At 44.9% G+C, this 72,089-nt stretch overlaps 2 protein-coding genes across 2 annotated transcripts; one reads left to right on the top strand and one right to left on the bottom strand.

The window, feature by feature from the left end:
* Positions 1 to 11,560: 11,560 nt before the first annotated feature.
* Positions 11,561 to 28,699, bottom strand: LOC146186749 (glycine receptor subunit beta-type 4-like). Its single transcript, XM_084605728.1, has 7 exons — positions 28,564 to 28,699; positions 26,735 to 26,802; positions 18,832 to 19,061; positions 16,820 to 16,902; positions 16,549 to 16,683; positions 15,103 to 15,476; positions 11,561 to 11,770 (listed from the first exon to the last, which is right to left on the bottom strand). Exons 1-7 carry the CDS (start codon positions 28,643 to 28,645, stop codon positions 11,561 to 11,563), a joined length of 1,182 nt encoding a protein of 393 aa, XP_084461854.1. The 5' UTR covers positions 28,646 to 28,699.
* Positions 28,700 to 51,674: 22,975 nt separating this feature from the next.
* Positions 51,675 to 71,075, top strand: LOC146186748 (glycine receptor subunit alpha-2-like). The gene is made up of 8 exons (XM_084608109.1): positions 51,675 to 51,744; positions 53,885 to 53,952; positions 59,590 to 59,819; positions 63,717 to 63,799; positions 65,341 to 65,475; positions 66,657 to 66,839; positions 67,696 to 67,877; positions 70,822 to 71,075. The coding sequence occupies exons 1-8, from the start codon at positions 51,675 to 51,677 to the stop codon at positions 71,035 to 71,037; spliced, it is 1,167 nt and encodes a 388-aa protein (XP_084464235.1). The 3' UTR covers positions 71,038 to 71,075.
* The last annotated feature ends 1,014 nt before the right edge of the window (positions 71,076 to 72,089 follow it).

Below are 72,089 nucleotides of genomic sequence, written 5' to 3'. Positions count from 1 at the left end.
GTGAGAAATTACGCCAAAGGCAGGATAGCGAAAGAAGCTGTGCGCATACTGCAGGCAACCAAAAACGACAATAGCAGCAGACAAGTGAGAAGCAAGTGGTTCCCGGCGCACGCGGGCGAGGCGTCAGACCGCAACGCCGACCACAACGAGACGGCACACACCGAGGCGCGCGCGCTAACGGACCGCGCCTCGGTCGACTGGCCGCTGTGGTTCAGCACCAAAGACCGAATGACGGACTACACCGAAATAACCAAGGTGTTCCGCCTAGCTCGCAGAACTCTTCCACCCCCTTGCTCGGGGCTCAGTCGAGAGCAAGCCGTTTTATTCAGACAGCTACAGACGGGCTCACTCCCCAGTCCGTTGCTGATGCATAGAATGTATCCCGAGACGTACCCGACAGACAAATGCAGAGTCTGCCGAACGGAGACTGCCGGCTTCGCACACATGCTGTGGAATTGTACCCAGTACCAGGAAGAAGCTAAGTCTGGGAGGATCCCGCCGCGACTGGAAGCAGCCGCAGGGAGCGACAATCAAGAGGAGCAACTCTGGGCCGTCCAGCAGGTCATCAAGGCGCTGCCCGGCAGGGAATCAGCGAGCCGGCCACGGCGAGCGGGGACCCAGGCCGCGCGGCCGGTGCCCAGAGGACGACGTAGGCCCCGTCCGGAGCGCGCGTTCTACTGCAGGCCCCGAATAAACGTTTTACCAATCCAATAGGAGATGAGTGTGGGAGGGTTCCTCGCAGGAGATAACTGTATGCTGTTTGGGAGTCTGTGCATATTGTGGTGTACTGAGTCTGCAACTGACTGATGAGTGCAATAGCGAGTGTAAAGGTCAAGCATTCGGCCTCGGCGATGCTAGTGCTGTGGATGGAGGCGGCATAAAACATTGAGCGGCAAATATCCGTGAACACAGCAGTGCAGATGTGAGGAATATTCGGATTGTGTAAAGCATCCGTGTAGATGATGTTTTGGCGTGTAGAGTATACTGCTTGGAAAAATATGAGGCACGGGCTGCGCGACGGCCTCTGTGGTGTTCGGGATCCATATTTCGTTTGAGGGGTTTGAGCTCGAGCAGGCTCCGCAGGTGCGGAGGGATGGCTATATGAGTGTGAGGTGAGGGATCAGGGGTATTATTCGCCGCGAGATCGACCTAGAGGTGGCGCCACCGTCATTCCGGTAGTGTGAATCGGCAGCCGGCGACGCTCGCAGAAACGCACGCTGCGTAGGTCTGCTTCCGAGTTTACGGCGGGTTTGTTGGCGATGAAAACGTGTCTTCTGCAGTATTTCTGTAATATTGCAGAAAAAGATCCATGGATTTCGCCCATGCAGCAGAAGAAGAGCGGATTTTAGAAAAACAAAGCACGCAACCACCAGACTTCTAGATTTACTTTGCACGTTTCTTGCGCTGTACCACGCTCACGCGCCTAATGCCTGCCTAATGACAGCTTTGTTTTTCTTATCGACTTTTAAACAGTTTGCGCGTGTCTCATGCGAGTGAGACCGGCAAATTTAGAGTCAAGCCCACGCAGATACCTGGAATACTTTAGATTGAATCGAGAAAGCCTGGTTCATTATATCGTACTTGACTCGAGGATTAAGCAGGTTAAATGTAGCACTGGCAGTGCACTGCATGGCGAGTTGCTTTAGACTGAGTGCACATCAACTCTGGCCCAGACAACCACGCACAAGTATTCCCCAAAAATGAGATCGCGCCGACACTCTACAGGAAACCTCACCGCACACGAAAGCTGATTGTTCACGTGTACAGCGCTGAGTGGATTGAATTTGCCGAGATGCTTTTTGCGGCCACTTTCACAGAATGTGATAGTGTATTACTGCATGTGCCACTAACTGTAAATAATTTCCTGAAACCGAGGAAAGTATAAGGGATTTCTGATGTGTGTGATGTTAATATATAACGGTAAATTAGCAGTGTAATTATTTTGTTTTACAATGCCAATAAATTTCACCGTGTGAGAGAACTTTTACACACTTGACAGAATTTACAATAATCAGCGATTAATTTTCAGTAACATTAAAGTACAAGCTACGAATTACTCGCTGAGAAGACATCGTTATAAACGGCGCATAAGCACTGTCATGATCTGGGAAGCAACTTTACAGGCTGAAAATTTATTTATCACTAATTATTTAGCAGTGACTAAATATTACGCGAAGTAAAATATTAGGGTTGTTTCCAAAACAGATGCCTGATAAAAACTATTCCGAAAGAAATGGAGGTCATCTTATCATGCGACTATAAAGATGTATTTATTCCCGAACTAAACACTGATATTTAAGCTCGCATGAAGCTGTTTTAATCCCCTTGTCAGAAACGACGAGTTTGCTCGGAACACAGAACTTGGACGAAAAGGGATTATAATGATTATAATAGGCTACCAGTAAAGTACATTATTCTAGGTGTATTATGTAATATTTAGGGTAACAATTAGGTGCAGGGAATATGTTTCTCAAACATTCGAGCATTTCTATAAAGGAAAATGTGCTCACTAAAACTTTTACGGATGCACAGAAGCCTTCAACAACAAAAAACAAATAAAGAAAGAGAAATGCATATTAACCCGGGTTTAACGCATGAAAGCGGCATCGGCTATTACGGATGATTTCAGAGGCTGGTTTCGGTGTCGTTTTTTTTTCATTAATAGCACCGCATTTGCCACGTCGGATTGTTTATGTGCAGTCAAATACCACAGCAGAGGAGCGCCTTTCGAAACGGTTGTGATTGAATCCCCCGTTCTCGAAACCAGCAGTCGAGCGCCCTTACCATTGAGACACCGCGACAGAGGTTTAAAAGCAAAAAAAAAAAAAAAAAACACTCACATAACTCTATCGTGAATACAGAAGGCATAGTAGGAATGGAGTGGTCTGTTCAAACTGCATTCTGCTATATGAAGCAGTCTGCGGTGGCATATGTTTCAGTAGCTGCGGTATTCCAAACAGAAACGGAAATATGCGATTTCTGAGCGTTTGCATTACCTTTTATTGACGGCAGCGACCTGTTTTGCTAACGGTAACGACAGTACCACTTCGGCGCTTGAAATCCTTCGACATGCAATGTCTCAAACGAAGACCGCGATGGACGATGTCCTTATCCAAGCATGACATGCTCGATACGGACAAGTATTTTATTTTTAATGAAGCGTTGGGTTATAGGCTGTTCATATTTATTTTGCAAGAGGCATATAGGTAAGCAAAAACTCACAGGAACCGCGAAACAAACAAAAACACTCCTGTACACGCCGCACGCGAGCGTAAATCGCTGCGGGCTGGCACGCGACGCGAAAACGCATCCACACTGAGTACGTTTCGCCGCTCAGCCACAAGGTGGCGACTCTGCTCGATCTCGAGGCCTATAGACCATTGAGCGCAGGAAATAGGTGCTGTAGATGTTGTGCGGAGTCAACGTTATTGGCTGGAGAGGTGCGCCTCTATGGTCTTCTTAACATTGTTATGAATGCCAAATTGAAGGCATTCATAACATCGTGAGGAACAATTTCGTAGTTGAGAGCGCCAACGCAGCTCAGAACTCGGTAAGGACCGAAGTAGCGACGCAAGAGCTTTTCGCTAAGTCCGCGTCATCGAACTGGAGACCAAACCCAGACAAGATCAGCCGTCTGATATTCGACCTCGCGGTGCCGCAGGTTGTAGTGGCGCGCATTCTGCACCTGCTGGTCTCGGAGGCGCAGCTTATCGGGCTGGCGGGCTTCTTCGGCACGTTGCAAAAAGTACACATCATCATTGGGGTGGTCGTCGACAGGGCGTCGGGTGTTGTGGTGACATGGCGGCCATAAACAAGGTTAAACGGCGTCATATTGTCACGCGCCTATACGTAGAACGGTGACGGAATATGAAGAAGTACGGTCGGGTAGATCGGCGAAGAAGAAAGAAGAGCAAGAGCAGAGGGACGTTTGTAGACTTCGCCGCAAGCCCTGTTTGAACCGATCCCTGTAAATAAATCCCCCCGTGCGTACAAAGTACGTAACAATATTATGTGAACGTTACGTGAGGTAGAATTGCATCCTACGTTTTGTGCTGAATGTCCACATACATTTAAATCATGTCGGCGTTCTGTTTAAAAGTTCGGTTAATCTGTTCATTTGGGCATGGTAGAAAGTAGTCCTGCGATGACTTGTGTGACTTAAGTCAAGAAAATGCTGCATAATCTCAGCAGAAAAAGCAGCACCTCGGTCAGCATCCTGGCTAATCATTCCATTCTTTTCGCCACTTTTTGTATCTAGACGCCAGGCCAGGGAACAGGAAGCTTTATTACGAGGTGCATGCTCACAGCCTCAAACTAACAACAACCATACATGGAATCTGCACGCCGTTTCATACACTGTGTCAGCTGCCGACGCATGGCGCAGCGAGATATGGCGAACGCGATAAGCCACGACAAGACATTGCGAGCATCTTTATCGCGATACAACAGGACGCTATAACAGTGGGCTAGAGTTTACGGCTTCAGAATTTTGGTGCCGCTATTTTATACGACTCGGGGCGACACGCTCTCGTGTGTACCTTTCGACGCTGCCCATGCCGAACCATGATATCGACAATAGTCTAAGGGTGGCTTCAGCGCAGCATATCTCTAAGCATGCAAAGGGCTTGCCCAGGAATCTGCACTCTCATCCAGTACCTTAAATTGCGCATGACAGCTATAACCAGACACTTCTTTCGGCATCTCAGCTCACTCTGTTGGTACCATAATATTTTGTATAAGATGAAATCTAGATGCCGCGAAGGAGCTTAGGTTACGGTAATTACACGCGAACTCCGCGCAACATTGTCGTTGAGTGCGAAGTTGAGACCATGCCTATTCATCTCTGTGTTATAGACACTCGCCCGAGAGCGCAAGACGTACTGCTGGCCCGGACTCTCTGTCCCCAAATTAAACGCTATGTAAAAGACTCCCGTGAAGGCGAATACCTAAAGGCACTGCCAGTTAAGTGCGCAGGGTTGCGTACCTGTGTTACAGACTGTTATCACGTTTCCTACACGTTTCCTACACAGCATCACGTTTCCTACAGAGGAAGACCCAATTTTCTATGATGGATGCAGTATACGTCAAGACCCAAGGGATATAAAAATTAATAGACAAACTTAAACCTTCTACAAGCCCTGGTTCAGATTTAATTAACGCTAAGTTCATGAAGAGTACTAAACTTTATTCCTCAATCATCCTTTCCAAAATATTTCAGCAGTCACTCAATAAATCTGTGCTTCCAGCGCACTGGACGATCGGGAAGGTGGTTCCGTTGCACAAGTCAGGTAGTACAAATTCTCCCCCTAATTACCGCCCCAATATCTCTAACTAGTATTCCATGTAAGATTTTTGAGCACATCTTTTGCACTAACATAGTTACCTTTCTTGAATCTAACTCCTTATTCACTGACGCTCAACACGGCTTTTGCAAATCAATCTCGTGCGAGACACGATTACTTACATTCACGCACAAACTTCACGCTATTCTCGATTGTCGTTCATGCGCGGACTGTATTTTTAGCTTTTTTTTTTCTTTTTTGAAGGCTTTCGAGAAGGTTAGTAACAAACTACTTCTTTTTAAACTTAGCAAGCTAAATCTTCACCCCAATGTTTTAACATGGTTAGAATATTTTACAGTTTGTTTGTGGCTAATAACATTCCTTCTCTATCAACTTCCGTGGTCTCTGGGGTTCCTCAGGACTTTGTCCTAGTGCCCCTTCTGCTTCTAATTTATATTAATGACCTCCCTCCTTGCGTTTCTTCTAGCATTAATTTATTTGCAGATGACGGCATAATATTTCGTGAAATTAACGACTTTAACGACACTTTTCTCTTGCAAAATGGCCTTGATAAAATTTGTGAGTAGTGTACCATGTGGTCAATGCAACTAAATATAATCAAATGTAAATTGCTACGAGTGTCGCGGATTTCGACCCAGCCCACCCCTTGTCATCTCATTAACATCTAAGTACAACAAGTGCCTTCATAACGCTATTTATGCGTTCACATAACAAGTGATCTAACTTGGTCTTTTCATATCACTTCTGTAATTCACAACGCCAGCCGTGCTCTCGGCTACCTTCGTTGTAACTTTTTTTCTGCTCCCACCTCACTCAAACTTATCCTCTAAAAAACGTTAGTTCGCAGTAATTTAGAATATGCTGCGTCCATTTGGGATCCCTTCAGTGAAAACCTAATCAGTGTGCATGTGCGTGCGTAGTGAACAGTTGCCTGGGCGCAGAGCTATTGCGGAGGCCCGCCCGATGTGCTGAGTGCATAGTGACCTAAGACATTTGCGGGTGGGCCTCAAGCAAACTATTGTATACTGTATACCATAGTGTATATATTTCTTTTATTTTTACATACCCTTTTCTTTTTCCCTATCGCTCACCTATTGGATTTCCTCTACATCTTCCTCGCTATCCTTTTATTTCCGCCGCCCCAGTTCAGGTGCTTCAGATATCAGATAGCAGATACAGGGGCTGGCAAACATCTTTTCCTTCGTTTTGTATACTATACAAAATAACCACTACCACCTCCACCACCTCGAACTAATTCAAAATAACTCGGCACGTTTCATCCTTCGTAACTATAATCGCACCGCCAGTGTAACATCCATGAAGAATTCATTACAGTTAACATCTCTTGCAAGCCGTCGAAAGTACGCTAGTTTTTATTTCCTTGATAAAATAATGTTCCATAACCCCAGTCTGCGCAGCTATATTATACCCCTTCGATCATATGTTTCGTCACGAGTTGATCATTTACATAAAATTTGTATTCTCTTTTTTTTTTTAACTTTTTTTAAAAGGACTGGAACCACCTTCACGGAACCACTGCTTCCATCATCGATCATCAGCGTTTTTGTTCTGCATTTGCTAAAATTGTATAATTAGGATTTAAACACTCTGTAAATAACTACTGTATACTCCCCTCTTCAATGCTCTCAGGCTTTGAGGGTAAAATAAATGGAATGAAAGGAAATGTGGGTATGATAAAATTGCCCAGGTTCGTCCACTCTTAGTGAGAATACAGGAACAGGTGCTGACTCTTCAATGCGCGATAGCACAAGTCACAGTCGCACATCGAAGCAAATTTAAGCTGCGCAAGTACAGCGGAACTGGGAGATGGTGCTTCGCATGGGCTGCCATTTCTCTTGAATGCGCGGCCATGTCATGGGCAATGTAGTTTTGAAAAAAGCGACCACTGCTCGCGTGCACGAACTAGGAGTAAATGATCCAATGCGCAGATGTTCAGTGTAAAACATGGGATGAGTTGCCATCGTGTGTTTTCTTCGCTTATGGTACCAATATGCAGCAGGACACTCTGCGCTTTCAATCGTTCAGACATGTGTACGAATGTTCAGTCTAAGCCATTCTTGATGTCAATCTACAATCCTCGGAGAATGACCAGTTCCCGCCAGACGACCTTCAAATTGGCCAGCGCTCTAAAGAAGGCCGTCAGCAGGTCGTATACTTATCAGGCATAAGCAGAGCAATGATACTTGTCGCTTCCGCCGGAGCGGCGCAGTGGTTACGCCGCTCGACTACTGTACCCAAGGACGCGCGATCGAATCCCGGCCTCGGCGGCCGCTTTTCGATGGAGGCGAAAAGCAAGGCGTCCGTGTGTTGTGCGACGTCAGTGCACGTTAAAGAACCCCAGGTGGTCGAAATTTCCGGAGGTCTCCACTATGGCGTCTCTCACAGCCTGAGTCACTTTGGGACGTTAAACTCACAAACCAAACCAATGCTCGTCGCTATAGCTTCTTCTATCGAAATGGTGATCAGAGGCCAGTAACAAAATCTAGGCGTGTACGCGTGCCCTCGTTAATGTTTTTCTAGAAGGCGCTCTGCAGATCTTTCGACGCTTAGAAATGTTAAGGCATGTCAGTGATGTTAAATATTTACTAATTGGAGACGGTGCCGCCCAAGCCATAAAGCCGAGAGCCCAGCACTTACAATCGGCGGTACTGTGCAGCTTTAGCCGTATTATACGCTATAAAATCAGATATTGTGAATTTCTACCTGTTTTCTATACCTTTGTTGTTTTATTGTAGCCTTTTGAAGCTTACATTGACTGCGACGCTGCCAGCATCGCGCCTATGTTCTCCTCTAGAAGTTGAACGAAATTAGGCGGCATGGTATTGCCAGGAAGCGCATAGGGCAGCCGGCATACAATGACGCAGAACTCGTTTACCCGGCTCCCGGTATTAAAACTGTCGGCCTTCCTTTTCTGACTACGAATATACGCGAGTACGTGGCAGTCTAGTCAGGAACTAATGAAGGTGACATTTATGTTCGCTTATATCAATTGACTAACCCGGCACACATAAAAGGATGCTAGTTTCGAGAAGAATGCCGCAGTTTACATTGTACCCTCAAGGTATATGTTACATTATAGAGGAGACAGGCAAATAACAAAGGCAAATTCCAAAAAGTACAGAATGCAAATATAACAGGTTAGAGTACAAAATTTAAAACAACAATACTAATGTCAGAAAGACAATATTAATTGTCCCGAGTGTTTCATGGTGGCGCAAATGGAATTGTCAGCACGAAATACAATGAAAAAAAAAGTTATTACGCACAACGAGTAATTTGTTAGAATAGATTACATAATAACCTTGAATGGCCGATTTTAAATTACCAGTGCTGGTTGTGCTGGTGAGTGAGGAAGTTAAGTGATTCCAATCTTTGCTTGTTTGGGAAAGAAATGAATGTGAGTGCATACGGTGTTACTATGCGGAATATTCACTTTTTGGCGGAGATCTAGATTAGATTAAATATATTGTGATGGTTCAACCCAGAGAGATCGTTAAGTATGAATTGATATAACATAGTTCATGAAAAAGGCAGAAGCTAGATATTTTTCTGAAGATAAATAACGGCGAGAGGTTTAGGAGCACTTTTATATTAATAACACTGGAGGTCGTTTGCAAGTTATTTAGAAGGATTCAGGCTGAGAGATTTAGTATTCCTTATAGAGATTGTATGTTGTTGACATGGCCGGAATCGCAAACTTATGAAGCATATTCCAGCTGCGGCCCAATGTAAGATGTCTATCATAGTTGTTTCAGTGATGGTGGGGCCATTCAGAATTTCCTGCGAATATATCCTAGGGCTCGGCTTGCGTTAACAGTTATGTTGTCAATGTGTGTTTTAGATGATATATTATTGGCAATATGAAACTGCAAGTTTCGATAGGAATTTTTGAATTCTAATGAGGTGTGACAGAGCAAATAAGTGGGACGCATCATGTTGCTACAAGATGTCATTATGGCCCTATACTTCTAATGCTATATTCCATACGCCATGTGCGACATTACTCATTAATGTTATTAAGATCTTCCTGAACAACAGCAATATCTGATTGATTACTTATTTGCGACATAGTACGCAGTCATCAGTAAAGCGAGAAATTTTTGATGCAACATGAGCGGGCAAGTCATTATTATTAATTAGCAACAATATGGGACTGAGTACTGAGCCTTGTGGGACACCGGAATCAACTGGGGCAAAATAAAAGCTAACGACATCAGAGTTTGCAAATTTAACACGTTATGTCGCGAAAGCGCGGATCCAATCGATTACGGCTAGGTCTAAATTTAGAAAGCTTAGTTTATGAAGAAGCAGTGCATGGTTTACTCCATCAAATGCCTTGGAAAAATCTGGAAAAATGCATTCAGTTAAGAACCCAGAGTCTAACTTGGCATGTAAGTCATTAGTGAAAGTGAAAGCTGAGTGTCACATAAGAAATTTTTACAAAATCCATGCATTCATCCAGAAATTTTAAGGAATGTGTTAATATCACATGTTCTTTAATTTTTCATTATACTTATGCGAGTGAAATAGGCCTGAAGTTATGAGGATCGTTTGTTGGTCCAGTTCTGTGAATGCGGGGATTTTGCGAGTTCTACAATCATATGGCCAGAGAGTGAAATTCTATGCCATTACATGCACAGAATTATATGCGAAGATTGCATTGTAGCATAATTGAACAATCAGTTCAGTTCAGTTCAGTCGTTCAGTCGTGTCCGACTCTTCGTGACCCTATGGACCATATCACGCCACGCTTTCCGGTCTCTCACTATCTTCCTAACATCACATGACTTCATCTGCAGCGCCTCGAGGATGCCATCTAATCATCGCGTTCGCTGCCTACCCCTTCTCCGGCGACCCTCAACCTTCCCCAACATCAAATCTTTCTCCAGCGACTCCTCTCTTCTCATCAGATGACCAATGTAGCTGAGCTTTAAGTTTAGAATTTGACCCTCCAATGAGCAGTCAGGGTTTATGGTCAACAATATCGACTGATTTGATCTTCTGGCAGTCCAAGGAACTCTCAAGAGTCTCCGCCAGCACCACAATTCAAACGCGTCAATTCTTCGGTGGTCAGCCTTCTTCACAGTCCAACTCTCGCATCCATACATCACAACTGGAAAGACCATAGCGCGAGTTATATGGATCTTGGTTGGCAGACTAATGTCTCTGCTCTTTACTAGGCGGTCAAGGCTAACCATAGCTCTCTTTCCCAGAAGCAGGAGTCTCCTAACTTCATAGCTGCAGTCTCAAATGTTGGAGCCCAAGAAGAGAAAATCTGTCACAGATTCCACTTCTTGCCCCTTGATGCTCCAGGACTTGATAGGGCAAGACGCCATGATCTTTGCATTTTTAATGTTCAGTTTAAGCCCAAACTTCTCACTCACTTCTTGTACGCGCATCAGAAGTCTCTTGAGTTCCACTTCACTTTCTGCCATTAAAGTGGTATCATCCGCATATCTAAGGTTGTTGATACGTTGATAATATTCCGCAGTAATTTGTAAGAAGGTATTCTTTATTCCGTTTACCTTACATGATGCTTTTGGATTTAGTTTGTTGATTACAGCTTTGATGCCGGTTGTATCGAATGCAATCAGATCCACGCAGTGACAGTTGGTAGACGCTATTATAGGCATCTGTTTAAGGACATTACCGGATTAGTATGATTGAGCGAATGTATTATTATGCATAGGGGTACACAGGTGGCAGTTAGTGGCACAATATCCATGGAGGCTCAAAAATAATCTACATCTACCATCCCCACCACCCCTTTTTCAAGAAAACTAATGTTTTCAATCGTAAACGCATACACGAGACAATGCAACACCGTCATACACTCATCGCCCGTGGCAACAGCCTGTGTAGCTGTCTCAGCCTACACCATTATGAACATAAGGTGTTTTAATGGAATCTAGCGGCAGGGAAACAAAGATTACACAGCAATAAATGCGGTCTTTGCTTCTCAAATGACTGCAATGGAAGCTCAAATAGGGAAACAATTAAAATTACGAACAGGAATTATGAGGTCTGTCCTCGATGTACCATAAAAAGATGAAATTCGGATGATTCAAAGATCTTTCACACTTTTCCCATTTGTCTCTCCGTTAACAACCGTGGGTGCAGATGTCATTTATGACGTCCCTGATGCTGTAAAGAGGTCAACTACAGCAGTTCAGTAAGCACTGTGTTCCATTACAATTTTCTGTTTTATTCGCATGAAGCTGTATGGTAGTGCTGTATTACCTGGTACTTATGTAGAAGCTTTCGTATCTCTGGTCTGTGTAGTAAAGCCAATAGACTAAGTTCAAAAAGGCGAAGCAAATCGGAAACATGTAGCGGCTGGCCCTGTCAATGGCTTCGGCCCTCTTCAGGTTGCGATGTAGCTCCAGCTTGGAGTTGGAGTCAAGCTTCAGCAAGAAGTCGTCCGTTGGGTAACCGTGCCGGGCATACTGCGTTCAGCATAATACGAAAAATGCGATTAGCTTTATAAATTACTTTGTATGTACTGTTTAAAAGTACATATGACACATCCGTTCTTCGTTAACCTGCTCTTTCATGCCACTATTGGTTTCTGTAGTCAATTAATACTCGTCCCTATGGTGAGCTGATAATGTTGATGAGGTGGTATCAAATTTTACCTTGTCAAACGCTGTGTCAACCTCCACGATCAGTTACCTTCAAGAAGCGTGTGAGCAGCGCTTTCCGAAATAAGCAAGAGACAGCCTGCAGTGGCTCGTCATTCGTTAGATGGTATAGGAGGCAAGAAAACAATAGTCATTTTTCTGGACGCACAGCCTTTAACACGGTGGGATTACACCTGTTTAAATTAAATACCTAGGGTCACAAATAAATTAGATATGTTTACATAAAAGGAGATAAAAAAGGAGAAAAAAAAATGTCTGGTAAAGCACCTCGTGCCAAAAGGGGCCCGGCTTGAACGATTCCAAAATTGTACATTGTACTTGAGTTTCATTATAACAAAAATTAAAATAAAATGAATGTTAAACTCTCAGAGTAATAAAAATAAAAGTTCGTGAAATCGTGAAAATATACAAAATTTTCTATTTTGATTACAAGCTTCTTAGCAAACTAACTCGGTTGTACGTTGACTGATTTTATGTGCATGTGAGCGTATTATTTAAATTCATTGATTATTATTTTTTGCGCCAAGTACCTTTCATGTGCCTATGTAGTATTGCATTAAACATGCATTCTAATTATTAATTATGACCGACTATTTCTGCTGCAAACGTGAGCTGCTGGGTGTCTATGGCCTAATCAAGCTGTCCAAGGGGCCGAGTTTTCGGTGAGTACCCTGCCACATTGTGCACTGTCGTAGTGAAATACATTTATATTAGTTTTATTCTAATTGTCGCAGGATTAAAAAGTTATTACAATGGTTCTGACCTAATGCTGATATGTGCGACGTATAGAGCAGAATGCCTTTTAGTGTATGACTGCGGATTAGTTTCGTGTGTTCAAGTTCAAGTTCAAGTTCAAGTTTATTTCCTTTTAGCAAGAAAAGGAGGGGCCAGAACTAAAAGCTGTAAAAACAGCTTGACGGGGTCCTGGCCCCCTTACAAGGTTGGCAGAGCAGCAGACAGGAGAAAAAATCAATTCACATGTTTATAGCTAAACACGTTTATACAAATAAAAAACGGGTAAAACGTTGTACTGTTCCTTCTGTACGAACGAAGGAACGTTATAAAATACAGCACAAAGATACAAGGAAAGAAGTGGGAAAGCACTGCTGATACAGAAAACAATGGCACACAAAGATGCAAAAAAAAATATATATATACAAATTCATGACAGCTCTCCTCGGCAGTAGAGGCTGACATTGTGGTTCGACACGCAAACTGGATCAAGTCCGGCAAAATGTAGCTTATTCAAAAATTTGGGTACAGTATAATGCAGTGACTGTGTATATGCGTATGTGCGAGGTACTGGAACAAGGTATTTTTCTTTATGTCGAGTTTGTCTGCTTCCAGGATTTTCTTTTATGTCTGCAAGTGAAATTATACAACTGCTATTTGATTTTATGTGAGACTTATAAGTCAATATAAGTCTGTAATCAAATAACTGGAACACCGAAAGTATATTATACTTGGAAAAAAGCTCTTTGGTGGGATGGAAATAGGTTACACCAGCTATATACCGGACGGCTCTTTTTTGTAATACATGCAGTTTTGATAAAGTGGTTATTCCTGTGGTACACCAAACTAGGCTACAGTACTGGAAAAGGGATAACACGAGAGCATTATATAATAGTAGCTTGATATTAGGAGGTAGAAGATATCTTATTCGGGCCATGACGCCAACAGCTGATGAAACTTTCGATTGAACATGGTCAATATGTTCATTCCAAGTCAGGTGGCTCGAAAATACCACTCCGAGTACTTTGACCGAATCTACAAGTTCAATTTGTTCGGTTCCTAGTCGTGTGTTTATGCTACCTGATAAATGTTTTCCTTTCGGTGAGTAACACACAGCTTTTGTTTTGCTCGTGTTAATTTTCAAGCAATTTGCTTTCACCCAGCGATCCAAGTCAATTAAAGCGCTATTTGCTCGTTCTTCAATGTCGATTTCCGTGATTCCGGACAAGAAGATAGTGGTGTCATCTGCGTAGGAGTTAAAAATTACGCCCTGTGTACAGTGTGCCATATCATTAATATAAATGAGAAATAAAAGCGGCCCGATTATGCTTTCCTGCGGAACGCCAGTGTAAATAGTTTGCAAAGAAGATTTAACATTATTTATTTCTACGTACTGCTTTCGATTTGTAAGGTATGACTTCAGTAGCGCGTAGGGTGTTCCGCGGACACCATATGTGTATAATTTTGAAAGAAGGTTGTTATGATTTACCAGGTCAAATGCTTTTGAAAAATCTATGTAGATCCCTAGTACTACATGTTTCTTACTAAATGCTTCTATGATAATTTCTTTTTGCGTTAAAAGGGCTGTTTCTGTTGATCGATGCTTCCTAAAACCGTGCTGATAGTCTAAGAGAAAGTTTTGTCGAGAAAAATATGATGTAATTCTAATGTGCAATATTTTTTCTATGCCTTTAGAAGATACCGGCAGTATCGAGATTGGACGGTAATTGGAGAACACGTTTCGGTCTCCAGATTTATGTACTGGAACCACTCGTGCAATTTGCATTGCCCTAGGAAATACACCTGTAGACAAAATTAAATTATATATAAAAGTGACGACGGGACAGATTAAATCAAGTACGTGCTTTACGGGAAGGAGCTGCACACCACAAAATATAGGAGATATAGGAGATGTTTGGTCAGTTTTAGCTGGTCGTGACAATGTATCTAGGCTAGGTGTACGAGTGATAGCAATTTGTTAAGACGTAGTTTTGGCTTGATCTTTTTGATCTCTTTTTATACCTTGCAGTTGCCTCTTGACCACATGAAAATGGCTCGCCTGTGAAATACGCTGTCTCGCACTCGTCGTACTCACTGCTGCATCACACGTAGTCTCCCTTTAGGATAATAATCGCCTCCGACTTTATATTTGAAATGCAGCTAAGTCTCGTCAATAGCTTGATAAATGTTACCAACAAATATACCTGAGTGCCTTATGCAATTATTATATAAGTAACTTATTACAGTGACAACAGATTATCTGGCAACCCTGAAAGATAAAGGTTTACTCGTCTTATACATTAATCTGGCTCACAGTAGCATCGTCAGACAGGCCTTCTTTCCGTCCTAGAGCTATCGGTGATTTTAAGTAAATTTCAGCAACGTACAGGAGCTTCCCTACTCACGTGCAGCAAATTGGCGATACCGAAGTCGACCCTCCTCATGACGTGAGGTCTGAGCCGCATGCGTATCAGGTAGTTGACGAGGGTAGTTTCCGCGAGCTCGGCGAAGATGAAAATGATGCACAGGGTTGCCCAGACGTCGATGGCCTTCACGTAGGTGACGCGAGGGGCTACCGTGCGCACGGACGAGGAGATAGAGAGCACCGTGAGCAGCGTGGTGCAGCCGAGCAGGACGCGTATCTGCGGCAGCTGCATGGTGATGTAGAAGGACACCCATGAGATGAACACGGCAAGGCAGGTGGGGAAGTAGGTCTGGATCAGGTGGAACTCTATTCGCCGGTGAAGAAGGAACGTGGCATTCAGGGTGCTGAAGCTGCCTGCGTGCAGGAGCGCCGTGGAAGCAATTATAACCGAGGTCATAGCAGAAAGGTGCGCTCAGTTTCAACAAAAAAAAAGTAGCGCATTGTTAGCACATTTTATACCCTTAGGCACCTGGTTGTGCACAGTTTGCTCATAAAGCTGGATTAACGCATCCTTGGGGTTCATTGGGTGCTCTGGCTCGAAACCGTAACTACTAAAAAACGGTAATGAAAAAAAATTAAGAAAGTAAACATTTTGAAAATCATTTTTAATTGGAAGGCTGGTGTGGATTACTTCAAGTTGTTTATTTGAGCACACCGGCAGGAACGGTCACATCTTCCGTTAAGTTGGTGCTCCGTTGCTCTCCCAGAGTAGTCAAGATTAACATCGAAAACGAACGGAATGCATTTATGAGAACAGATGACCATGCAACAAATAATTCTGAACGATACTGACATTTAATAGGAATGGCGTACTCTTCTAATGCGAAGCAATATCTTGCTTCTAAACTTGATCATGCGCTCGCAGTCGCTGGTTAAGCCTTGCGTAGGAAACTAACGGGGAACGTTTTTTCTCAATGAAAAAGAGCACACTTTATGCCTCCCCAAGTGAGATATATGAGAAAACAATATGTTAATAAACGACTACCACTGAACAAAATACGCCTGTCCTGTGTTTCTTGTGATTACAACTAAGCTAAACAATGAGCCAAAATTTCTTTTTGATGTACGCAGACACGGACAGGTCTTGTCCGTGCTTGCCTTTCGTCCCGTTCATGATGCGCTGAGAACACAAAGAATTCATATCAGTTCACCAAAACTAGAGCTTTACTCTACGCACAAAAGATGCGTTTCATCCGCTTTAGTACTTGGTTTTGTTATTGTTCCTTTTATTATCACCGCCCATCTTACCAGGATTAGTGAACACACCACCAAACGTTTCACATAATTCCCCGAAATACTGCACAGGATAGGTAGGACGCTACCTTTAACTGAAGACACAAAAACCGAAGACACACTATCAGCATATGGTGACGCAGTTAGCTTGTAGAATCCTAGCGTTAGCGTCTAGCAATCTCGTCATTCTTACCAATTTGGCGCCGCTCAACAAATTCTCCTGTGTAGAATCCAACGAGGTCAAATTCCTCCATTTCGATCTCAAATTCTAAAGAAACTGGTCTGTCGCGCGCCCACGAGATCCTTGTCTGATCTGTTCTCTGCGCATCTGCCAAAGAAACAAAATGTGACTTCTTGTTATGAACGTAGCTACAATGCAGTTATTCATCATCGCAATTTCATCGGTAATATGCGCACAGCCACAGCTACACACGTTTTCTTTTTTTTTTTGTTACAGTACTCACACGGTCTAATGACGACGAAGCATTTCTGTCTATCCAGGGGAAACAGGTGAAAATACATATGACAGGAAAGCTTAAGGCGCACCCTGAAAAAAAAAAAAAAAAGTATACGCCAATGAAAATTTTTAGGGGCACCTAATTACTTTGTTTTGCTAACTCAGTAGAATCTTCTGATATCTTAACGTTAACTTTTGTGTAATTCTTCATAAGTTCGTTTTCAGACTTGTGCATGTGTATCTGTACACATCCAGGCATCTCCGAATCATCAAGGTGGTGGTTGGACGTTTCCCAGTTGGGATAAAGACGTGGATACCCGGACATATTGAAGGCACATTGAGATGTCAAGTTATCTCTTCCGATCTCGGGACGTCGCTTTTCTGCAACTGGCGACAGAAGTTTATGACCAACACACATTTTTCTCTCGGGAGGCTTCCGTTGCCATCACGATAAAATCTGGAAACGTCCTGCATCGAGAAGAGCAAGATCCTAAGCCAGATTTGAGGATTACGTTTCTTTATTCGTAATGTGCAAGTGCTGTTCATGCAAAGACACAGAAGACAAAAGAAGCGTCACCACAAAAATCTCGTTTGGAGCGACTTCTCGTGACTGTTTCTCACTCCTTACATTACAAAGTCGTGTTCAGATATGGCAGGTCATCCCGTATAACAGAATGCGCTGCGAACTTGTAGGAATTATCTTATTTGTCCCGTGACTAGGTCGCCAACACGGCTGCGCAGACTTGGATGGTAACAGAAGACTGGCGTGATAATCAAGCTGTTTCTTTGGGAACGTCTGGCCGCGCACAGTAAATACTTGTGTCCGTCGGGGTCGATAGCAGCGATTGCGCTTACCAGTAGATTATGAGTAATGGAAATGGCGCTAAATTTATAGACGATGAGGAAGCTTCGAGGTATAGGTACGGGCAACAACTAATCGCAGAATCGTAGTAACCGCTGCGCAAGCTATAGTGCTTCAGGATACGTTTAGTTGCCAGCTGCATAATCGACAAAATGATAATGCCACGTGCAGGCAGTTCAAAAATGAAAATATGGAAGAGCAAACATCGCGAAGCTTCGTAGCAATTTTATATGATGTAGGAAGCGCGAAAAAACTTAACAGTGTGCAAAATTTCAGCGTGGCCAAATAGTAGGGGATGGAGATGGAAGACGTGGTCTCAGGAACGTATCTAGTCTTTCGCCCCCCCCCTCCTCGCGCACATACATACATACATGCATAGATACATACATACCTACACATACATACATACGTGCATACATACATACATACATACATACATACATACATACATACATACATACATACATACATACATACATACATACATACATACATACATACATACATACATACATACATACATACATACATACATACATACATACATACATACATACATACATACATACATACATACATACATACATACATACATACATACATACATACATACATACATACATATATACACACATACATACATGTATACGTATGTACGTACTTATGTACATACATACATACATACATACATACATACATACATACATACATACATACATACATACATACATACATACATACATACATACATACATACATACATACATACATACATACATACATACATACATACATACATACATACATACATACATACATACATACATACATACATACATACATACATACATACATACATACATACATACATACATACATACATACAGCAAATGCCCGGATGAATATCGAGTGGTGCAACTGATATTACAATGACATTCACACACGGTTCCGTTTGTCTTTCCTGCAATGCGAGCGGAAAACACACCTCAGCTTTCACTTCTGTTTTGGAGGGAACGACACTGTACAGCTGCCCACCCGAACGCACCTTTTCAGCTAAAAGTTTCTTAAAAGGTTTCTTTTTTCGTGACATTAGGTAAAAAATACTCTTTGCTCTCTACGGATTCCACTAGAAGTTCGCATGTCGAAACTCTCATCACCTGGACCCATAGAGGACGTATCCATCGGGTGTTATTTGGACCAGCTCGTTAGGCGCCGTGACGTCGTGCACAGTGGCGAGCTTCGCGTTGACAAAGTACAGGTCGGGCTTCCAGATCAGATCCGTGATGGCCTGTCCACTCAACATCACCGTTTCATTGATGCCGAACCGGAGGAGGCTCAGCCGGGGGTCGTACCACGACTGCTGCAGGTAGACGTCCAGATCGTAATCCTGCGGCAGCGACGAGAAAATAAAGTGCTATCCATGGGTACGGCTAATTGATCGCACTCAGGACTTTCCAAAAATTATTCAGGCCACAAGGTCTTCTTTTGAGCTTGTTGGAGGCTGGGCTTGCTTCCCACAATCTACAACGCGCGTCAATAAACTAGAAAAAAAAAAACAGACACATTGAGCTCCCAGTCTATACCACACGACTCGGGCCACAAGGAAGAAGACATAACACCGGTGATATCAATATGGCGCCGCTCCGTGTAATTAACATTTATTCATAGGGTTTTTTGTACCAAAGCAACTGAGGCTATGAGCGACAACATAGTGGAGGGCTTCGAATAAACTCTACCCCCTGGGGCTCATAACGCGCTGCTGTAACATAGTAGCTGCCGTACATCTGCAGTGGAAAAGGTGAGCACGAATAACTCATGAACAAGGGGAAAAAATTGCGAGATGCGGTGCTACAGTTGCCTTACTCTGTAATAGAGAAATTGGTAGGCACACTCCATTTTGATAAGTGGAATTGGTCGGCAGAAAGCAGCCCAATCAAAAGCTAGCATTTTAAATGATAACTTGTGCGTTGCTTATCCGCAGCATCATCCGCAGCCACGCGAATGAGTCCGTTTCTGTTTGTTTTTTCAGCTCGTGTTGCAAGCTGCGTACTTTCTTGCCGTTGTACTCAAAGCCACCCGAGAAAGAAAACGTAAATCATGTGCTCACCACTTCGGCGCTTGATTTTCGCAGATAAAGAATGCAAAAGCTTTTATTTAAGATTCGGGCTCGTGGATTGGTCATCGTCGGGATTGGCTCTATTCTGCCGGCCGCCCTTGAATGCATTCGAAAATACATAGTGCCTAGCACTCTCGCAATCGCCGCGTACCGCAACAAAATCTTCCCGTATCGCAATTCTTCTACACCGCTCATGAGCCACTTGGGCTAATCTTTTTTTTTTTTTTTTGGTTTTAGCTGTACACAAGTTCCGTTCGTTTTGCTTTCGGGATCGGAGCCCATTTCCTGTCTGAGTAGTTAAGTGCGTAAATGACTGGGCAACCGCAATAAAGCCTCCGCGAACGGTATATTAGGGCACCTGCCACGTCTGCGGAGTCACAAATATCTCCTCAGGGGTGATGATGGCACTCCTTTTCACTGCTCGCAGATTTATAACCCTAAAGGCAGCTCTGCAAGGTCTTATTACGAATGCCTTTGTCATCCGACGCTGCGCAGCGAGAGGCTTCGACCAACCCTGAACCATTAGCGTAAAAAGAAGTTTGTTTTCACGTTTTGCTTACGCTTTTTGTTGATCTGCGGTGATGTCAAAGGAACCCCGGGACCGGACGATAACGATATGACCGAAATGTTCAAAATGGTAAAAGAAACCAACGAGACATGCATTAGGATAGAAGCCAACCAAGCTACCCTGTCCCAGACTAATGCCGAAATTAGGCAGGAACAGGTCTCGCTCTCTAACACCATATCCAAAATAAATGAAGGCTTAGCAAGTGTTGAGCAGCAAACTGCTTCAATCGAAAACATGAAGCTGGGCATAGATGACGCAAGAGGAAACATTAACCGCTTTGAACAAGATTCGATAGTCTTTCGCGCTCGACTTGATCAAATGGAATATCATTCTCGTTCCGATAACCTGTTTTTTTTTTTTTTTTCGGAATAAACGATGATTTCTCAGAATTACCCCAGCAGTCAGAAGAAAAACATTTAGCTCTTCTCTCTGACGAACTTGAACTCCGCCTATCATCAGATGCGGTAGTGCGTGCTCATAGAATTGGCCGTTTCCATTCTTAGAAAACAAGACCACTTATCGCTAAATTCGCGACCTTCAAGACCAAAGAAATGGTACTTTCCAAGCGGTCTGGCCTTCGTGATAGCGATTTCGACATGAGCGAGGACTTTTGCTCAGCTACACTACAAGCTCGAAAGAGCTTCTTGAGTTCGCCAAATCGTTCAAAACAAAGTGCATGCTACCACACAATAAATTACTTGCCAACGGCAACTGCTACCTTTTCGACACGCTTACTAAAAACATTCGCGAGATGCCATCCACTAGCGAAATAGTTGATACCGAGGTCCCACCTACCAAAGCTACACGCTCCGGCCACGTTTACTCATCAAAATGTTAGGAATGCGCGAAGGGAAGCGGCTCAATATTGAACGTCTCGGTTGTATACACTAACCTTCGCAGCCTTTACAATAGAAAGGACAATTCTAACGCGTTGATTGACGCCTTGCAAGCAGATATAATTGTCCTAGCGGAAACATGGTTGTCTGAAACAATATCCTCAAATAACTTGTGTGACTGCAACAATCGCTTCGTTACATTTCGTTGTGATTAAGGTGATAGAACGGGTGTGGAGGAGTTCTAATTGCTGTCAATGAAGTTTTTCAGTGTTTTCTCATAACTGTTGCTTGTGACGTAGAAGTACTCGTAGTTTGGTGCTGTATAAGTATTGCTTTCAAAAAATTTGTCATTGGAGCTTATTACCGTTCTCCCAGTTTCAGCACAGCTTTCTGTGAAGGTATACAAGGTTGTTTGAACCAAACCACTCTGCGATTTCCTGGAGAGACTATATTTTTCAAGCATTTATTGGTTCCATTCTTGCCCTTGTTCTACCGCCACTGAAGCTTCCAATTTTGTTTCTGTTGTTCTGATTTCAATTTATCGCAAATTGTTAAGCTACCAACATGTGTTGCACTTTCATTATCGTCCTTGATTGACCTAATCCTAACATGAGCTCCTGACATTAGCTCCGTGGTGTCACACGTACCAGGTCTCAGCGACGACGACACACTACACTTTTCGTTTTCAGTTCCATCCACCCGATCAAAGCGACAAATAAAACATATCCGAAATTGCATAAAGCTAACTTCGATGCTATTAACACGGAGCTTTTCACTTTTCTCGACACCATTTTGCCAATATACTCGAGGTTTTCGGTTGCCGAACTTTCGTCATCTTTAAACAGTAAACTGGCAAATATATCCTAATAAGAATGATCTATCAATCGTCTAACGCCCCCTGGTACAACACGCATCTAAAACGCTTATCTAGTAAGAAGGCTCTTTCGCCAAGCTAAGATAAAGTGTAGCCCTTCCCTGTGGTCAACATACAATCAGGCAGCAAAAGGCTATGTAAATGCTCTCAAAACAGCGAAATTCAACTTCTTTCACAGCACTCTTCCTTCCCTAATAAAGTTATATCCTAAACAATTTTAGAACATTATCAAGAGCTCCAACGCTCTAACAATCACCCTGGTTGATGAATCTGGCGAACAGGTATCTGAACTTTTATATGCTGCATTAATAAATGACACCGTTTCAAACTCGTTCTCTAGTGCCACATCCACTCAATACCACTTTTACCTATGCTCATTTTTTCACGATGGACCCCATTGCATTTGATCCGGCCGGAGTCAGAGCCGTCATTAGTCAGCTGAAACGAACATCGTCATGTGGTGTTAATGGAATAACATCAAAATTCCTTCAGAACACTATTGAATGCTATTATTTTCTACTACGCTTCATTTTACAAAATTACTTAATGGGAGCTATCTACCAGAAGACTGGAGAACAGGGAAAGTTCTTGTTTACAAATCTGGCGACTCACACAAACCATCCAACTATCGCCCCATATCCTTGACATCAGTACCTTGCAAATTGCTAGAGCTTGTGATCTTCACCAACCTCGTTAACTTCCTGGAATCTAACTTTTTCCACCCTTCCCAGCATGGATTCCGCAAATTATACTCGTGTGAAACACAGCTGCTTATGTTCACTAATGATCTACATTCATTTTTGGATTCAGGGTTCGTTACTGATTGTGCTTTCCTAGACATCTCCAAAACATTTGATAAGATTAATCATCAACTTCTTATTATAAAACTCAGTCGCCTTAACATCAATCATGTAGTAATTAACTGGATAATTGCATTTTTGTCTAATTGCACCCAGTATGTCACAGCTAACGAGACGGACTCCCCTCAAGTACCTGTCCAATCTGAGGTGCCTCAGGGGTCCGTCTTGGCTCCATTGCGTTTTCTTATCTATTATAATGAGTTACCCAATCGTCTTTCTAGCTCCATCTATCTCTTCGCCGACGACTTTTTAATCTACCGCAAAATAACTACCGATTTTGATAAGACATTTCTTCCGAGTGGCTCTCTTTGGCAAATGGAACTGAACGCTGCGAAATGCAAAACAATAAGAATTTCTCGCAGTCACTTATCCTGCCCCAGCTACTCTATTAATCATTCTCCACTTGACTCTGTTTCAGCTTATAAGTATCTCGACGTGCATATTACCAATAATCTTTCCTGGAAGACTCATATTAACTATGTAACAACCAAAGCCAATCATATGTTTAAGTATTTAAAGCGGAACTTTTCACTGACGCCATATCTTCACTGAAAAAAACAATTGTATACTATACTCGGGGACAACTTTCTGTGGCAATGTGGCGGAAACTACGGAGCCGAAACGCACCAGCTCGCTCCGCACAAGAATATAGTGCCTCCAGAAATTTCGCAGGTGATGCTCTGGAATATTATACTATTACGGAACAATTAACCTTATTATTGTATCAGGCTTATACTGCAGTTCAAGCCAGTACAGCGACAGTTTAGTACGCAACTTTCATGTCGATGGCTGTCTGGTGGGATGCGTCTGCTGCTTTTCTCCGCCCATTTCTGCGCGCGTTCGCAATGTGCGTCTGTTTTTGACAGCATACGTCGTGCCCGTTGCCGACATGCCGAGGCAAGGTACTTGGAACTACATGGCGTAGTAACACAGTTAGTAAAGCCCCGCCCCCGTAGCTTTGACTCCATTGAAACAGAAAGTTGTCCCCGAGTATAGATATGTCCGACCCACTCTTGAGTTCACCTCTTCCATATCGGACCCCGGCCTCACATCAATAAATAACACTCTGAAGTGTGTAAAAAATTGCTCAGCTCGTTTTATCATCAATAATTATCACCGTACTGCAAGCGTCACTAACATGAAACTAAGCCTAAACTTGCCGCTCCTCGCTGTCCGTTGTAAGATTTATCTGCCTTTTTCATAAGATTTATCATCAAAACGACCAACTCATATCGAGCCTTCTTACACACGCCCCTTACGTTTCTGCTCGGGTCGACCATCGCTACAAAGTTCTCATACCTGGCCAGAAAACGATGACGTATGGACACTCATTTCTACCGAGAACATGCCATGACTAAAACCACACACCTTCTGACCTGGTCGCTACCACTGACAACCACCGCGTTCACAATTCGCCTATTAAATACTCTAAAGCTTTTCATTTCCCGCCCTTTCCGTTCATTTTTGTGTGTGTGTGTGTTTATCAACTGTCTTGATTGCTAGATACATTGGTACAGAAACAAGTGATCTTACTTGTAATGACCGGTTCCAGTCAATTTACCTGATATTTTGCGACTTACACGTGTGTTTAAAATAATTGCAGCTTTGAGGTTGTTGCGGTTGTTCTTTTCCCCATTTTCGTTCCTTCAATCCGATTCTACTGTACCGTTTGTACCTTCTCCCCTGCCCTCTACGCTGATTTTGTAAGCCTTGAGGGTAAAATAAACAAATAAATAAATTTGCGCCTTCCAAGGGACAGATTATTTGCCCTTGTGATCTGTCAATTTCAGTTAAGAACTATGGGCTCATCGCGTTTCAATTTTTGCGTTAAGCTGAAAGCAAGCCATGTTATCTATCGCTTAATACTTGGTGCTGTAATGAGCTGAGGGTGAGCCAAAAAAAAAACAAACGTACGTTAATGCGGCAATGAGTGAAATGTTTTATTTTTTCTAGCGTCAAATTTGTTACGTGGTGCTACACAACAGCTGGTTATCTAAATGCGAACTTGGTGACTTTTTATTTTTTTCTATATCGTTGGCCCTGGAATGCGCCGTACGAAACTAGGAATCATCTCTAAAATCAAACATCAATAGAAGCCAGCGTTGCGCACCTGTGAAGAGCACGAATGTTTCAAATGCAGTGAAGAAATACAGTGCAGAATTCGTCCTTTATTATTCCTAAAAATTAATTGTCGCTACAAAAATTGAGGAGAGAAATGGAACCAAATTTAGCTGTAATTGTGCACATAAAATTGATTCACTGGAGCAGACATTTGAACCAGTTGTTGTATTCCAAATTCCAAATTCCAGAACACAGCACTCTGGTGTCTCGTTGTCAAGCCCAAAATAAGCCATCGCCCTCAATTTGTACATATTCGGCTTTTTTACCAACACACGACCCATTTCACATTGGCAAGTGCCGTTTCCGGCGCTGCTTGCAGTAAAGTTAAGTCGCTTCACTTTAGCGTACATCAGCAACGCATCTGATAGATATCTCGTGTTGCCTTCAGGCTCTCTGTTCATGAAGCTCGCGACAATAGACAGCTTCTTATTCGCGGTGAGAATATTAAACGGCAAAGCACTGTTCGCTGTACCTGTAAGCTGAGGACAACACAGAGCCAGACAGTCAAAATAAGAAGAGGCCCAGTCCGATCCGTTGTTCATCCCAGCGTCATATTTTCTTCTCATTTAAACAAACAAACACACAAATGAGCAAACAAAAGGAATGTGCGTTTTTTTTTTTTCGCAGTTTACGTATCAACTGGACGCTTCAGAAAAGGTATGCAAGCAGCACTTGACGCATCTCTGCTCGCATCTTGCACTGTAATCATTGCACGAACGCCTAACTGTTGAATTCACGCTAACCACACGCAAGCCGTTACACATTTGCCTGAGATCCCTGGACCGTCTTCCCCTGGGGTACAACTTTCGACCTTTCAACCATCACCTTTAGGCAGACACGTTCCCCCGAATAGTTTCCATCGGCCTCCTCGGCGTTAATAAAGGTAAAGTTAGCGCTAGCACTTGGACGAAGAAAGAAAACACACACGACGACTGACACGCGCGTGTCAATCGTCGTGTGTGTGTTTTCTTTCTTCAGTCTTCGTCGAAGTGTTAGTTGGTTGGTTGGTTTGTGGGGTTTAACGTCCCAAAGCGACTCAGGCTATGAGAGACGCCGTAGTGGAGGACTCCGGAAATTTCGACCACCTGGGGTTTTTTAACGTGCACTGACATCGCTCAGCACACGGGCACCTTGCTTTTTGCCTCCATCGAAAAGCGGCCGCTGAGGCCGGGATTCGATCCCGCGTCCTTGGGAACAGTAATCGAGCGCCGTAACCACTGCGCCACCCCGGCGGGGCGAAGTGTTAGTGCTAACATTCTCTTTATTATGGAGAACCAACTAGCTCGACAACAGGCACTCCTCGGCGTTGTGCATGTAAAACTTCTTTGTGGCTTAAGGGTGGTACGCTCGCGGACATGGTTTCATGTTAAGTACTGCGTCCTGCTTCATATTCGGCTTCAGGTTTGAAAATGTTCTGCATGTTTAGCCGATATTGCGAGATAAAATCTTTTCATGTTTACAATGAAGAAAATTCTGCTGGCACCACACTCAACCTTCGCTTTCATTCCGTCCCAAAAGATAAAAAAGAAAACGGGAAAATTAGCGCGTAGGAATAGAGAACTTGGGTGGTACTTTCCACTGGAAAAGCCACTATGAAATACTTTCCTAGTCAGAGATAAAAAATTCAGTTTAATATTTTTGCCTCTGGGCTTATAAACAAGAAGTGATAAGAAAAAAAAACTTACCATGCTTCCGGAATTCAGTGGACCCATGTTGTATATGTCGAGATAGACAGTTACCTCAGTGGGAAGTGCTAAAATAAATAAAACGTTCACTTCAATATACATGAAACTAGCAAAAATATTCAACATATGCAAAAGAAACTAAATTCATAAAAGCAGCTAATTGCATTACACGTTGGCAATGGGCTAGCTTAAGAAGCTGCTTATGTCTTAAAATTGAGTTTTTTTGTCTTTTTTTCACGTTTGTGTTTGCGGAAGCATACACGCCTGTCCGCAAAAAACCAGCATACCTTAGGATCGTCTAGCCTCTCGTTGGCTATTTTCCTGAACGTTGCGGGTAATGCCGCGGACGAAAGGAATGTAGATATAAATGGATAGACATTTGTCAATTGCGGTCTGATGACGTTAGTTCCGACCTTGGGAATTATCTGACAAACTGAGTGCCCGTGTACTGTGCGAAGTCAAAGCATATTAGAGAACCCAGATCGTCGAAAGTTCAGGAGTCCTAAACTATCGCGTCTCCCACAGTTTGTGTCACTTTGAGACGTTAAATCCCATAGACTAAACCGAACGAAACAAAACGGCATTTTTTTTTCATCATAGAGTATGTAATTCTTTCTCATGTAAAATATAGCCGCGAGTGTAGTTGCTGCAATGTAGCAATATGCGAAGCGCATGGTTTTCGTGAAGAATAGTTTATTACTTGGATAAGGAAACCAAACACGACCGGTCTGGTTAGCGAAATTATCGTTGAACAAATTCAAAGAAATCGCAAGGCGAGGCATCCGCCATTCATTACAAATGCCTGAATATCAATATCAATACCCCCCTACTTTTGCTTATTTATTTATTTAATTATTTATTTATTCAAAACACCTGCAGCACGCAAAGTTATTATTGGAGGATGGGAGAGATGAATACAGGTCTTTTACGTTAGGCTGTTGTATGAAGAAAAAAAAAAGACACGAAAAAAAGAACGTAATAGTAAAACAATGAAAATAAAAATGTAGGGAACGAACAAGCTAATTAACGAACTCACAGTGCAAGCTACATCCTACCACCAAGCCAGGAACGACGTTCCAACTTTTCATCTACTACATTTCATCAATGTAGGAAATTTCAGCGCGCTTCCATTTTTGTCAAATCGTCATTTTGGCGATCTATAATAAAGAAACTGTATTATAAAAGCTAGTGTGAAGTACCGGAGGTACGGTTGAGCTGACCGGGAAGGAACGGAGATTTGACAGGTGGTGGTGAAGCACCAGAAGTAAGAAAGTACGTATATAATTCGGCAGTTATGACCGCAGATTCTTACCACCGATAAGAAATAGCTAGAAGCAGACGAATATAGTGGAGTTAATGTAGCAGATTCCCTCCAATCATAAATACTAACTTATCAGCTTCACTCTACTGGAAATATTACAGTAGTTTTATCATGACTCTACTGAAATATGGGCCGCAGATTAGGAAGAAAAGGACAAATACCTAAAATAAGTTGAGTACAGTGGAGCTAGCAGGCTTCCGGACATCAAGTGATTAGTGACATTTTGAAGGGAACTTATACCAATAGTTTAGTACTTATGGTCATGGTCATGGAGAAAAATAATCTACATTGATGTCGTGAATGCAGGGTGGCAAATGATATCGCACCAGAAATCAAGAATAAGAAACTGGCATGAGTAGGACATGTAATCTGAAGAGACGATGGACACTCTATGCTTTGAGAAAAAATTTGAAGATTATACAGAAACTGCGGAAACTGTGAATTTCTGAGGCAGTGCTGTTTATATTATATCTGTGGCATGCACAGTGTACTTTTATCCGGGACTCACGTGTTCCAAATGTGGGCCACGCCCGGCGGTCGTAGTTCTCCAGTATCTCGTCCAGAAATGGTAACTTGGGAAAATCATCCATAGCGGTGCGGCTGTGTTCCACAGTGAAGCGGTTTTCCTCAGGTTCCAACCAGTGCACGTGATCGTACCGAGTGCTGCGGGTGTGAACGAAAGCTACTTGTTTGCAAATTATCCACTTTGTGTTTAGATATAATTCTATAATTCTTTTAATATCATAACGAAGTGTTTTTGTTGTTGTTGTTGTTGTTGTTGTTGTTGTTGTTGTTGTTGTTGTTTGCAACGGTATTTCGTCGCAACAGTTTGCCGTGAAAGACTCGAAAACGATTCCAACACTGAATTCGAAGCAGCAGTGAGCTGTCCAGAGCTCCAGTGAAGTTATATTATAAATTCATGACTTTTCCAAGGAACCATAATAATCTACCGACAAGAGAAGAGGTATATAAGACTGGTGTTAAATATTTGTATTTGTCTCCGTGCCTTTAAAACGGTAACCAAAGGAAAAATTATATTACATTTTTATATTTGCACTCCATTTTCTTTGCTATTGTTATCCAAAAGTACTTACGTAGTCCGCAATAGGCATAGGTACAAGCTCGTCATGGGTAATAGGTGATTTACCATACATATTAAACATTTCAATCGTTTTTTCTGCGCCGGTTATTTATTCGATTTCAAGAATAAGAGCAGTCAGCCTAGTCTCAAGATTTGTGAAGAGATGCTGAGCAGCATATCGTAAGGATATTCATGCTCGTGCAGTGAACTGTCACATCACAATCATAAAAAATCGACTCACCTAGTTGCTGCATGTGCGCGAACACCCTTAACATCCTGCAAGATACATATGCGACATGCCATAATAATCCACACAATGTCTAACGTTATGGAGCGCATCGCGCACCTACGTCGACATCTCTAGAGTGATTGTCGTGCTAGGAGCTCGACGGTAAAATATAATTAGAGAGGAAAACACGATTGATTGACGTTTCCTGCTTTTTTGCACAAGCGCTTGACAGTCCGATGAAGTTCTGCATACAATAGAAACAAGCACGCCAAGCATAAAACGAGGTCTGCACGTCACAACAAAACACAAATTTTAAGTCTTACAAATTTTTTTTCACGCCTTCTTTCCTGTTGTCTCAGGCTCGTTTAGGCTCGTTTTTTAGCCTTAAAACGGTGAAAATACGACCTCTCTTTCCCAGCCTTTCAGTCATTTCGTCATTTATTACTTTTCGCACTTTTCTTTCCTGTAATTGCATTAGTAGACCAGGAAGACCTATAGGAAACGAACGAAGCTCTTTATTCAGGTAATATCCAAAGTGTTGAGGTCACCCATTGCTTGGCGCACCGAACTAGTTGGTGACACGCTCGGGCGTCGACAAGGGGTGCGTCGAGTCCACGCACACCGGGGAAAAGGTGGAGTGGGGGCTGTTAAGGTGTTCGGTAGCAGCGATAGATTAGTAGTGCTGGCGAGGTAGCGTCGCATCCATTGGTGTTTCAAAAGAAGATCGTCCCTTGGTAGTTGAACCTTTTTTGTTTTTTCTTGCTCAAACATATTTATAGTCACCTTCTATTCTACTTGGATCTGTACAATGATCTGCAGTATGAAGTAAATAAAAAATAAATAAAATATGTTCGCATCTTTGCTTTTGCTCTTACGCTTTGCTATTTCTCTCGTTCTTAGATTTATTTGTGTTTTCAATGCGCCTGTTTTAGGTAACTTGGAATCGAAGGGTCCTGGACGTTTTTATGACACCCTCCCTGCTCAATGGCGAATCCCGAGTTGGTAGCGCCTGCCAGTTCTGCGATGCAGGAAATGGTGAGTCAATTTGTGAGCCGATCATGAAATGGTGTGCCGATATGGTTAGCCGATCATGAAGTAGAGTTTTAGCGCTAAAGCCGAATATGTGAGTGCGTGTGCGTGGTCCTGTTGAAGGCTCCACGTGCTTCCTTTCATGGCTTCAGTGTGTACTCTGTGAATACTGTCTACCTTGGTGGCGCAGACAGCACAGCAAAGTCGAAAAAAATAATACTTTTGCACTGTTATTGCCAAGTTCTGGAGGGGTGGCCCTTTCGAGCTTCCGTTCGTCACATGACCAAAAGCGGTGTAGTTTTGAAATCACCATATACTTGCCCCATATTCACTAGGATGATGGCTTTATGAAAATAGCTCGAGTCTCGTATCCACCATGGTTCTTTCCCATCACACTGCCTAGTATTCCCGTTTATAAAACTTGGCCCACAAACGAAAATCATGATGAGCGCTTTATCCAGGCATTTTAGCGATATGACACACACGCTTCTATCTCTCTCTAGAGACAAAAGATGAGTGCTATAGATTATTTATTTCTTATCACATTCGAAGTTTTATGCTGCGTTTGAAGCCCCACATTCAGGTGTCGTCAGAAAATGACTGTGGTTAAGCCATAGCTAACGTGCACGCTTTACATGCGAAAAGTGGAAAATATTTTACACTAAAAGACTAGGACCCAATAGACTTAGCTAAGCCTAATCAAGCCCAAATGGCCTTAGTAAAGTGTAAATACGGTTAATGTGTTGTGATCATAACATACTGCAGTAGTCTTAGCTAGACCTAATAGGCTTAACTCAGCAAAGGCCTCGATGTAAGCATAGTGAGGTTTCCCAACGAGCGTTCCGCAGGCGGAACAGAAGTCCTCGCTGTTCTCAGTGTTCGGCCAGATAGTGTCACACAAATGAGACCACTTTCGAAGTTGGAAACGTCGAACAAAATGGGCAGAAATAGAGGTAAACAAGAAAATGTTTCAGTATTGGGGAAGTATAATTTGATAGGTAATGAGAACAAATAGGCATGGGCAGGACATGTAGGGCGAAGAGAGGATAACCGATGGTCGCTTAGGGTAACAAACTGGATTCCAAGGGAAGGAAAGCGTAGCAGGGGGCGGCAGAAAGTTAGGTGGGCGGATGAGGTTAAGAAGTTCGCAGGGGTCAAGTGGATGCAGCTAGCACAGAACCGGGTTAAGTGGAGAAATATGGGAGAGGCCTTCGCCCTGCAGTGGGTATAGTCAGGCTGCTGCTGCTGCTGCTGCTGCTGCTGCTGCTGCTGCTGCTGCTGCTGCTGCTGCTGCTGCTGCTGCTGCTGCTGCTGCTGCTGCTGCTGCTGCTGCTGCTGCTGCTGCTGCTGCTGCTGCTGCTGCTGCTGCTGCTGCTGCTGCTGCTGCTGCTGCTGCTGCTGCTGCTGCTGCTGCTGCTGCTGCTGCTGCTGCTGCTGCTGCTGCTGCTGCTGCTGCTGCTGCTGCTGCTGCTGCTGCTGCTGCTGCTGCTGCTGCTGCTGCTGCTGCTGCTGCTGCTGCTGCTGCTGCTGCTGCTGCTGCTGCTGCTGCTGCTGCTGCTGCTGCTGCTGCTGCTGCTGCTGCTGCTGCTGCTGCTGCTGCTGCTGCTGCTGCTGCTGCTGCTGCTGCTGCTGCTGCTGCTGCTGCTGCTGCTGCTGCTGCTGCTGCTGCTGCTGCTGCTGCTGCTGCTGCTGCTGCTGCTGCTGCTGCTGCTGCTGCTGCTGCTGCTGCTGCTGCTGCTGCTGCTGCTGCTGCTGCTGCTGCTGCTGCTGCTGCTGCTGCTGCTGCTGCTGCTGCTGCTGCTGCTGCTGCTGCTGCTGCTGCTGCTGCTGCTGCTGCTGCTGCTGCTGCTGCTGCTGCTGCTGCTGCTGCTGCTGCTGCTGCTGCTGCTGCTGCTGCTGCTGCTGCTGCTGCTGCTGCTGCTGCTGCTGCTGCTGCTGCTGCTGCTGCTGCTGCTGCTGCTGCTGCTGCTGCTGCTGCTGCTGCTGCTGCTGCTGCTGCTGCTGCTGCTGCTGCTGCTGCTGCTGCTGCTGCTGCTGCTGCTGCTGCTGCTGCTGCTGCTGCTGCTGCTGCTGCTGCTGCTGCTGCTGCTGCTGCTGCTGCTGCTGCTGCTGCTGCTGCTGCTGCTGCTGCTGCTGCTGCTGCTGCTGCTGCTGCTGCTGCTGCTGCTGCTGCTGCTGCTGCTGCTGCTGCTGCTGCTGCTGCTGCTGCTGCTGCTGCTGCTGCTGCTGCTGCTGCTGCTGCTGCTGCTGCTGCTGCTGCTGCTGCTGCTGCTGCTGCTGCTGCTGCTGCTGCTGCTGCTGCTGCTGCTGCTGCTGCTGCTGCTGCTGCTGCTGCTGCTGCTGCTGCTGCTGCTGCTGCTGCTGCTGCTGCTGCTGCTGCTGCTGCTGCTGCTGCTGCTGCTGCTGCTGCTGCTGCTGCTGCTGCTGCTGCTGCTGCTGCTGCTGCTGCTGCTGCTGCTGCTGCTGCTGCTGCTGCTGCTGCTGCTGCTGCTGCTGCTGCTGCTGCTGCTGCTGCTGCTGCTGCTGCTGCTGCTGCTGCTGCTGCTGCTGCTGCTGCTGCTGCTGCTGCTGCTGCTGCTGCTGCTGCTGCTGCTGCTGCTGCTGCTGCTGCTGCTGCTGCTGCTGCTGCTGCTGCTGCTGCTGCTGCTGCTGCTGCTGCTGCTGCTGCTGCTGCTGCTGCTGCTGCTGCTGCTGCTGCTGCTGCTGCTGCTGCTGCTGCTGCTGCTGCTGCTGCTGCTGCTGCTGCTGCTGCTGCTGCTGCTGCTGCTGCTGCTGCTGCTGCTGCTGCTGCTGCTGCTGCTGCTGCTGCTGCTGCTGCTGCTGCTGCTGCTGCTGCTGCTGCTGCTGCTGCTGCTGCTGCTGCTGCTGCTGCTGCTGCTGCTGCTGCTGCTGCTGCTGCTGCTGCTGCTGCTGCTGCTGCTGCTGCTGCTGCTGCTGCTGCTGCTGCTGCTGCTGCTGCTGCTGCTGCTGCTGCTGCTGCTGCTGCTGCTGCTGCTGCTGCTGCTGCTGCTGCTGCTGCTGCTGCTGCTGCTGCTGCTGCTGCTGCTGCTGCTGCTGCTGCTGCTGCTGCTGCTGCTGCTGCTGCTGCTGCTGCTGCTGCTGCTGCTGCTGCTGCTGCTGCTGCTGCTGCTGCTGCTGCTGCTGCTGCTGCTGCTGCTGCTGCTGCTGCTGCTGCTGCTGCTGCTGCTGCTGCTGCTGCTGCTGCTGCTGCTGCTGCTGCTGCTGCTGCTGCTGCTGCTGCTGCTGCTGCTGCTGCTGCTGCTGCTGCTGCTGCTGCTGCTGCTGCTGCTGCTGCTGCTGCTGCTGCTGCTGCTGCTGCTGCTGCTGCTGCTGCTGCTGCTGCTGCTGCTGCTGCTGCTGCTGCTGCTGCTGCTGCTGCTGCTGCTGCTGCTGCTGCTGCTGCTGCTGCTGCTGCTGCTGCTGCTGCTGCTGCTGCTGCTGCTGCTGCTGCTGCTGCTGCTGCTGCTGCTGCTGCTGCTGCTGCTGCTGCTGCTGCTGCTGCTGCTGCTGCTGCTGCTGCTGCTGCTGCTGCTGCTGCTGCTGCTGCTGCTGCTGCTGCTGCTGCTGCTGCTGCTGCTGCTGCTGCTGCTGCTGCTGCTGCTGCTGCTGCTGCTGCTGCTGCTGCTGCTGCTGCTGCTGCTGCTGCTGCTGCTGCTGCTGCTGCTGCTGCTGCTGCTGCTGCTGCTGCTGCTGCTGCTGCTGCTGCTGCTGCTGCTGCTGCTGCTGCTGCTGCTGCTGCTGCTGCTGCTGCTGCTGCTGCTGCTGCTGCTGCTGCTGCTGCTGCTGCTGCTGCTGCTGCTGCTGCTGCTGCTGCTGCTGCTGCTGCTGCTGCTGCTGCTGCTGCTGCTGCTGCTGCTGCTGCTGCTGCTGCTGCTGCTGCTGCTGCTGCTGCTGCTGCTGCTGCTGCTGCTGCTGCTGCTGCTGCTGCTGCTGCTGCTGCTGCTGCTGCTGCTGCTGCTGCTGCTGCTGCTGCTGCTGCTGCTGCTGCTGCTGCTGCTGCTGCTGCTGCTGCTGCTGCTGCTGCTGCTGCTGCTGCTGCTGCTGCTGCTGCTGCTGCTGCTGCTGCTGCTGCTGCTGCTGCTGCTGCTGCTGCTGCTGCTGCTGCTGCTGCTGCTGCTGCTGCTGCTGCTGCTGCTGCTGCTGCTGCTGCTGCTGCTGCTGCTGCTGCTGCTGCTGCTGCTGCTGCTGCTGCTGCTGCTGCTGCTGCTGCTGCTGCTGCTGCTGCTGCTGCTGCTGCTGCTGCTGCTGCTGCTGCTGCTGCTGCTGCTGCTGCTGCTGCTGCTGCTGCTGCTGCTGCTGCTGCTGCTGCTGCTGCTGCTGCTGCTGCTGCTGCTGCTGCTGCTGCTGCTGCTGCTGCTGCTGCTGCTGCTGCTGCTGCTGACGACGACGACGACGACGACGACGACGACGACGACGACGACGACGACGACGACGACGACGACGACGACGACGACGACGACAACGACAACAACAACAACAACAACATAACTAGATTAAATACAAACTTATCCAAATTGAGTAAATAATGAAAAAACTAAGGTTTATACTTTCCGATAATTCTCGTTGATTACTAGTCGTTTTCGTGACCTTTAGAATAGTTAGCCTGTGCGAATCATAGGGAATTCCACCAGTTCGCCTGCCTGCCACTAGGCCGACAGAAAATGGATGCCTGTATTCATCAGTCATCCGTAATTCATCAACACGCGTTGGCCCGAAATCATTCGGTCGATTCAGTCCAACTCGGCGTGCGAGCTGTCTGAGCAGTGGTGCGGACAGCGTTCACAGATCGTAATTATTTCGCTATTGCGGACTGAGCTGAGCAGAATATAAAACATTTCATTTTCTTTATTAAATACATTAAATAAATAAATCTTGAAATTCCTGGCATAGTGTGAAAATATCTCACGCACGCGACAAGTGCGCAGGTCTGACTGTGAATCGGTCGGCATTCTGCTGAAAGTGCGCAGTATTGCACTTTTAACATCATGAGCATATAGGAGTACTTTTGTAGCTAAAAAAAAGCAAGATACTCCAGTATCGGTGTTACTGTTGAGCGAAAGAACGTATGTAAGACCTACAAGAAGAACAGCATGGGGTTTTAGGCCTCACTTTTCTCTCTTTAGAAACAATTCTGACTGCATCTAGCTCGAGTTGATGACAGCAAGGGCTCAAAGGTAAAATGTTCGGCGATACTTCACAAAAGTAGTTGAAGCTGCGCAATCGGGCGTCCGAGGAGGAGGATTCCTGCGGGCGCTCCTCCGTAGACAGGCCTTGACTCGCCGCATCCTCTTGAGGATCGCTTCGAGCGGTTCTTGAAGAGAACGTGAAGCGTGTCTTTGGCAACGAAATATCGTACCTCTCTGCAAGCCTTTTTCGTTCCCTCCAGACTTTCGAAAGGTGTGCAGGGCAATCAGAGAAGATTATTGGCACCGCCTCCTTCGCAAGACATGGTGGCCCGTGTAATTGGCCTGTGTAGATGGCTTCCCACATTTTCGACACAGGATGAGGCTTCTCACATAAAAAGTCTGAAAGTTGCAGCGAATGGTATTTTTTTTTGTTCACATTTTCAAACGGTCTTCATCTTTTTGTGACAAAAATAGCCAAAACTTATTTCTGCGCGACTTGTAGCCTGTCGTGCATTATGCAGCAAAGCACTTAAGTCACACAGTCGAAGCACCGAGCCAGCGGTGACAGCACCATACTCGCCACAATCAAAATGTAGTCATGTTTTAATCAAAGAACAACACAGACCGGATTCAAAGTCAGTGCCGAGCAAAATATACTTTCAACAGCGCGTTCACTGAAACAAGAAGACCACGATGGAGACGGTGGGAGCGACAGCTAGGGTTACTTAACGGCCAGCTGAGGAAGCGTGCGCATCGAGACATCCTAGCGTCCCTATTTTGTGCGTCGCCATCTGTCGGCAGTAGCCGAACTGAGATTCATATCTTGCAACGTTTGGAGTTCAGGAATCCGTCTTTCTATATGTTGAACAAATAAATCTCGCCGCACGTTTTGCATCTTTTCTATTTTGGTTTACAGAATATTCAAGTAAATGGCATATACTAAAGACGCATATTGTCGGGAAGGATTTATTAAATATGTGCATGCTAAAATGTTCACCTCTTTCTATGCTCTCCCTAGCTTTGCCTTTGGGAAACAGTTTTCTGTGCCACTGCACACACATTTTCAACATAATCGCGCCCACATAAATCGTATAACTGCTTCCGTATGCACACTTTGGGGGGAGATGAGGAGGAATTCATCCGGAAACAAGTGGAACATACATATGGGACAACCAACAGATCTCACTCCCAGACTGCGATAAGGCTCCCAACCGTCTACTGGATGCCCGTATCACAGAGTCGGTAGCGAGGGCCGAGTTGTTTAAACTACGTACGAATTCCTCCTCGTGTACAGACGGGGTGACCGATAGAAACGTTAAGAGTTTGAATAATGCGTCGACAGGTTCTAGCCAGGCAAATCCAAGACTGCCGGTAAAAGGGGAAGCTGCCGCAGCAGTGGAAAACGGCACGAGTTATTTTATTTCCCAAACAGGGCCAGTCCCTACAGCTCGAATCTTCAAACGCTATCGCTCACCTTTTGTGTGGGAAAGTTTTGCGTGGGAAAAGAACACACGAAATTCAATCTATAAATTCCTAAACTATCTGGAGAAAAGCGATCGTTTCTCACATGCCATCATCGGCTCCCGCCCGCACCGCTCGATGGAAGATATAAAGGTCCAGATTAAACACAACATTGTAGATTCTCTATTAAAGCATACAAAGGTCATATTAGACTTCAATGTAAAAAAAAAGCCTTTAATAGCGCAGAACATCCGCCAATACTGAGTGGTCTAACCAACCTAAACGTAGGATGCCGAACGTTCAACTACGAAAAGAATTGCCTCATCGGTATTACAGCCGCCTAAAATATCAAGCGTACACATCGCCCAAGATAGAAATGTGAAACAGCGGTACCCTCGAAGGTTCAACGTTATCCCCCCTTTTATGCAGCAAAGTGAGAAAGAAGGCAGCAAATGAAGAGCTCGATGTTGGTGCGACTATCTATGACAGGTTTCGCGATGTCGCCCGCGATTCTTTTTTTTTTTCGTGAAACGCACATAATAATTCTTCTTGTCTACCGTGAGGAAGGGTTAAAAATAAGCAAATCCTGTCTCCACCGGGAATCGAACCACCATCTCTTTCATCCCCAGCAGAGAAACAAAAGACGGACACGGCCCGCTCGTCTATTATTGTCTCTGTTTCCATTCGTCTACAAGTTGTCGCGCTAATTTCTTTAGGGCAAACTGCAACAACAACTTGCCTGACAGCATGGGCTGTCTTGAACTAGGAGGCACTGCCGTTGTGCAGATATTTGCGTGTTTCTTTTGGCACATGTATATTTTCTCTACAACTCGAAGGATATAAGCCCGGAAATTGGCTGCCATCCTGATTTCAGCTCGGTACTGGTCAAATATATGCCGCAGTCCGCTAAGCCAAATGTGTTTCATGTATATGTCACTGTAGAGCTAGAGTTGAGTGCGAGTTACGGTACAAGATAGTTAATAGCAAATTACGAGGTAATTAAGTAAACGTCAAGTATAAATAAACATGTATACATTAATCAGTGAAGGATGTGATTTATTGTAGGAAGGCTACTGACGAGCACATTAGAGTTACACTATCGCATAGTCCTTTCCATGCATGGCAAACAAAGATTGCGCTCAATGAACCAGTTTCACCGTGTTGAACACTGCCAGTATTTTCTGTATTTCTGAGTGCACAGGTCTCAACAGCAACGAGAAAAGCATCTTCATTGTTGTCCCGCGACTGCACAAAGGACGAAACGTGTATTGCTCGAGTGTCCCGGTAGTGTGACAGGAGAGATTTACAAGCGTGTCACCCAGTTTCCTTTGTGCGCTTCTCTCTTCATTTGTGGTGCCACACCAATGCCGAATTTTACCTGCTCCCCACTTTTATTCTACCGGGTTTTCAGCTTCCTTATGAAGCGACCGAACCTTTATATCTAGGTTGCTAAAAAATTACAAAAGTATACAATGCCGCCTCTTATGTTTATTCCCATATCGTCGCCCCTTTCCTTTAGGCGCCAAAGAGCGCCTATCTGTTTTTATCTTTATTACATTACGCGACACATATTCCAAAGCTATATCGTAGCCTCATCCGCGGTCCGCTACAGTGATTTGGTTTCATGTGGAGCTAATGCGCATGCTTACTGCCCATGCTGTAACATTGCCTCATACTTAGAGCGCTCGCTTTAGGGGCATCAGTTGCCGTCATGTACTGGACGGCGGCGAGCTGCCTGCCTTACATGCCGGCAGCGTCGGTATCAGTCAGCGCGTGTGCATTGGCACAGCGAAGAAGCAACGTGTCTATTTCCTCTACTTGATAATTTCTATCTGTTCATATGATCATGAACGTTACCATGACTCACGGGGAGCATGGTTCCGGGGCTGAAGCAGGAAGGAAGAGATCAAAGACGAGCATTAGTAATATTACCAAACAAAATGGCTTCATATAAAGATTTACACATTAAATGGGACAAAGAGGTATGAGACTACAACAGCAGCCTACCACACTTTTGAGTAGATTCACGAGCACTGATTCTCTCCAATATTGCAAAGTGTTGCGGGTGAATGCCATCGAATTGTGAAGCTTGCCTTCGAAGATTTTGAACAACATATAAAAAGCTTATTTCAAATTAAAGCGATAAGCCCGGCCAGTTTCTCCACGTCAGCAGTACGTCCAAAGCATTTTCTGATGGTTCGCACCAGAATATAACCAAGAAGTGCTGTCTTCCCTACTTCTGAAAATGGTCTTTGCCAGAAGCAAAGAAACATCTCGCGCTGCCGCTACACTTTCACAATGGTTGCTTGCATACATTTGATTAAAATTCCTATAAACATTTGTGGCTATCAAACTACTGGAAAATAAAAGTCAAGGCTGGCATTCTCATGTATCAATATCTCGAAGATGCTGCCCTTCGCCCACTTCGCCCCATCGCGTGCCAGCTTTCACAGCCGCTCCACAGCGTTAGTCAGGAGCCTGTTTCGACCACCATGCCACCTACTCCGGAAATCTGACTGGTAATCTGTAATCTGTGAGCGGAATTGGCAGCGCTACCATTAGGTTGAATTCCGAGATCCTTATAAGACAAAACTGTAATTTCAAGTGAGTGAAATTAGCATCAATTCTTAACTGGAAGTTCTAGGGCTCTACTGTTGACAAGTCGAAATTACACCTTTCACCCAAGCGGCATTATTTCGGTGTTGTCAAAAATTCGTCATAAAGCGATTTCTTTTCACAACAACCAGATACTCTAGCAGTTGACTTTCATTAGATTGTGCAAGATCTTGCTTATACGTGCATTTCGACAAGACATTTGATGGGAAAGACGCGTCACCGGCGGGAACACAACCATGACCACGTATAGTATATCTGTGTTGTACCATATCTAAACACTGCAGGTAACATACTGACAGTTATTGGTAGTGATTTAATGTTATTAATCATTAAACGCAATTCTACTAGCGACCAGGAGCCGCGAAGTGTTATTCTGTATCATTTGTTCGCCAGCAAAGCCTATGACGAGGCTAAGAGCTCAACGAAGCTGCTTGGAGTTTCTTTTGTGAATCGCTACAAGCGCCGATCTCTACTTCCTACAAGCCATGAGGGCGTCATCCTTCATTGAAGCCCCAAATGTTACGCACCACTGCACTTTTTATCAGCGTGCATCCTCCTCAGCAACGTCGATTGACAACAATCACAGGACGGGAGCCCTGAAAACGGAAATAAACATACAAACAGAATTAAGCACGAGCAACAGCAGGATGCTGCAGTGCGCCTCCAGCACATATCGATCGAATTGTCTGTTTAAGCTTCTGCAGAATGCTGTTCGTCGCTATAGCGTGGATTGCGTGTAGCTTTACGTTTTCAGCGGCTGCGGGCATGCGGGAAGGAAGAAGTATCAGGCAGTGAGTAGATTTTTATTTCGCATCTCATCATGTCTTCAGCAGCATTTTCGAACAGGACGGCCATGGTTTAGATCGTTGAGAACTTGCAAGGCGCAGATGAGACCTTGAAATTTCCACGGACTATAATAAACCAAGCGATAACAGTAAGTACCAGAGTTCTTGTCGTAACCACAACACTACTATTACAAGGAACGTTAAAACATAGGGGAGAATTAGCCCTTCCGACAATGTGTACAAGACTGTACACATAAAAACTTGCTGGTCTTCTTTCTTTTTTTTTGTTTTAGTGTGTAGTGGAACAAGGGCTGACTTCTTTGCCAAAAAAAAAATTCTGTACTCTTCTTTCTTCAGACATGCGGTTGTTATTGCCATTGTGGGCGAATATTGCAAATTATTATAAAATCATCAAGCTTCCAAGCACGTCGTTCTGCAGGGTGATCCAGAAGTCTTGACAGAAGACGAATTCTTCCGATCTATTTTGTTTGACGAAAAACTATTTGTGTGTTGTTTACCTTGTTTACCATTGTTTAACTTCGGTAATCCTTATTTAGGTGTGTTTGTTTACTTAGTTTGGTTATCCCTGTTCTGCTCCTCATTAGCGTGTTTGGCCTTTCTTTTAGCTTTTCAGACGACAAACGTGGGGACATTATGGGCCCGTTATCAAACTTAAAGAAGGAGAAATATGAGTCAGCAAAACTAAAGCAAGCACAGGAGAACCTTTTTTTTTTTTTATTCGTGGGGGGTGTGAGTAATATGAGTGTAAATATGCAATGAGTAAAATACAGCAGTTCAGAAAAGAGAAGAAAAACACCCGCATATGTCACAGGTATAATTCGAACCGACGAAATTGCGCTTGAACTGGCGAATCAAGGAACCTTGAATTTCAAAGGTCATCACTTCGGATCCCACTGACGGCATGTTCTTGACTTTCTTCTGCTTTCAAATCGATTGTCCTTCACCTATTCAATATTAGGTTGCTATATCTTCCCGAAAAGCATATATTAAATAAGGTATGGATGGCGCTCGCACTTCGTTACTCGGCGGAAATGCATGAGCAGACGCTATTGCGGCGAGTTTGGTTACTTATTAGTGCGGAAGCGGTCATACGCTCACCGCCATAGACCACGATCCTTTTACCATCTTGTTTTTGCCGTGGCTCTCATTGGCTGAGCTGCTCTCTGAGGTGACAACTACGCGGTCTAACAGACCGGTATAGTGGCTCCAACGCGCGAATCCCCTCGACGGGTCTTTCAAGTTCGCCAGCCAACGCAGAGAGTTATCACTGACCAGTCACTTGACCTTTTTTGGTGCTTTCGGAGGATTACAACTTGTCTGGTTTGAATCCAGAGGCTCTAATTCAGCAGCCGAGTGCCAACTACTGAGAAACAGCAGCGGGTGCTTTATATCGTTATAACCAGGATTAAATATGGTTAAACATCCGTCAATTGACACGGCGACTGCTAAAATGGCATCAAAATCTCATATACTCCGCGATCAAACGCATCATTGCCCCATAGCTGATCGCCGTGGCCAAGGTTAACTCTCCGCCATTTTACATGGAAGCTCCCGGATGACTACACATGCACAGCTGAAACTGCAGATTCCCGTGCTTCTACATTGTAGTTGCTGTAACACAAAAAATCCTTACCAGTTTTCTTTTTATTTTTTTGCTCACGCAGAGGCATTTTGTATGTTCGCATTTTTTTTTCTTTTTTGTTTTCCCCTATAGTGATTCGGATGGTTGTTTTGGGGATCTATGCCAATCCGCCTTTTCAACTTACAAAACTGACGTACACTAGTTTTCGATCTGACTCTGACCAGTGTCAGAACTAAGATTCTGCCATCCTAAATTAGTCATTTCTCCATCGCTGTATGCGCTTTTGGTTTTGAATCCATTCTGCTGTTGACTACGGGCGTACTGTGACACTGGATACCATTCACGTATCATCTGAAAGACCGCACGAAGCAGATATAATGCTCAGCTTAACAGAACAGTTCGAACGCACCTTCGTGGAGTAGGATTAGCGTGTCCGACTCAGGGTGCAAGGCTCCAAATAGGTTTGATTGCCTCCTGTATTTTATTATCAAGGTATCTGCCCGGTCTGGTAGCTGCTGCCATGTAACATGGTCTCATGACGTCACTCAACCCGCCGACCTAACATTATCCCGACATGCCACCTTATAACTAACATCTATCAGATGCTCGCCCATGATTTCCAATGCAGAGTAGTCCACTCATAGCAATATCGAAGCGCCTTGCAAATAAAATTGCTACAACCAGTATCTGTTGTAATCGGGTTGTGGCAAAACAAAAATCAAAGCATAATGAAGTTGACAGCATCCAATGCCAGGAAATTAGTCTATACTGTTGATTTCATCACAGAAAAAAGTTTGAATCAGTGAGCTTTGGCTAGTTCATGGACTATTTAGTTGACATCTCCCAGCACAGGCTCTAACGTTTTGCTAAAAGAAAGACCTATTAGCAAAAATGAAGTCTCAGATTGGTTCTGTCGTTTGTGAGACAATTTTTCAAAAGGTTCCTTTTTGTTGCGGCTGTTAGCAAAGGTGAAAGCTGAGAAGGGTGCTTCAGCTGTGAAATCTTAATTTTTCGCGAATGCGTCGTCAACATGCAAGAATTCTCCAATTCCCGATATACCGCTGCCATCCATAATTACACCGAACGACAGCTTCGCGATTTTTCGCATCACTGGCACTCCGACAATAGCTCACTGTCCAGAAGCGATCCTTCCCGATAAATCAAACGATATTGAAACACCCAGGGAACAGTGACCGCGGAAAGGAAGAAAAAAAGTTGTGGTGGTGATCGAGACGCATGTACCTTAGCAATTGACGAGTTACGTATGGTGCATATGCCCTGTGCAGGAGTGCATCGGCACCTGCGCCCAGGCACGTTTTCTACGATAGGCCCACCTTCACGAAGTTAATAACTTCATTTCATTTATTTGCCATAACATACAAGGGAAGGGGCGTCCCCCCCCCTCCCCCCCCTCCCGGTAACATATGTCAGCAGTGGCAAACAGACGTACATTGAGTAGACGGAATTTAACCAGCAATGGACTGCTCCACCTACAGTCTTTGAAAATTATTTTCAGCTCACCCTCTCCGACATTGAATGTGCGTGTCCCCGCTGTCCACGAGGTCTGTATGCGAGGTTACGTGTGGTTCTCAGTTTCAAAGCACCAGATAAATCCATCGACATTCTCCACCGGCTCCTCATGCGCGATTTCTCTTTGTGAGCGTGATTTGGCTTGCGTGGTTGCAGCGTTTCCGTATTTTTGTCCCTTGTAAGGCTGACTCTCAGTAAACATATTTAATTCTTACAACCATTACTGTACAGCGACAGCATTGTCATAAGCAGTTTATTTTACCATAGAAAACAGTAATGTTGACGGTGCAACAGACACACAAACACGCACACACACACACACACACACACGCATATACATATATACATACATATATATATACATACATATATATATATATATATATATATATATATATATATATATATATATATATATATATATATATATATAGTAATATAGTAATAAAATTAGAAGTACTTGGTTGCTAAATGTATGCACACGTAGAAAATGCTTCATACTGCTCTTTTATTAGTTTTATTAGTCGTGTACACAGATGCAGTCAGACAGCGGACGCACAATACACACCTACATGCATACAGAGAGCAGGTCAGGCACAGTCAGACAGTCCGCCAGCCACCGGCTGCGAGACAGGCATTTACAATAAAAACAGCAGCAAACCTACATTGCAGGCAATGACTCTTGACACGCATTCATCATGTTGAAAAAAATTCCCCTGTGCTTACCCCTTGGTTTCGCTGTCTGTTGGCTTCTTTAGTCTTTGCCCATACCCGTTTCGTTTGCTAGATTCCTTGCTTTGTTATCTTTTTATCGATCTTATCACACATGTTGTATGTTTTATTCTCGGCTGTTATGACGCGTTCTTGACACCTACAGTATATGCAGCCACATACATCAATTATGGCTTGAAGACAATGTTTTACGCTGTAGACACGATGTCTGAACTCCAAACACAAGATTTGTTTACGTTCTGTAGCTGCCTGTCATATGCTGTCTGTTCTTAGAAAGCTATGGACACTGTCTTGGCCGGTAAATTAATTTGATGCAAAACGCTTCCAATCACCGACTTTGTTTCAGAGGCTACCTCTAAGCATGTTTTACCGTGGGTAATTACCATGTCAACCGGAGTACGTATAGGCATAATGAATACTCTCGCTCCAACCCTCGTATATTGTGCGGCCACAGCATGAGTTCGGCGCTTCACGTGGTGTAGTGCAAATAACGATAATTCCTTCTTTTGGCACGTTAGCCCCGAATTTTGAGTGGCCACACCATTTACACTTTCCTGGGTGAGCGTTGTATAACCATCTTCTTTATTGCGGGACCAGAAAGCAGTACCTTCAAATTTCTTCAAAACAACTACTCATCGCTATTTCGCGATGACAATTATGGCAGCATCAGCATCCTCATAATAGCTCAAACAACCAAATCGAACGAAACTGGGAGTCCGTTAAATGGCACTGTTTCCTACCGGTTCTACTTCGGCAATGTATAGCATCCCATACACGCATGCAAAAAGTTTGAAAGTAATAAAAAGTGCGCCCCGCCGGGGTGGTGCAGTGGTAAGACGCCCGACTACTGTGCCGGAGCTCCCGGGCTCGAATCCCACCACGGCGGCTGCGTTTCGATGAAAGCGATACGAAGTGGCGTCCGTGTGCTGTGCGATGTCAGCGCACGCTAAAGATCCCCAGGTGGTCGAAATTGCTCCTTAGCCCTCCACTATGGCTCCCCTTTCTCTCTTTCCACTTTCACTTCCACCTTCCTCCCTTCTCTTACTGCGCGGTTCAAGTGTCCACAGAGCAAGTGTGACAGATACTGCGCCTTTCCCTTCCTGTGAACCAATAAAAAAGTGCGCATTAGCTTTTATTGATTGCTTGATTGATTGATTGATTGATTGATTGTCCTTTATTGAATGGGAAGGCTCATGGAAATGGATGGGGATAAATGGAAGTAGACTGAATCTTCATTGTTTAGGTCATCACTCAAATCACATTGCTCTGATCAGGCCACTAAGCGAATCATATTTGGCGATCATCTGTGTGTTAGCATCAGTTTCTAGAAGGGAACAGTAGTTCAGGCGGTAGGGTTTGATCTCGGAGCGTCCAGTAGAAAAAGCAGGGCAATCCCAAAGTAGACGAGATATGCCGCCGCGAGTTAGAGTCGTACAGTGGGGGCACGTAATCATTTTCTCTGTATGCTGACGCCAGCGGGCCATAATATGTGGCGTGTAAGCCGCATGAACAGTGAGCTAATTCAAAAAGACTTCTTGACTTCGGGTGCGGTGGGTTTTTTTTTCGTAAAAGGTGGGTCTGGTGAGGCCACCTGCATGCGATGCTGACTGAGGCTACGAAGACTGGTCCGAGTATAGTGCATAAGGGCAAGAGAAGGGGTGAGTTGCCCGCCCAAGGTCGAGTAAGGATTAATCAAGGGGGGTGAGGAAGTAAATGTGGACATCCCACCTGCCAAGGCAGCCGCGGCGTGTGCCGCCGCATTGCCCCCTGATTCGTCCGAGGGACCTAGGGTGCTGTGAATAGCGACAGTTCTGGTCGCGAGTTGGTGGCGTTTAAGGAGACGCTGTATGGCCGTAGCTGTTGCATCTTGTGAACCCGGAGTAGCGATTCCCTTGTAAGCTTCATAGGAATCAATAAGAATACGTATTGAAGCAGTTCCAGTGCAAGGCACTCCTGACAAGGCTCCCCAAATCGCGAGGAGTTCAGCATGAAGAGGGGTGCCTTGAGGTAGGTGACAGGCATAAGCGCCTGAAAGGGAAGGGTTGTCAACGCTTCTAATTCAATTCGCTTCTAATCGATGCGTCGGTGTATATGTCAGTAGTATCAGGGATTCGCTCTTGTCGGTGATTGGCAGCGAGAAGCTCTCGGGGTATGATAAAATCGCGGTTTATAAGTCGGCGATGGAGGCGTGTGACTACTGGGGGAAGAGATGCATATAGGGCTGGTGTTTTGTCGTTACGCTGTTCATCCCAGACCAGCAGGCGACGCCCTTGGCCAGTGTTCTCTAGACGTATTCGATGACGCGTCTGTGACTCGGTAACGATGGCAGTGAGCGGTGGAAGAACGGCCAAACGCTCAAGTTCGGCTATAGGAGTGTGCTTAGGTAGACCGGTAATAGTGCGTAGTGTTGCGCGATGAAGGCGTTCGACCTTAGCGAAGTCAGTCTTCGACAGTTGGAGGACAGGTGTGCCATAGAAGACTTTTCCGACCGCCGCTGCTCGGGCCATCGCACGGCAGGCATGTTGCCGTGCACCGCCGGGCCGGTTGGACAGGCGGCGAATAGTGTGTAGCAGTGCTGGCCAAAGGCGTTGTAACTGCTGAACCCATTTCTGGGGACTGTTGCAGCTTGAGATGGGCAGGCCAAGAATACGGATTTGCCAATTTGAGGAGGTGATGGTGTTGCCTTCGATGTGAAGATGGATCTGCATACTGGGGTTGGTTTTATGTTTTTCGTCGATACTAATCAATTCTGTTTTATGTGGTGCGAGTTCGAGGCCAAGTTTGGTTAGTGTATCTTCAAGACAAAGAAGGGCCACCTGAAGTTCAGTCTGCATAGAATATTTGTCTGCGTAATCCGCTGCCTCAGTCCAGACTGTAATATCATCGGCATATATAGCGAATCTTGCGCTTGTGCTGATTTCCAGATTCTCGGCGACGCGTGTCATGGCCAATTTGAACAATATGGGTCCGAGAATGGAGCCCTGAGGTACACCCCTATCCAAGTAATAGATTTTGGGCACCCATCCCGGAGCTTTGCCATTTAGCTGAATGGGTCTAGATGTCAAAAAATTGCGGATCCAGATTTGGGCACGAGTACTAGGAAAGCGTTTGGCGAGTTTCTCCAGGATAACCTCATGGCGACCATTGTCAAAGGCTTTGTGTTTATCGACAGCCAGGAGATAGTCAGGTAGCGCTTTACGATGAGCTCTATTCAGAACTCTTCGCAAAAGCCAAAGGCAGTCATGCGTTCCGAGGTTAGGGCTATAAATCTATATTACTTCAGGGATTATTAAGACCAAGAAATTTGTCCAAACCACCGAATTTAACAATCACAGCTTAGTTACATATATTCTCATATCAAAGGAGCCAATCGCCAGCGTATACTTTGTGGTCAGGGCATTCAAAGGTATACAATGACTTGATTTTAACGTAACTGCAACTCTTTCCGCTAATTTCAGCAATGCATTGGTTTCGAAAAGTTTCTGGAAGAAAGAACAGCAAGTAGGGACGGAACCCAAGGTCGTTGCGGATAAGTTGTACAGGCTGCCCTATTTGGACAAAATCTTCGAAGATTACGACTCAACTGCATGGCCACTACACAACTTAGGTAAGCGACCCGTAACGAAGTATGCTTCAACCACTATTCATATTTTGTATGGAACGATACATATTCAGCACACACGCGCCAGTTGGAGCATAAAGCTGGCGTCGTCCGTACTATATCCTTGCATTTGTCGCTTAGCAAATTGGCGCACGGAAAATCCAGCAAAAAAAGTTCCAGATTTCTTAGCCATTAATGTGTCTTTTTCTGGCGACCAAACGTTACAGTGTCCAAAGAAAGCCAGGTAATCAATTTCTACAAACGAAAAAGTTCGAATAGATTTTGCTCAGTCTCAGAAAAGTAGGCTCGATGTATTCTCTTCTTCTCCACCTCCTGGAGATGGCCGTGCATTTGGTTCCCGGCTAGTTGACACCCAGAGGAAGGAAGGACGACGAACCTGAAGCAACAGACAAAAACGCTCAGTAAACAATAACAAACGAAGTAAAGATTTTTTGTACAAAAGAGAGACTGGCAACTACACCTCTAGAGAGAGGGACTCTTTAATGGAAAAACATATAATTTTGCCGGCATTTAGATTTCGCTGGCATGCTACTCTGTGTGGGTAGAGGAATTCGGGAGGGAAAGATTGAAAAAATAAATGGTGAGGGAAATAATAGAATTGGAAGGGGAGATAAAACACGGCCATTAAATATGTGTTAAGGTGCTTCGTGGAGAAATGATATAAAATCAAATAATGAAATGCATAATCCGACAAATGTGCTTATAGAGTTCACGGCTTGCAAAATGCCTGAGGGAAACATGCGAGGTGAATTTAGAGTTTGTCAATGAGTTCAATGTCTTTCAAATATGTAAATAAAAAGTTCTTCGCGAGTCTCTGTTGCCTAGTGCAGGCTAAGGGACCTAAAACACTGTTCATTGTTAAAGGCACTGGGGAGAGCTTCTCCATGCTGTGTTCCTAGTTTGCACGCTCGTCAGCGTACGCAGTGCACTCAAGTAGGATATGTTCCCCAGTTTCAATCGAGCCACAGTCGTCACAATACGGGCTGTTCATTTCACCGAAACGGTAGCGCAATCCATTTGTGTATGCACAGTTTAGACGAAGTCGGTGGTAAAGAGTTTCTAGTTGGAGAGGATATTTCGGAGGAAGTCTTGATTTTAGATGTGGGTCAATTGAATAAAGAAATTGGTAGTGATGCGTCGGCAAGCTCCAAAGTCGATACCTTGTTTCGGAAGCAATTTTTTAGCCAGTTGGGATGCATCAGATTTCGTGAAGAAGGTCCTAATGTATCTTTGATGTTGGTGGCCTTTGCGAGCTGCTTCATCTGCTTTTTCATTGGCTTTAATGCCACAGTGAGCTGGTATCCACTGAAATGCTATGCAGTGGCCTGCGGCAATATCCAAATGATGAAGATACCCGATGTCAAGAATAACAGGATTATGATTGTTTTTCTTCAGCAGGTTATTCAGGATTTGCAGAGATGCTTTGGAATCAGTGAAGATAACCCATCTTCCGGGAGCTTGGCGCAGGATATAGGAGAGAGCTTCTGTAATGCCATGGAGCTCAGCTGTCGTAGATGATGTCTTCCGCTGCAGCCGGTAAGACAGGACATGGTTTGTTGAGGGTACATAAAGGCCACAGGATGAAGTGTCTTGAGCAGTTGAACCGTCGGTGAACATGTGGGTGTGCTGCGTATATTTCTTGACTATGTAGGCGAGAGCGGCTTTCAGAAGTGCTGCCTGTGCCATGCGGCTCTTCGCATCCACGCCAGGAACAGACATATTCACCTTTAAAGACGATAGTGTCCATGGAGGAAAGGTGACTGGTAGTAAACTACGTGGCTAAATAATAGTAGGGAGGGGCAGAAACTGTACTGCTTGACCAAAGCCTGAGTTGCTGTGAGTTTGGTGGACACGATGCAAGAAATGCATCTTCACTTGGAGGGCATGTCGGAGATGGGTGCGCATAGTTTCTTGGGCGGCAATCACATCTAGCGGGAGGCATCTTGCTTCTGAAAGTGTTCCTGATGCAGAGGATCCCTTTGAGAGTCCAAGGCCTATCCGCAAGCAGTTGTTCCGTGCAGCTTCAAGAATCTTCTTGAAGCTGCACGGAACAATCTAATCTTTAAAGTAACGGTAAATAGTAACGTAGCGCTCCTTCAACGTAGGCCTTTTCAAACAGAGCCATCGATCGGCAGTTGCGGCCCCATCGTGTTCCCGCCATGAATCTGAAAACCTGTGATGCTGCAGTGACTATCTCATGGAGTTTTTTAATCTGAGGGGCCCAAGAGAGGTTACTGTCAATTATAACCCCTAGGAACCGGTGTGATCGTACATAGTACAGTGACCGTCCACCCAGAAGGAGCGGGTATCGAGTCATTCTTTTCCTTGTAAAAGCCATAGAAACACTCTTTTCTGGTGAGAGGCGGAGACCCCAGGGAGCCTATTACATTGAGATGTGCATTAACGCTCTCTGACTTCGTTGCTGCGTTGTATAACGCGAACGTGATGCACTCCAGATGCAAATATCATCTGCAAAAATTATAATGCGTACTCCACGGGGAAGGTTTCTTGTTATATGTATAAGGCCAATATTGAACAGGAGAGGGCTGAGCACAGCTCCCTGAGGCACGCCCCTCTTCACTGCATGAAAGGGAGTTTGACCATGTGGAGTGCTCACAAAAATTTGCCGCTCCGAGGCCAAGGCTGGCCAAGACTGCGAGAATTGCATGATGAAATACAGAGTCAAAAGCAGCCTTGATGTCAAGGAAAACAGCTGTCGGGGTGTATCCAGCGTGAAGGCACTCTTCACGTGATGAGACAAGGGTAATAACATTATCAGTCGCAGACCTATTCTGGCGAAACCCGTTCGTTTCTAGAGGATATTCATTTTTGCTCTCGAGGAACCAGGTGACGCGTTTCGAGATCATTCGCTCCATAAGCTTACCGACGCAGCTCAGTAGAGCGATGGGTCGGAAGGATGCATAACTTGTTGGCTGTTTAGAAGGTTTCAAAACGGGCACAATTTTCGCCAACTTCCATTCCGTTGGGACTTCATCAGACATCCAGGAAGAATTGTAGTATTCCAGAAGTCGAAGGCGGGAATTGTGAGGTAGCTTTGCGATTGCGTCATAGGTCACCTCATCATGGCCCGGAGACGTCCGTCTGTTTAATTCTGAGATAGCTGTGGTTAACTCCACAATAGTGAAAAGTAGGTCCATCGCTGACACTGCCGGATGTTTGACAGACCATCTGTGGAGTGTGTGGAAGTCACTGACCCTGCGGACAGTCGTCTGCAGTATTCTTCTGAGACTTCTTTAATGGATTTTTGTTCATGCAGAGATAGTGCTGTTAAAGGGTAAAGCTATTGCTCATACTACGCGTAACTCCACGAGCTGGCACGCTGACTCTTAAGCTCATTGCTTTCCTGTCACGACTTCCTTTTAAAGCCGTGGCAGACGGCGCTGCTCAGCTGCCATTACCTACAGTCCCAGTGGACCTTGGTCGCCAGGACGCGAGCGGCGTTACATGCCATTGGGGCTCCGGAATAGGAGCTCCACCTAGATTTGTGAGGGCCTGGGCCAATAGGGCCTCGGGCCAAACACCTCCTTGTACAAACAAATGTTTGTCACCACCACCACCCCGTACTGCTGTCGGAGCATCATCCAGAACCGGCAGTCGCTGCGCGGTGCGCTTTTAAAGCCCGAATTTTGCGGAAGGGCGAAAGAGGCGCACACCGGGAGAGCAAATACCTCACCAATCGCGAAGCTATGCTCATTACCCTCAGTCTGCAAGTGTCTACTCGAGCCTTCGTGAACTTGGGGTCAGCGTAGCACCCCTCGTTCGCAGTAAGAGAGGAGCCCGAGGCATGCATTGGGACGCACGCATGGGCGAGCATGCCTTGCCGCCCATTCCGGACTGTGTTCGCGACATCCAAAGTAGACTGCCGCCGAACGGCCTGGCGCCCGTTGGGCCCGACAGGATGAAGAGAAGCCGCGCGGCGGCCGAGACTGCGTACTCAAGCGCGCTTCCACTGGAGAGTTTCTTCGTCTTTCCATTTGCGCCGCTTAATTTCTCTGGCGGGTGCGCATTCGCAAACGGACCACCTCGGCGTTAAGTCTCCGTTGGAGCATATTGAAGCGCCGCAGTAGCTGGCTTCAAATCATTTGTGATTATTTGCAACCAACACTCTGAATGTGATACCTATATCTATTTGGTTGTTATTGTACAGTACCTCAAAACTGGTGTTTGTATTTTTGTTTCTATCTTTTCTGCATTTTTGATTTTGAACAAAGAATAATCAAAGTACTTCTTGTATCTCCCTAAGTAATATCCTCCCAGGAGGGTATTTGGGGTGTTTGAATAAATAAATTTCAAGCTCATGTTCTGGGTAATTAATTTCAGCAATGCTGGATTGGTGAAAATTACTAAGCTAGCACCAATAGTTCCAAGAAAGTTTGTTTAGATATTTATCGCAATATGCACTGGCGTCTTTTGTAAAGTTAGGCCCAGGATAGCGGCAAGATTACCACAAAAAAACAATATTTTTATTATCTTCTAATCAGACAGTTCATGAACAGTGGAAGCATGTGACAAGCCACTGAGGTAGAGAGCGGGGTATAGGACGAGAAAACTACGACAGTAATTGACAAGGAACTATTAGCACTGAGAGCTACACGTGATAATAACTCTAAAAGATTTAAAATCAATGCTTGATGACTTAAATTATATCATTTTTAAGTTATCATATTTAGGACTCTTTCCCAAAAAAATTTAGAATCCGAACTAAATGTACAGCAATTCGCATTACCATACATTACACCTGCTGTTTAAGCAATCCTTAATGATCGCTGCCACGACTAGTACACTATAGCCACGACGAACATTTTACTCGCAGAAATTGCCACAGTGGTAATTGACACCACACGAAATAGTCCCGCATCTGGGATATGAAATCTCGAATAATACATGAGTGCAATAAGAGAGTAATAAATGCAATAACAGCAAATATTTCAGATTTCGTTACTAACTCTCAATACAAATAATTATATCTTCTTTCATGCGTTTTGGGTGCATTTCGTTCTGTGATTTTCTTATGATCCTTTTCAGCGAGTTTCTCGTACACGTTTTGTGAAATAACTCGAATAAATATTAGATTTGATTTAACGCCGCTTAACCCGATTATGACGTACGCAAGCACTGCTTGTTGTAGCTTGCCATGGTGCTGCTTGCATATTTAGCGCTAAAAGGTCCCACAGAGTTTGGCAAATTGATAAACGTCTTTAGTTGATTCGGTTTTGGGAGGAAGGTAAGGCGCAGGATTGTCTCATAACTCGATGGACACGGAGGCTTACAATTAACGGCATATAAAGGGGGATACACATGTTACCGGTTCGCATTCCTATACCAAACGTACCTCAAACTTGACTACCATAATATGCTAAATGGGAAGAACAATGGTATGACACCACTCTGAACGCTGGAAAACGGACGGTGCGTCAAGAGCGCCATATGAAACCACGTTGTATCTGCTTGCTTGCATTTCTTGGGGACGCATTCTGCGGTCTCGACTCATAGGCCAAATAAGACTTTCGTTTTAATAAACCTGGGATTCGGGATTTTTAATGAAGTTGTCACGGTAATTAAATATTCTTCAATAGGAGCCATATAATGGGCATAATGACATAAAGCAAATAAAACCTCAGCAGCTGAACTACGTCATAGGAGTATGTGATTCTGGAGTCTACATAAAGTTACGCTACATCAAGCTACGGCCGGACCGAATTCAACGGCGCGCGCTCCGCGCCGCTGCATTCAGTCCGGCCCTGATCAAGCAATGCTAGCGATGGGAAAGTGGCGCTGGAATCAGCGAACTTATGAAAGGCCTGCCCGCAATGTTTAACAGTGAATTTAAGCAATGCCTTATTCACCTTTTGCGCAATTTAAGAATATATCGTCGAGTAATGTTCTTTTTCAATTACCAAGGACGGCAACGGCTAAAGCTTGCTCTGTTTATTGGCTTACTGTGTCGTACCTGCTTTTGTATAACGTTGATAACTGATTTCATATTCTGTGCAGGTATTCCTACACCAGTGCGTGTCAGTGTGTACATCATTACACTGGGCCCCATCAATACTAACAAAATGGTAAGGTTTGGTAATTTATTTTTCTCGGTCTGTTGTAGAACATTTGTAAATCCTCTCAAATTGTACGCGAAATACCGCGAATATTGTTTTTCAGCATTCTATTCCGCAGGAGTGGTTAATAAGTCGAGTAGTAGGGTAAAGTAGGGTATAAAAACGAACATGGCAGACGCATGAGTACAGGATTAGAAGCGAAATAAGAAACGTCTTGGGTATAGTCACCAATCACTGAGACAGACGTAATTGTCTTAAAGACCAAGATAATTTTTGACGTTCTTTTCTAGAAGTCCAGGAGGAGTGCAACTTCTTTTCAAGGCAAAAATGCAAAATATATGCCGCACTAAAAAACGAGGTAGAAGAAAATGGCGTATGTAGCGACTAATACTATAGCGTTGCACAAAAAGAAAGAAAAAAGTGGTATGGACAGTCTGACAAGGCCGATTCAAACGAGTTTCATCGTTCATATTAGGTTCGTTTTGGACACCGTTAACGCTGAGGAGGCATGGAAGACAATTTTTAAAATCTCGCAAGCAGCAGAGTTAGGCCACGCTGGCGCAAGTAGGACGATCATGCTTAGAGTAAACTAGGACGGTTAGATCAGGTTCCAGCTTCATAAACGTTCTCACTCGATAGTTCTCTGCCTCTGCTACTTCAAGAAAGTGTACCAGACTATACGAGATATTTTTAAAGCCTTTACGCTTATTAAACAAGTCATTGTTAGCTTTCGTTACCTTTATTTTTGCGACTACTAAAGCACTTAAATATTAAATGTGGTCACAAAAACTATGCCCCGCCGGGGTGGTGCAGTGGTAAGACGCCCGACTACTGTGCCGGAGTTCCCGGGTTCGAACCCGACCACGGCGGCTGCGTTTCGATGGAGGCGAAACGAAGTGGTGTCCGTGCGCTGTGCGGTGTCAGCGCACGTTAAAGATCCCCAAGTGGTCGAACTTACTGCGTAGCCCTCCACTACGGCTCCTCTTTCTCTCTTTCCACTTTCATTGCTACCCTCCGCCCTTCCCTTACGGCGCGGTTCGGGTGTCCACAGAGCAAGTGTGACAGTTACTGCGTCTTTCCCTTCCTGTGAACCAAATTACATTTTTACAAAAACTATGCAAGCTTGTGCAAAAGAATACCGACAATTTGATAACATATCAAAATAAATAAAACTTCGGGGTCACCGCGTGTTTTTTCTTTTTTTTTTTTTTCAGCAAACACTTTTCGCTTTGTCTACGTTTAAGAGAAAATGACACGAGTTTCGTCAACTGATCATTCCGGCAGTCATCGCTTTAGGCTTTTTTTTTGTTTTGTTTTTTGTGCGACATTTAGAGTAATGCTTACAGGCCGCGCAGAAAGCTCCACGTTTAATTGCATTTTGTATTCCAAAAAAAAAAAAATTGCCCCGCCGGGGTGGTGCAGTGGTAAGACGCCCGACTACTGTGCCGGAGTTCCCGGGTTCGAACCCGACCTCGGCGGCTGCGTTTCGATGGAGGCGAAACGAAGTGGCGTCCGTGTGCTGTGCGATGTCAGCGCACGTTAAAGATCCCCAGGTGGTCGAAATCACTCCGTAGCCCTCCACTACGGCTCCCCTTTCTCTCTTTCCACTTTCATTCCCACCTCCCTCCCTTCCCTTACGGCGCGGTTCGGGTGTCCACAGAGCAAGTGTGACAGTTACTGCGCCTTTCCCTTCCTGTGAACCAATTTATTTATTCCAAAAAAACACTGTGCGTTAGCAAATCTGTGGAGCCGGTTCGATAAAGGACGCCTGATTATCACGTTCCTTCTTACTCGGCCCGTTTGGATAAATTTGGACACATTTACGCTCAGCCTTTGCTGGTGTGAAGCGATAAGGTTAATGGCTCCATATTGCGAATTGTATTGAGCAACCTCGTTTACGTAGGTGCACATCGATTGATTACTATTTTTATAAATTTGCGGTCTAATTATATCATCATTTTCGCTAGCATGCAGCACAAAGTTATCTAATTACGTGAAAGGGTACCCGGCGTAGACCCGTTTCTTACAATTCATGTAGAGGTGGCTGAGTGGTGTAGGATTAGTGGGTCTTACCCATCGCCCAGAACATGCTTGATGGAGAAAATCGAGCATGCTCTAAAGAACAGCGACAGCCTTAAAGTTTGAAGAGGAAATTAGGCATAGGCTATACACCAACCGAATTACCCATGGCTATAATGAGATTGGCAGTAGTGAACAGCCGTCAGACGTTCCACTAGTGACGAAGGACGAGGTTAAGAAAGCTTTTGAAATTATGTAAAAAAGGGGAAAGTAGCTGGGGAAGATCATGTAACTGCAGATTTGTTGAAGGACGGAGAACATATCGTGCTAGAAAAACTGGCCACCCTGTATACGCAATGCCTGATGTCATCAACGGTACCTGAATCATGGAAGAACACTAACATTATCTTAATTCGTAAGAAAGGGGATACTAAGGACTTGAAAAATTATACACCAATCAGGTCAGTATCAGTTACGACCAACTTATTTACTAAGGTAATCGCTACCAGAATCAGGACAACCTTAGCCTTAAATCAAGCTAAACATAAAGAAGGTTTTACGAAAGGGTACTTAACTCTATACTTTCAATCAGGTGATATAAAAATGTAGAGAATATAACCAGCCCTCATACATTGTACTCATTGATTGTGAAAAAGCATTTTCCTCAGTAGAACCATCGGCAGTGACGCAGGCATTGCGAAATAAGATGTAAAGATGTAGACGATATATATATATATATATATATATATATATATATATATATATATATATATATATATATATATATATATATATATATATATATATATATATATATATATATATATATATATATATATATATATATATATAGTGGTGGCTGCACAGCAACTATTGTTCTGCATAAATAAAGCAACAAAAGTACCATAAAGAAAGGTCTTAGGCAAGGAGACACAATTTCCTCAGTACTGTTCACAGCTTGGTTAGAGGAAGTATTCAGAGACTTGGAATGAGAGCAAGTTAGGCATAAGGGTGAATGGAGAATTCCTCAGTAATCTGCGATTTGTTGATGACATTACCTTGCTAAGTAACTCGGGGGATAAATTGCAAAGAATGATTGATGACCTAGACAGGAAAAGCAGAAAGGTGGGCTTAAAAATCAATATGCAGAAGATGAGACAACGTGCAACAGCCTCAGGAACGAACAGCAGTTCACGTTCGGTAGCGAAGCACTGGAAGTAGTAGGCGAGTGTGCCTACAATCAGGACAGGTAGTAACCGCAGATCTGGACCATGAAAGGAAAATAACTAGGAGAATAATTAGAATAGAGCCCATTTGGCAAAAACTCGAAGATTATGACTAGCAGCTTTCCGGCATCGCTCAAGAGGAAAGTATATAATAGCTCCATGTTACCTGTACTCACCCATGGGCTGAAACTACAGCGCTCGTTGTGTCGTCCTGTAATCTTGTGCTCCCGTCCTGTGTTCCGCGCTGTTACCTCAAGATGCATAACCAACATGCCCAAGCTGCTATTGAAACTTGAAGAATAACGAAAACGGTTCTGCTTAAGTTTAGGACAACGCAGAGGGCTATGGAACGCAAAATAGTAGGTGTAACGTTAACAGATAGCACGCGGCCAGTGTTGGTCAGAAAAATAACTCGCGTTAATGACATTCTAGTGGAAATCAAAAAGAAGAAATGGACATGGGCAGTGCATGTAGTGCGAGGAGAAGATAACCGATGGCCGCTTAGTACGGTAACAAATTGGATTCCAAGAGAACGAAAGCGTAGCAGGGGGCGACCGAAAGTAAGGTGAGCGGATGAGGTTAAGACGTTAGCAGGGGTGAAGTGGTTGCAGCTAGCAGAGGACAGGGGTATATTCGAGAAATATGAGAGAGGCATTCGCCCTGCAATGGCTATAGTCCGGCTGACGATGACTCATCGCCCAAGGTTCCTGGAAAGTTTGATTTCTGTCTCACCTTCGCCACTAAAATGAGATTACCGAGTTGGCAGTGCTTGCCACGTGTTGTTGTGTCATGACGCCGTGCAAGCAACCGACCAAACGGTATGTTCGGTCATGTCATCTGCCAACTATTACCTGCTACGGGGCTCAAAACGGCAGTAACGCCAAAGTTTCGGCACCACCGGGTCCTGAACGCCACAACTTCAATAACTAAACGTCTTGATGCTACTCAGTAAACAAGAGGGCGAAGGTACGAAGAGCAAAAGCGATGCAGAAAATCAACTGCAGGGCAATGAAGAGCGCAAAAGGAAACAAGTGGGGCATATAAAAGTTTCCTTCCACTCTGGGATATGCCTTGTAAGGGTGGGTGTAGGCATGCGTTAACATAGTCAAGCGTCAGCCTTCGGTAGCAGTGGTTTCTTGTGTGTACATAGTACAAAGGGGCTTGTCGACACCGAGGTAATCTTGCGGTGCTAGTTGAACAGCATCTACGGAGACCGTTGGAATGGCTGCTGTAACAGTGTCTAACGACTGGTGAGACGAGGTTAGAACGGCGAAGCTCGTGTACGGCAAAAGGAAGTGCACCTGCTTGGGAGGGCTGCGTTGCTTGTCTTTTCAGCAACAACAACGCGCTCGCAAGGGCGAGGATCACTGAACGTCATTTACCATGGTGCACGACACCAAGTACTATGGGAAGGGTGCATCGAAACAACACCGTCAAATAGCATTGACAACCGCGGCGTTCATAGCGCCTACTTTCCGCAGATCTCAAACGAGCAGTGATAATGATTATTGGCAGAGCCATGGATGGTAACCTGTTTTAATTTTACAGCGTTAAAGGCCCAGTTTACAAGAAATTGGGCGTCGGCGCTGCCTTAGGTTTGGGCGCGAAAAATCACCAGCATGGTGGTGACAGCTGACATGGTCGCGCTCTAAATGTACGCAGGGTTACTGACATTATTTTGACAGGAGCTGCCAACTCCGGCCTCTCCTGCCCATCAGGACACTCGTATTCACGTTACCCTAGGCCACGTTGGCCCGCTCAAGAAAGCGGTGCTTTATATTGTCACGGTATTGGCGACTAGGGCTAGGTTATCAGAGCCGGTGCAGGTGGAATTACACGGTCCAAGCTTTAGGTACGTCCTGCGAGTCCGGAGCCGATTCACTTCGTCCTTTTTCTCCGAGCGCCACTTCAACGTCTTTCGCTCCGAGCGCCCCCTGGCAATATGTGGGGTGATAGCATACGCTATCGCGTCAGGTCATTAAAAGAGGACCTTGACTGTTCCACCACTTGCTTACTTCCACAATAATTTGCGCAGCATTCTTGCCATTTGCCATTTTTATTGCAGTGTGATATCCAGGCATCCTTTGAGCCAGTTACGATTAAACTATTTTCGGGGCCATTCTTCAAGCGTGAATTAAAAGAATATATAAAGGGCGTGAACATGCACTAATGTACCTTTGCTATGAACTTAGAGGCGCTCTTGAAGCTATCACAAATTGATTATCTAAATCTGTAGCCTGTGTTCATTATCGTGATCATGTCACGCGCTTATAAAATTCCGCCTTCACACTGAGACAGCCTGTGCTTGTCTATCATGAAAGGGGGCGTGCAATCCACAATTTAAAAATTCAATAACTTGACAAACACCAGTATCATCAGACGCCATCGGTCCTTCTTGCAGACGTATGACGTAGACATCCACCTCCAGCAATCGTGGTTCGACCCGAGGCTCAATTTACGTCGCTTCGGAGTCAACAGGACGGTGTCACTGAACGGGGCAGAGATAGCGAAGCGCATATGGAAGCCGGACCTGTATTTCACGAACGCCAAGCGGGAAAGAACACACAGCGTCACCATGCCTAACGAATTGGTGGACATCACGCCCAGGGGTGACGTCTACTACACCATGAGGTTGGGAAGAATTACTTTAAGTTTTTTTTTCTCATCATGTTAATGCTTTGTTCCTGATAGCTGGAGCCTGGTGCACCAATTTGCCTTTGTCGCGTGAGAACGTTTTCGTGATTGCTGAATAAAATTCATAACTTTTCAGAGGCACACAGACCATGGTTCCTTTATACATGTCTACAGAACTAAGGTGCTTACGAGGTGTATAGGTCACTTTAGCCGAAGGCTAAGAGTGCACCGAGACACAATCTATCTACTCAAATAGAGTCACATCTTTCACCAGTGCCTGTATAGTAGGTAAGAGCGCTTTTCGGCCATATTCAGTCAGAGAGAGAGAGAGAGATGAATTAAAAAGAAATTAGCCGGGGCTTAGCTTTAGTTATGCCCGGTAGGCTGCGAAAGCAAAAATAGCATGGCTACGCTATAGTTCAGCTCGTAGTGTAGCCAAATGTGGTATGCCATGTTGACCGTACGATTAACACAGGGCACACATTTAATGTAATGACATTAATATATTTATTGTAATGAATGTAATGTAATTATTGTAATGGACAGCGTCCATTATATTCCATTCGGAGTCTTCACCGGTTGACGATTCAAGAAAAGCACGACGCACTCGTCTAGCTGCATCTAGAGCGCGCCGTCGAGCGATACGCTGTTCCCGTTCTTCATCTGTCTCTGTAGCCCGCTGTCGCTTCTTGGCTTCATCGAGGCCGCGTGACTTTTCTTTCTGTTTATCAGGATGCATAGCGAGTGCCTCAGCTGAGCAAGCGCGAGCATTTATATACCCATCGTTTTCATCCTCCTCCTCCTCCTCTCAAATGTGAGGTAAGAGGTGACAGCAGCGCCTCCACTCGGTAGCAGCGCGGCTCCAGCTGCAGCGCGCCGTGCCTACCGTCCGCCGCCACCCGACGACTCGACTTGGTAGTCCATCTCTCGCAGCTGGTATGACGTCACAGTGACGTCATCATCTCATCCGCGGTGCGCCGTGCCTACCGACCGCCGCCACCCGACGACTTATTATTTGGATATCCTCACAGATGCAGTGCAACTGCAACTCCGTCATTTCTCGCGCTGTTCGTTGCAATGGATCGCTACCAACTCGCCCATTTCGCTCTAATTCTATTTTAACTGCTGTTGGCGCAACTTACGACTATTGTGTCTGTGCCTAATACTATTCATTGACAGGGACAAGAAAAATTAAATAAAAGTGACAATTTAAAAAAAAATATTGCGGAACGCTATTTAGTACATCTTTAATTATGAAGTTCATAGTCGTCAATCGGGTTTGTCTGGGCCCCAAAAAATCGTCAATTTCAGATAAACGAACTGCGTGGGAGCACAAATACGCTGAGAGTGAGACTCGAAACAGAGACCACTCGAAACCGTTTGACACTGTCCGTATTTTACACTGTTGTATTAAATATAAAATTTGTAGAAACACTTAAGTTCCGCCTTTAAGGCTACTAGGAGATAGCCGTAGCGACTAGCAATCCTAAAACATGGGCCAGTTGGTTATCATATTTGCTACTTAAGCGCTGCTAGCTGCATAAGAGGACGTATTAAACACAAATAATTAAAAATACTAGCCCATGTAACTAGGACACAGACAATTAAGACGGTAGGAAGAACTCTAAACATCTTTCTACATATGTGTCCTAGTTACATGCTCTAGTCGTTTTAATTAATGATGACACTGCAACTAGCTCAGCTTTCTGCCTTGAATGAAACACACCAGACGACACAAGCGTAAGTCCCCGCAGTGGCTCCCATTTGCAAAATCTGCAGATCATTGTGGGGGGTCATGAACTTTCTTATTCGCCCAATTAGTAATTTCTTTTGCTTAGTTCTAATACCTCCCACATACTCTTCATCATACAGTCGTATGTGAAATGCTACTAGACATAGATATAACGGCCCGCTTAACCGAGTCACAGGACCCTGCCTGCGTGAACTAGAGGCAGCGTGTTTGACTCAGACTGCTAGGGTCTTGCATTGAAGGCTGATTCTGACGTCATCCTCCCATATGAAAGGAGAGGCCCGATCTGGCAACTCCTTAAATGTTTACAGCGACATTACCTGCAATGCCTGCTTTATACGATTCAGTAATTGTTACCGTCATATTTTACACTACACCTTGAGTGAAACAGCGCGAAAGAAGCCCGAAGGCGAAGCAAAGAAGGGACAGAAAAGAGCGCTGACTGACAACTGAATTTTATTGAACGAAACCCGTACAATATATAGGAAGGCAGTGGAAAATATCACGAGTTTCGTTCAATAAAATTCAGTTGTCAGTCAGCGCTCTTTCCTGTCCCTTCTTTGCTTCGCCTTCGGGCTTCTTTCGCGCTGTTTCACTCAAGTCACAATGAACCCACTAGCCCAGCAAAAAGTTCTGCTTGATTACACTACACCGTCTGCTGTCTGAAGAACTAGAAATCTAATGGCACGCCACCCACTCTCAGCTCTAGATATCTTGAAAATGGGTTTACATTATTCTTCTTGTAGTGAATCGCAGCAGGGTAACAATAATAATAATAATTGGTTCACAGGAAGGGAAAGGCGCAGTATCTGTCACACTTTTGTCTGTGGACACCTGAACCGCGCCGTAAGGGAAGGGAGGAAGGTGGGAGTGAAAGTGGAAAGAAAGAAAGAAAGGGGAGCCGTAATGTAAGGCTTCGGAGTAATTTCGGCCACCTGGGGATCTTTAACGTGCGCTGACATCGCACAGCACACGGACGCCACTTCGTTTCGCCTCCATCGAAACGCAGCCGCCGTGGTCGGGTTCGAACCCGGGTACTCCGGCATAGTAGTCGGGCGCCTTACCACTGCACCACCCCGGGCAGGATAACAATGAAATTAAATTTTCATTGGCTTCGTCAGCGCAAAACACTCACGAAATCGGAGCCCACGTACTAACGCATTTCCCCTGCATTATTCGCACTGATCGTTCGTAAACTTTGTTCTACGTCAATCCAGCAAAGTGGAATCTCACATTTTTACAGCACTGTGGCGATAGTAACGTGTTTCTACTGATTTATTTATAGGAAGGGAAAGGCGCGGTAACTGTCTCACTTGTTTTCTGTGAACACCGCAACCGCGCCGTAAGGGAAGGGAGGAAGGTGAGAATGAAAGTGGAAAGAGAGAAAGAGGAGCCGTAGTGGGGGGCTACGGAGTAATTTCGACCACCACACGTGTTTCTACTGAAGTTCCTCTATCAAATGCATAATAAGAAATAAAATTTTGATCCTATCTTCAACCTGCTACCTCTTGTAATAAAAGCACGCAAGCTATTATCACCTGCTCACCAAGATGATGTCCTCACGCATTCTCTTCCTACGAAGGCCGGAATGCAATCATTCTTATGTGTCCATTTATTTATATGCATTACTTCTACACTGTAACTTGCGACGAAGTTCGAAAAATTTGCTTTATCAGTTGTATTGAGCTTCTCTGTAAATTCGTATTGTCTGCTGTATTTTGTTTCAGCCTATATGCTATGTAACGTGCACACTGCTCTTTTATGTTCATGCATTTTTGTTGCCGCCCTGTAAGGGTTCTAAAGGGTAACAGTATATTCAAACAAATAAGCTGCATTTACTAAGAAAGAAGATTCGGTTATCATAAACAGCGAAAATAAGATAACACTATGGATTACTGTCCGTGGTGAAGGTTGCTGGCAGTTTTAGCCATGGCCAGCAGGCATCTACTTACTATTCCACAACACATCACTGTATAAGCTTGAGACAATTATAATGGGTGCAATAGCGCGAATAGAACGCAGACGTGGTATTAGAAGCTAGCCTCAGACATATGCGACACTAAAGTCCCTGCTAAAACTTTCGTAATTAGTCATTGCTTACATTTATATGTGTTCCGAATGCTCATAGTGTAACCTCCTTCCAGGCTTACTTTGGAATTAAGGTGCCCTATGGGATTCAGACGTTACCCGCTGGACATTCAGAGGTGCCCCATGACGATAAGCACGTGTGAGTATTCTGCTTGTATAATCTGACGTTCGAGCAACAGAAATAAGAGCAGTTAGTAGCAAACGCAATCAATAAAAATCAATAAATCATTGCATGCGTAAAATGTTTCTTTAGAGGGGCAGACCATTATTTTAAATCCCTCTTCTATTTTAGAGCCGTTCGCCGTCGGTGCGGTTGCCACGAGTCAAACATTTCTCTTTGGCTGGTGCAAAAGTAGAGCGCTTTGTAATTGGAACCTGCCTATACATAGGTACAAGTATCTCTCAAACCATTTGTCTCGTTACATCGCAAAATTATTCAAAATCTGCGTTCAAAGTTTGCGTTAGGAAGTATCATAATCAACGTCGGAATTTTTTTTTTCTTGAACATATTACGTCGATTGGCACACTGCTTCTTTCATGCTCAACATATGAGTTGCAGCTAATTGCAGGGAAAATTTTACGTGGTTGACGAAGGGTAGAAAGGGGAATTTCCTGCGCACCGGGAGCGTGTTAAGTTCAAATGTAACTTTCAATGGGGTGATCTAAATACCTCGCAATTATCTGTACCATCGTGGCCTCTTTCAGATTGAATGTCGAGTAATTCGCTAAATTCAAAGGGAAAAAAATGCGCGAAATCTACCTACTGTATCAGATTCTCGCAATATCTGATTGATAGTAGGGAAAGTGAATTTCATATTGTGCTAATGGAGTTTTCTAAGTGTCGGAAATAGGTTGGCGTCACTGGTGGCGCCCGTATAGCTTCAAAAAGCAGACGCGTGCATGTGTGGAAGTACTATGCTTTGAGGATGCATATACACTTTCAGGGGGCGTTGGCAGCGTGTTGAGTTGATTTTGAGAGGCCCGACAGCAGAGCAGAGAAAGGACGATGCACACCAAAGACATGAGAAAAGCTACCTACAACTGCCTCGCTAGTGTACTTTGAGGAGCAACCCTTGTCTAGCGGAATCCGTGGTTATTAACAGTAATGTATAAGCACAGTGATATGTATGCCGACAAAAACGCGAAATAGTAGTCTGTATTACATAGGGTTATACTTGATCTGTGACGCAACGGAGATGCTAGCTCGTATATTATTCTTATATCCCGCATAGACCCGAGGTGAATACATTGATGTTCTGAAAGACTATTATATAACTGTACTGTATTAATTGCACTTCGCTTAAAGGTCTGCTAATACATGCAGCCATTTTCAACACAGCGGAAAGCACAATAAACAAAAAAAATTCCGCAGACATTTGTTAGAGTAATCACAAAGCTCAAATTACCACCCCTTGAAAGCGGCAAATTGCATAACGAACGCAAGTTAGTTTGGTAAACTGATCACAAATAATGAAGTCTACGCCCCCGGTCGTTTTTACCTGCGAAGAAATACTGCTGTAACTTGTTGCGGTGAGTGGTATAAAAAAATAACAACGAAAAACCTAAGGTAAATAACATTTTTTTCTGTTTGCATCAAGCAGTTCGTTGCGGTCTGTGCAGTTTTATTGGTGCCTGATTATGACTACAGGATATCAAAATAAACGAGTTGCTGCTCCGTAGTTTCTGAGACCACGCAGAGGACTGTGCTCCAATGGGAAACCGTGGACCCTGTCTTCTTCGAGGGCGAAGTGCAGATTCCTCAGTTTGACCTTCTTGAAATGATCTACGAAAATTACACCGTTTCATTCGAAACAGGTGGGATATCATTACTTCATGTAATCCCTCGCATCGTACATTGTGTGTGTGTTACCTTTACACAGTGCTCAACACTTGAAATCATCATCGTCATCACCATTGTCCGCAAAGTTGCGTTTACTCCTCAAGAATCATACCACTGTTTACGAATATCTCATGTCACAACTGTTATGCTCTTCCTGTCGGCCCATTCCACTAGCACATTGAACCAGCTCGTCCCGCTATGTAACACTCATTCTAATTATACCATCTGTGGCGCTAAAAACAATCATCGGTTTTCACTTAGGCAAATTGGTCCTGCATACAACCTAATTTCGGGCTTTTATATTAAATTAAAATTACCAATTAAAGAATTAAAGGATTATGAACAGATATTTTCGTGACCTGTGTGTGTGTGTGTGTGTGTGCGTGTGCGTGCGTGCGTGCGTGCGCGCGCGCGCGTGTGTGTGTGTGTGTGTGTGTGTGTGTGTGTGTGTGTGTGTGTGTGTGTGTGTGTGTGTGTGTGTGTGTGTGTGTGTGTGTGTGTGTGTGTGTGTGTGTGTGTGTGTGTGTGTGTGTGTGTGTGTGTGTGTGTGTGTGTGTGTGTGTGTGTGTGTGTGTGTGTGTGTGTGTGTGTGTGTGTGTGTGTGTGTGTGTCGGCATATTGCAAGTGTGCCCAGGTGTGTTGAATAGCGATGATTCATATACGAGTACACAACACACATCGCTTGCGGTTGGAACACGCCTGTGTATTTGTGAATCATCACAGAAGCTACCTCACACGCCTGTTGTCGGAGCGAACAAATGCATGCACGCCTTATGTTAGGTATGTTCGTTAAGAGGCGTTAGATAGTCCGTCCAGCTGTGCACAGCATGTATTTTGTAATTCGCAAAACACTGATTTAATCAAATTAAATTAATTCAACGGCGCTATTTAAACAAGCGCAATTACGACTCGAATGCCGCTTATGTGTCTACTTGCATGGTCGTAATGATTTTTAAAAAATTAAGAACAATGGTTTTGTCACTTACAACCCGAACTCATCATACCTAGCATTCACGGATTATTTCCCAATTGGTGCTGGCTTGTTTTAATGAATTTATTGACGCGTACGCCCAAGTCCCAGCAAAATGAAAAGATGTGTTGTTTCGAGGAAAGTTAATGTTCTTTGTGTCGTGCTTTCTGGTCTCTTCTGGCGCAGGCGACTTCAGCGTACTGCGGGCCAATTTCACCATATCGCGAAACCGTGGCTTCTATCTGATAAATATGTACTTCCCCACGCTCCTCAGCGTCGTCATATCCTGGTTCGCGTTCTACTTGCATCTCAACATGGCCCCGGGAAGAATCATCCTGGACCTTGGAATGCTACTGAACTTGCTCTCCGGTGTGTAAAAAAGGAGAGCGTCATCAAAATGGGCATGGATGCTGATTATGCAGAACTTGCACTACTTCTTAAGCCTTGAGCTTGTGACGGACGATTTATAACTGCCATAGCAGCAAACTGTTTGCTCCACACATTGTGACAACAAATTCAATAGTTTTGTCACGTAGTGCGGCCGCTGCTGATGACCAGATGTATGATAGATATCTTTCTTCTATGAACGAGCACTACATCACCGGAAACGACGTGCATTCATTAGGATTTCACATTTTGGCAAACCAAATATCTAAATTCGAGGAAAGGGGCGCAAAGCTGTAAGATGAGTTCGAATTCGTATATTTTAATGAAACTTTGCTACAGTTGACGTGCATGCTCCAACACATCTTTTTGTTAAACCACGATGAAAATATTAGGGCCCATTACAGATGCGTAAACCAGCTTCTTGCACCAAGCGCCCCAAGATAAAGCGAAAGTGTCCGCACATATATAGGCGCACTGGCAACCTTATGGCGCTGAAAAATTATCTCTACCTGCCATGCCAGCTACATCATGCATCATATTAGTTACATCAAATTAGTTTTGAATGTATTTAAATGGATTGAACAGAACTAATAACAGTTGATCGGTGCGCTAACGTCCCCCATAACAAAAAGAGTTTTAACGAAAGAGCCACACAACAATGCCACGCACCAAATTTGCATGGGTGAGTGGTTGCTGATACGTACACCTTAGATTGGCTGGGTGACCATCTTGACGGATTCAGAGGTTCCCCTTGTTCTCTCGTAGCTCAATGTGCACCCTGGTATACAACTTAATAGCGCAGCCCCGCACAGTGCCAATCTTTCCTCTTCCTGTGCAGTTAACAGAGGCGTGCGCTCCGAGCTGCCACCGGTGTCGTACATGAAGGCCTTGGACGTGTGGATGGGAGCCTGCATATGCGCCGTGTTCGGGTCTCTCCTCATCTTCTCCGTGGTAAACTACATGGGTCGCATCAAGCAGCGGCCCAAGCTGTACCGAATGGTGGATGACACTGCGTTTGTCGTAAGGAATGACCTACCTGGCTTTTCAGTTTCATTCTTCATAACGTGTTCATTCTTCACGTGTAAGTGTCCCACATGTGGAAAATGATATTTGAACCCATGGCCCTCGGCATAAGATGAATTAAGCTACATTATATCCACCAGAGGAATTATAAGCAAATTTTCAACTACCACTTTGTCGAAAGCCGGTATAAGCATGGAAAGCATTCCAGGAATATTCTACAACACTCTAGAACAGGCTCTTATCCTCCCCTTCGAATGAGGACGTCGGTTTCTCTAATGACGCGCGTTGTTCCATTCCGGATGGTTCGACGCATCCAGAGATAGAGTTTGGAATAGCGTTGAATATTCCTTTTGGTTTGATTTATGGAGTTTAACGTTCCAAAGCGACTCCGGGCTATGAGAGGTACCGTAGTGGAATACTCCGTAAACTTTAACCACTTCTTTATTTCGCACTGGCATCACTCGTAACCGTCATTTGAAGCCAAAGAACGATATAAGAACTTGTCCTGACCGTTTTATTGACGCGCCGCGCCTACGGGTTACGTAACCCCTAACTCTGGCACCAAACAACAAGATTTTAAGGGCACAAATGGCTTTTCAAGCTGTTGTCGGCAAGTGCTTCTTCTCTGCGCCACTGTCTCCTAGCAGTGCCATGAGGGAATAGCAGTAATGGACACAATACTACGCATCGCAGTGTCAATAATCATTTTTCTTTATAGATGAGCCGCTTCCTTTAGCTGTTTACTATCAAGCATGCGTGCTGGCAACGCAACTTTGTCGCAGACGGTCTCATCGAGAAAAGCATTTCTGCTTAGAGTGGGAGCTAAAAGAATTTTCTCCTCGGTCATGCCTATGACCCATCTGCGATATACCTCCCACTCAATTCTGAACAAAATATGAGAAAATAATTTTTACTGCTCTCCATCACACACTCCAACGCTTCGCGGAGAAGTTGACAGCTCTACAAATCAAAGACAAAAAAGCCCATTTCATTTGCAAATGTTGAACTCTACCTGCCAAGCCATGGAGTACCGGAAGAAGTGCACGACTCGAGTCCTAGGAATGTGGATCTAATGAAACAATCATGCGGATTGTGCCATTCAAACTAGCCGGACTAACATCCAAACAGTTGCAAGGATGATAGTCACGGTAACACGTACGCCACAAGACGGGCATGAGAGAGGAAGACACTGACTGTCATTTTAGTGAATGCACTAGCGGTGAGTGGACACACGTACAGTATGCCATAACAGTATCTCAACCTTGCGGAACTGAAGGAAATAGACACCCTCCTCAGGGGATCACTTAAAACGGCTCTCAGCCTTCCCAAACAGACATCCACAGAACAGTACTTAAGTCGTGGAGCTCAGGGAAGCACTATTCACCAGCTGGAAACAACGACTCCTAGCGACGGCGGCAGATAGGACGTTGCTCTCGAAACTAGGCAAGCAGCTAGACTTCCATGTCATCCAAGGTCAAGCGTACCTACAACTGCATGTTCGCAACAGCATATCAGGGGCGCCCATACCATCCCATATACACCACACCAGACATAAAGGCCAAAGGCAGGCAAGAATAAAATCTGAAAGACAGAGGCTGGACGTACACCCGCACGTCTTATATATGGGAATGGGGACCTACCCAGAGAAAACAGGTTCACGGCGGTAGTTGCGAATTCGCATCTCATGCCCTTCATGCAAGCCTCAATTCGTGCGAATCACCCACAGGAGACAGAAACCTGCGCTGGCTATCAGATATAGCCAGAAAACAGGAATTAACTCCAAGGCGGCTTGTCGCTATATCACATCAGGCTGAAAACTAGTGCCAGCGAAAGTATCCGCTCTTCTCGACGCCGTCGAATAGAAAGATCATTATGTTATTGTATCGCTGGGCACTAAGCACTCGAAGGAACTGAGTTGGTACATGACCTAGCTCGAGAATTAGCCTGGCAGACCACCAGCCCCACCCATACCCCATGCCTATACCGAGAGTATATGGAGATTATGTGGAACATTTGAGGCTGGAGAGGTGTAACTACCCCCCTCTACACAAGAAACTGACAATATTCAAGGTTATTGACTGGCGCCTCATCCAAACTAACACATATCCTCACATGTCCGGAGTAAGATACACCTCACCCACTACAGCTTTGCCCCCCGTGTGGCGCCTGCCCGACTCTATTCCACTATCCTGGGGTGTAGAGCAAAAGCTCAGAACTTCCCTCAGGAAGAACATACATATATGAGCGGTGGGAGGTGGCGCTGTCCAGCGAGTCCTTGGAAGTTCAGCTAAGGATCGTCCACCTGGTACGTGAAGCATCAAATGCCAGAGGAACCCTGGACTAAGAGAGCCGACGAATCTGCGCGTCACTTGCCCACTTCGCATCTCCTTTTTTCTTCATAAAGTTTTATCTCACCTCATCTCTATCACCAAAATGGTAATATGGCTTGATATGTGATGGTGGGCCAGTGGCTTATTCGTTTACCGCGGATCATATGGTCGAGGAGTCAAATACCGGCCACAGCGGTCGCATGTCGACGCGGACGGAATTCAAAACACCTGCGTAATGTGCGCTGTCAGTTCACGTTAAAGAATTCCAGGTGGTCAGAATTATCCAAATATCTGAAACCAACACCTACGAAGGGAGGAGGAAACCGCCCTGATACAGGCCACTTGTTTTCTGAAGTATGTACTGCGCGAGGTACAATATATGTTTTTAAAAAAGCAGCTGCTTTGTTTACATTTTATTTTTGTAGCATCCAAGATCTCTTTTCAGCGGTATACTAAGTCTAGCAGCGTTTATGTTACCTTCTTTAGAGAAAAACAGTGCAATGATAGTATGAAAAAATAATAAATAATAATGCGCTCCACTAACGCGCTTGAAAACGTTTTATCTTCTTAAAACTGGCTCCTTGGTGGATTTACCTTCCTGACATTTTCAGTTTCTCACCAGGAAGAAGGAGCTGGCCGAAGATCCCGAGAGTTACGATGACAAGGAGTACGACGAACTGCATCGCAACCTAAAGAGGGCTCAGAGCATCGACCGCTTTGCGAGAGTCGCCTTTCCCTTTGTGTTCCTTGTCTTCAACACCGCCTACTGGTCTCTGTATTCTAGCCAGGAGTTCATCAGCGTCTACGATCAGTGGGACCTCCCTTAATTCCCGGTGCTGGGAAATAAAGACGCTTTCAATAAATACCGACGTGTAAAATTGCAGTCTAGTTGAGTCCTCTGTTTGTTCTGATCGCAGTAATGACGATGGTAAAAATCACCATAATTACACGGCTGGTGTCCGTTGCCTTTAAACCTCTAAAGAGGTTGTTTTGTAACAGGTGTTCACGTTAACAAACCGTCTTGAAAACCGCCCGTGTAAGTAGGAGCGCATCCACCGCCATCATCCTAGTGGTCATCAGCTCAGATGCGTTAGCTTTCACTGCTCTTTTTGTGCAAAGGATGCCCGGTGCCTTGTATAGCATCCTTACCATTCCATTAGCTAGTAGGGGCACCTCTATAACAAATGTTTAGTGTTTCCCTTTATGCTGCATTTACAAAGAGAATTTATTGAGCGAACATAGCACATTCATAGCAAGCAAACAACACTTTAACGCGATTCTAGACGAGCGGAGCACGTAAGCGCTGGCTACCTCCCATGTGAAAACAAGCTGTATTCTCGGTTTATAAAGGAACAATAAACCGAGTGTTGTGAACTGAAGAGTTGTATCAAGAGCTAAAAGCAAAAAAAAATTTAAAATAAAAGAAATCACTAGCCGAAGAAGAATGGGGAGTGCGCGATTCGTGACAGAGGCCCGACAGAGTAGCTGTTTCAACAATATTACAAATGTGCAGTATATACATGTTTAAGGACGGGATTATAAAGTTGACAAAATTTACGAACAGCCAATCATTAGTGTTTCAGCGGTACAAGCTGACCGGAGGTATTGCTTGCAATTTCGACGCTGTTATGCGTACCACCTTGGCTAAGCGCATATTTCGCTGAGCAATATTATCGCAAGTAAAAGACGAAAGAAAAGCCGGGTCACAATATGACTTCAGATGATTGACGTGCCTGATCCTACTACAATAGGGCAAACCTAGCCTGCAACTTTGAAGCTATATTAGTGCCTTTTTTACAGGCCGGAATACCGTGATTCGGAACCACCTCTGCACCTATTGTTCTGACTCGGCCCGAGAAGCATCCCTCAAGGAGCAGAT

This window comes from Amblyomma maculatum, chromosome 6 (genome assembly GCF_055883805.1).
Source record: "Amblyomma maculatum isolate TAMU_Amacu chromosome 6, ASM5588380v1, whole genome shotgun sequence".
Taxonomy (NCBI): Eukaryota; Metazoa; Arthropoda; class Arachnida; order Ixodida; family Ixodidae; genus Amblyomma; species Amblyomma maculatum.
The sequence above is the reverse complement of the archived record's forward strand: the minus strand, read 5'-3'. Positions and strand labels throughout refer to the sequence as shown.

Excerpts from the sequence above, each read along its gene's own strand:
- LOC146186748 (XM_084608109.1), top strand. The coding sequence starts at position 51,675 with ATGCATTGGGACGCACGCATGGGCGAGCATGCCTTGCCGCCCATTCCG. Across the intron at positions 51,745-53,884 it reads CTGTGTTCGCGACATCCAAA|GTATTCCTACACCAGTGCGT; the intron begins GTAGACTGCCGC and ends TATTCTGTGCAG. Across the intron at positions 63,800-65,340 it reads CCCCATGACGATAAGCACGT|TTTCTGAGACCACGCAGAGG; the intron begins GTGAGTATTCTG and ends GCTGCTCCGTAG.
- LOC146186749 (XM_084605728.1), bottom strand. The coding sequence starts at position 28,645 with ATGGATGATTTTCCCAAGTTACCATTTCTGGACGAGATACTGGAGAAC. Across the intron at positions 16,684-16,819 it reads CTTCGTCGTCATTAGACCGT|ATGCGCAGAGAACAGATCAG; the intron begins GTGAGTACTGTA and ends TTTCTTTGGCAG. Across the intron at positions 15,477-16,548 it reads TGTTGAGCGGCGCCAAATTG|GCAGCTTCAGCACCCTGAAT; the intron begins GTAAGAATGACG and ends TCCTGCACGCAG.